The 72,089-nt window shown below is 43.2% G+C and overlaps 1 protein-coding gene across 1 annotated transcript; it reads right to left on the bottom strand.

The window, feature by feature from the left end:
- Positions 1–2,887: 2,887 nt before the first annotated feature.
- LOC106576932 (heat shock 70 kDa protein 12A) lies at positions 2,888–59,357 on the bottom strand. Its single transcript, XM_014154471.3, has 12 exons — positions 58,930–59,357; positions 35,272–35,348; positions 34,911–35,041; positions 25,878–26,064; positions 25,373–25,477; positions 24,580–24,696; positions 20,821–20,992; positions 14,986–15,072; positions 14,022–14,126; positions 13,485–13,743; positions 9,947–10,050; positions 2,888–9,118 (listed from the first exon to the last, which is right to left on the bottom strand). Exons 1-12 carry the CDS (start codon positions 58,967–58,969, stop codon positions 8,487–8,489), a joined length of 2,016 nt encoding a protein of 671 aa, XP_014009946.1. The 5' UTR covers positions 58,970–59,357; the 3' UTR covers positions 2,888–8,486.
- Between the last annotated feature and the right edge of the window lie 12,732 nt (positions 59,358–72,089).

The raw sequence follows: 72,089 nt of genomic DNA on the forward strand, positions 1-72,089 counted from the left end.
AGAATATCTAACAGTTAGTCATATAACCCCCCTACTAGAATATCTAACAGTTAGTCATATAAACCCCTACTAGAATATCTAACAGTTGTTGATGTAAACCCCTACTAGAATATCTAACAGTTAGTCATATAAACCCCTACTAGAATATCTAACAGTTGTTGATATAAACCCCTACTAGAATATCTAACAGTTAGTCATATAACCCCCTACTAGAATATCTAACAGTTGTTGATATAAACCCCTACTAGAATATCTAAAGGTTAGTCATGTAAACCCCTACTAGAATATCTAACAGTTGTTGATATAAACCCCTACTAGAATATCTAACAGTTAGTCATATAAACCCCTACTAGAATATCTAACAGTTGTTGATATAAACCCCTACTAGAATATCTAACAGTTGTTGATATAAACCCCCTACTAGAATATCTAACAGTTAGTCATATAACACCCTACTAGAATATCTAACAGTTAGTCATATAAACTCCTTCTAGAATATTTAACAGTTAGTCATATAACCCCCCTACTAGAATATCTAACAGTTGTTGATATAAACCCCTACTAGAATATCTAACAGTTAGTCATATAAACCCCTACTAGAATATCTAACAGTTAGTCATATAACCCCCTACTAGAATATCTAACAGTTAGTCATATAAACCCCTACTAGAATATCTAACAGTTAGTCATATAACCCCCTACTAGAATATCTAACAGTTAGTCATATAACCCCCCTACTAGAATATCTAACAGTTAGTCATATAAACCCCTACTAGAATATCTAACAGTTGTTGATATAAACCCCCTACTAGAATATCTAACAGTTGTTGATATAAACCCCTACTAGAATATCTAACAGTTAGTCATATAACCCCCCCTACTAGAATATCTAACAGTTGTTGATATAAACCCCTACTACAATATCTAACAGTTAGTCATATAAACCCCTACTAGAATATCTAACAGTTGTTGATATAACCCCCTACTAGAATATCTAACAGTTGTTGATATAAATACCCTACTAGAATATCTAACAGTTAGTCATATAAAACTCACACAAATAAATCAAAACATGCTCAGTCTGCCTTTCAGACCAATACATCTATCTTGGGTCTTGCTAACACTGGATTCTGTTACTGTAATTGGAGCTGGAATATATTACAGTCTGGATGGGCCTCAGTCTAGACAGCTCCATTCCTCTCATGTACACACTTTGTTAGTGTATGTATGTGCTTGTGTGTGTGTGTGTGTGTGTGTGTGTGTGTGTGTGTGTGTGTGTGTGATTGTGGGTGTGCATGTGTGGGAAGGGAGGGAGGTTACCCAAACAGACCTCTCATCAACATTCAGTGACACTCATCTCATAGATAAGGGTGTCTGCTAACCATACAAATATTAATGAAATCAAATAAATGGTAATAATGGTAACCTGACAGAGGAAAGAAAACGTGTCGAGCTCCCACTTTTCCTCTGCATTATGTTATTGGTAGACGAGCACACACAGCACCAAACCTCACTGCTTCTCTGACAGAGTATATGACTGTGTAACAGTAAGTGAGAGTGTGTGGGAGGGATCACACCAGCAACTGAAGGGCCTACTTCGAGAGATTTCCCCCTTGAAATTGCCGTAGCAACTGCCCTACTTTCCAGCCATTTTGGGGGCAACCAGTGCACCTATCTAGCACCCAGTCCCTCCCCATCCCCCTCTCACACATCCACCAACTAAAAACATCCTTGCCCTGTGTGGGGTTGAGAGCCTCTCCACTAACACTCCTGTTAGAATAACACACTCGCTCCTAAACGCACACGGTGATTGAATAAGAAGTGCCTGTGTTTAGTTTCATATTCAGCTTGTTGGATCATTAGCAAGGGTGCTTGAGGCTAACTACAATTTAGCATAGGATTTACAGTATAATTCAAAACTATGTACATGTGAATTGAATAATGGCACAGCAGTACAAGTAGAGAATAGCACAGTGAGGCTGGTTTGAAGCCCGAGCTTATTTCACAACTTCTGTTATCAAATCTGGGATAAATTGTACCAATCATCGTTGTACTACAGGGGTACTACATAAGGCACTCCAAAGCCATTAGGTCTAATAGATACTGGCAGCCAGAGGACAATATGGAGCCATGTCTCCATAACGTCACAACTTGACACAGTGCACGTCAATTAGTCTTGAATTTCAACAAAAACAGCTGGAGCTTAATCTTGATCTACTGTTCTTTCTCCCTATAAACTGTTCTGGATTGGGTGGAGAGATCAGAAACAGATGAACACCAAAGTTTGAAATAATTTAGAGTTGTTATTATCCTGGAGATACAGACCACTGAGTTGGAATTGTCTCAAAAACAGGTACAGCTGGTGAAGCAGGGTATCACTACGCACAGTACAAGATATTCCATCATTTCAATGCTATTACGTGTCTCGGGTACTGTAGTTTCTAAAAAATATCCACTGGAGAGCAGTGTTGCTTTTCAGATATTCTCGTTCTTGGCTCCCGAGGGCACAGATCCAAATTGGTCACACCCATTTAAATATCTGTGGCTGTGTTGGACTTTCCTCACCAAATGTTCCTAACACTGAATAGAATACATAGACACATAAAATTAGTTTGAATTGGATTTCCAAACTTTCGATTTTTTGCAGAATACTTTGTAGCTGTTGTTTTCAATATTAGTGATAAAACACATTTGACTGGTTATAGACATTGCACTTGCAAAATGTAAAAGCATTATATTGTCTGTTTTCTGCCTTTCTTCCAGTTATTTTTTGTGTGAAGGGTTGCCAGATGTGTTTTTGATGTGTATCATGTACTGTATGTCATAAAACCAGCATGCCCTCGGGCTGTCATGACACCAGAAACTAATAACAACAGATAGTCAGATATTCTTTGAAATACACGTACATTTTATTGGATGACAGTTTGGCTGTGGATACAACACATTTGAGTTAAAATGGTAAGAGCAAGAGACTTGTAACTCAACAGTATAAAAATCACATGTGCGTCAACCCAAAGATAAACTGAAAAAAAATGTGTGATTTGTGAAACATTAAGTAAGAGTGTCAAATTTGGCAGAATAGGGAAGTCACTTGTTCTACAACAAGCACAGAATCAAGTAGCAGTGAACTTGTATGTCCTGTAATATTGTAAAATCTAGATTAAGAGTTAAGCACTTTCTATTTTGGTATGCAGAAGCTAGCTACAATTATGCTCCTTAATTGCCTATCCACCCATTCAACTCCAGATTCATAAATTACTATATAATTCAACATATTTACTCTCTTTAGCGTGCCAGTTGTCATCTTCTTCTGCATTATAAACTAAATACAATGCAAACTTTAGCTAAACACACAATTCTGACATAGCTTTGAATATACATCTAAGCAGCTACATACAGCATCTTGTGCATTACAATATACTGGAGGCTGAACAAAATACATGGTATTTATCAAAGTAGAAACACATTAAAGAAACAAAATTATGTATTTTTATTTCCTTCAACTTAGTAGTCATACATTGACCTCCATATAATGGTGGGGATGGGTAAGGTGCAGCTAGATTAACATGACATATAGATTAATATGATATTAGTTATTAGGATGGAGAAAGCACTTCAGGGCTTTCCATAGATTGAACAGATCTGCTCTGATAACAGTTTGTGAGAATGAGTGATTGGGACATGTACAAACGTTTCCTTCACAGTTAATGGTTCATTTGTCGTTGCATCTGGAGTTGAAAAGGCCACACTTTTCTCCACACATGGTGGTGTAACATTATCGCCACACCTAAACCTCAAACCTAAAAAAGTGTTGTTAGAAATGATGTTTTCTCACCATTCGTAAAGAGTTAATCATGCAAAACGTGCATTGCAGGAGAGCGCCATAGGCAGCATCATAGATCAAAGCTTGTGCACTTTTTCACATCAACAAATCAATGGAGACCAACCTAAATTCACAGAGTTTTCCGTGAAGATCTAATTTAAATAAGTTTTAAACCCCTTAGTGTAGGGTTCTCACAGAGGAACACTGCAGAAAGACCATAAACCTTCAAGTAAGGTTATCATGCATCGTCTGAGCTGTAACTTGTTACATCTACGAACTGCAGCTATTGTAGGAAACAGACTAAATTCAAATACAATGTGACCATCAGTTACTAGTGAGTAATAGATGACCTCTGTCTTGAATCAAGACTAGAGATATGAATTGTATCTATATGGTGAATAGTTCGGACATCTCATCTTATGTTAGGCATTCATTTGTGTATATTATTGTATGTTGGGCCATAAACATTTTTCCCCAGAGTGCAAAGCTATTAATTGTATCTTTATTTTTCATTGAACAAGGATATAGATTTTCACAATCTTTAAATATATCAAGTTGTTTTTATTTTGTTGTTTCTTTCCTTCCGTCAATACTTGATTTAGGGGATAATACTTTCAACAGCACCTTCCAGTAGCTGCAGCCTTGAAGCAAATTAAAAATGGAAGCACAGCACAAAAATGTTTAATGGTTGTGTTAAATCGTGGTAAAGAACAATACCTTGTAATTGCAAGGTGTTATTGCTCTTGTATTACTATTGTTTGGGAGACAAGGGCAGAGATTTGGAACTGTCACTTTATATTATTTGCAAGGTGGTTGAAGGATAGTTTTGAATTGGCAATTACTGTCGTTAGAAAGAGCCAACAAAGATTTACTATCGATCATTTGAATGTAGAAAACAGGTTTTTCATAAACCAAACCAATTAAAAAAATGTAATCTAAACTAAATACAAATTCACAGTTACAAAGCAAACAAAATTATTTACCCACATGGAAATATCTGTAGCACGTACGCATGAGGCTGCAGATGTAGGATCTTAATTTGAGTCAATTTGTCAAATAATCCAAATAATCTTCAAATGAAGATCCTACATCTGTAGTGAAAGAAACGTAATTGCTCTTTCATCAGCGTATGACTCTGTAGACTGCTACTGTGAACCACTAATCAAACTATGGGTTAGGGAAGTTCTGTGGGAGGGGGGGTGGGAGGGTAAATCTTTGTCCTGTTTGGCCTTGTCACTTGTTTCTTGTCCATGTGTACCTGTCTTACCAATAACAAGAAAAACATTTAATAAAAAAATAAAAAAAGGATTTTCCCAACCCAAAGAAACTCCATGTTCCATAACAATAACCACTCATGTTTTAAGGGCAAAGGTATTCAAGTTTCTTTTTTCAATCGCAGAGCAACACACAGGCAACATTCACTTTCACTCATTGTCGATGAATATGCCATTCAAATTCTGCCTTGACACATGCCATGCATGGCTGGTGAGAATAATGAAATAAGGTGTCTGCGTGAAAGCACACACTCTCTGCTCTAAACCTGCTAAAATAATAACGCCAAAAATCTGTACAATATTTAAATACTGTATTTACAGAAATAAACATATTTTCAATTGAATCTTTCCTTTTTAAGGGCCTGCACTTGTACAGAAATCTCCTGAATTTGACATATTCAAAAAGGAAATTCAGTGGCTTTTTGTCCTCCGTTGAATGATAAGCATAACAAATGAAGGCAACAACAAAGCACATGGCAATGGTTATATTCAAATCAGTTTGTAGGTTCAGCTAGCAGCATTGTCAAGTCTGCCACTTTTCACATTCAAGGATTTATATTTGGCTGTGGATCAGCGCAACATATTAACCAGTGAGGTGGATTTTTACGTTGTTTGTGAGAAATGAATGTCTTGACAATCAAGCCTGGTGTCTAAACAGGTGGCTGTTAGTCTCTGTATATTTCTAACACATAGATGTGTTTGCAGTGCACAATAAACCATTAAACATATATTGTTGACAGGATAGGACACTGTCTGATTAAATTTGACCGAACATTTTTAAAGCTAATGCACCAAGTTTGTTTTCGTATGGTAATAGAACTCCTTTTTATGACATCTTGGGCCTAACCACAGGACACGGTAGAAATAAATACAGATTCGAAAGCTATCCTGGTAAGCACGTGTCAAACTTATTCCACGGAGGGGCGAGTGTCTGCGGGATTTCGCTCCACCCTTGTACTTGATTGATTAATTAAGGTCACCAATTAGTAAGGAACTGCCCTCACCTGGTTGTCTAGGTCTTAATTGAAAGGAAAAAACAAAAACCTGCAGACACTAGGCCCTCCGTGGAATAAGTTTGACACCCCTGCTGTAACGTTTTACTGTTGAAAACTGATCAAATGGAGTGTTTTTGTTGGAGAACTACCGCCTTCCCTCGTTATCTCAGGTGGTCTCCAACCATGACTCAAAACTCTGGTCTGATGAGTAGGTCAAGTATCTGAATGCTAGTGTATACAGTGAGGGAAAAAAGTATTTGATCCCCTGCTGATTTTGTATGTTTGCCCACTGACAAAGAAATAATCAGTCTATAATTTTAATGGTAGGTTTATTTGAACAGTGAGAGACAGAATAACAACAAAAAAATCCAGAAAAACGCATGTCAAAAATGTTATAAATTGATTTGCATTTTAATGAGGGAAATAAGTATTTGACCCCCTCTCAATCAGAAAGATTTCTGGTTCCCAGGTGTCTTTTATACAGGTAACGAGCTGAGATTAGGAGCACATTCTTAAAGGGACTGCTCCTAATCTAAGTTTGTTACCTGTATAAAAGACACCTGTCCACAGAAGCAATCAATCAATCAGACTCCAAACTCTCCACCATGGCCCAGACCAAAGAGCTCTCCAAGGATGTCAGGGACAAGATTGTAGACCTACACAAGGCTGGAATGGGCTACAAGACCATCGCCAAGCAGCTTGGTGAGAAGGTGACAACAGTTGGTGCGATTATTCGCAAATGGAAGAAACACAAAATAACTTTCAATCTCCCTCGGCCTGGGGCTCCATGCAAGATCTCACCTCGTGGAGTTGCAATGATCATGAGAACGGTGAGGAATCAGCCCAGAACTACACGGGAGGATCTTGTCAATGATCTCAAGGCAGCTGGGACCATAGTCACCAAGAAAACAATTGGTAACACACTACGCCGTGAAGGACTGAAATCCTGCAGAGCCCGCAAGGTCCCCTGCTCCAGAAAGCACATATACATGCCCGTCTGAAGTTTGCCAATGAACATCTGAATGACTCAGAGGACAACTGGGTGAAAGTGTTGTGGTCTGATGAGACCAAAATGGAGCTCTTTGGCATCAACTGAACTCGCCGTGTTTGGAGGAGGAGGAATGCTGCCTATGACCTCAAGAACACCATCCCCACCGTCAAACATGGAGGTGGAAACATTATGCTTTGGGGTGTTTTTCTGCTAAGGGGACAGGACAACTTCACCGCATCAAAGGGATGATGGACGGGGCCATGTACCGTCAATTCTTGGGTGAGAACCTCCTTCCCTCAGCCAGGGCATTGAAAATGGGTCGTGGATGGGTATTCCAGCATGACAATGACCCAAAACACACGGCCAAGGCAACAAAGGAGTGGCTCAAGAAGAAGCACATTAAGGTCCTGTAGTGGCCTAGCCAGTCTCCAGACCTTAATCCAATAGAACATCTGTGGAGGGAGCTGAAGGTTCGAGTTGCCAAACATCAGCCTCGAAACCTTAATGACTTGGAGAAGATCTGCAAAGAGGAGTGGGACAAAATCCCTCCTGAGATGTATGCAAACCTGTTGGCCAACTACAAGAAACGTCTGACCTCTGTGATTGCCAACAAGGGTTTTGCCACCAAGTACTAAGTCATGTTTTGCAGAGGGGTCAAATACTTATTTCCCTCATTAAAATGCAAATCAATTTATAACATTTTTTGACATGCGTTTTTCTGGATTTTTTCGTTGTTATTCTGTCTCTCACTGTTCAAATAAACCTACCATTAAAATTATAGACTGATCATTTCTTTGTCAGTGGGCAAATGTACAAAATCAGCAGGGGATCAAATACTTTTTTTCCCTCACCGTATAACTGCATGTTCATGGAAGCCCCAGGGGTTCGGTTTTAAATGTCTTAATAATCATAGGAGTTATGAAAACACGGTCCCATGAGCCAGGGTTGAAGAGGACACTGAGGTTTGTGCAGCATTATGTCATAGCATGATGTTGTCACTGTAAGAGGAGTACTACAGTATCCATCTACCATGACCTAAAACAGCTACAGCACACAACAACAGATAACACACAATGAACCTGAAACAAGGCTGCATGTGTCAGTAGTAATATCTGCAAATCTGTAAATCTCTAGAGCAGAGCACATCAATATAGCCTGCATTTAAGACTAGACACAGTACATACACAGATGGTAGAAAACCTGAGTGCTTGTTTGTTTCTGACCAAGGAGTTAGCTAAAGCAGAAACAAACTAGCACTAATCATGCTACAGGGAATATGAACAGGCCTAAAGATCAATATACTGCTACAGCATTCTAGGCACTGTCCCCTGGTTCATTGTGTGCTGTGCTGCTGGAGGTTTCACTTCCTAGGACCTTTTGACCCTATGGTTCTGTCACCCTATTTACTGAGCGAGGAAATCGATGCTAGCCTTGACAGTACGAGAGGTGGCCACGTCCACCGCCATGGCCCGGATCTCCGTGTCCCCGAACTGCATGTGCGTCTGGATCTCACGGCGTGCGGCGCTGGTTTCCGTACCGGTCACATCAAGCCGCAGAGTGCCGCACTTCCTCACGCCCGGCTCGCTAATGAAGCACACGCGTTCCTTCTCCGAGCAGTAGATGTGGATGACGATGACCTGCTGGCTGGGCTTGGCGGGCGTGTAGCTGCGCTTCACCGTTTCGCCCAGGGCCACGGACTGGTCGCACGCAATGAAGGTGTCGAAGACATCAGTGCACCAGCGCGTGCCGTCCTTCACCAGCATCTTGTCGGGCGGGTGCTTGCCCTCTATGTAGCGGTTGAGGACGCCCACGCCGTAGGTGAGGGGCGAGCGGCGCACCTTGATGACGCCGGGGTCCAGGCCAAAGAGGACAGCCCCCTTGAGGATGGTGAGGCCCACGTCATGGGGGATGATGATGCGACTGCGGCCATGCAGCATGTTCTGCACCGCCTGCTGCAGCAGCGGCGATTCAGCGAAGCCGCCCACCAGGAACAGGAACTTGATGTCACACACCTCTGGTTTATCAAAGAGGTCAGCTGAAAGGAAGAGCGTTGTTATTCAGCAGGAGTTCTACTCTACAGTATGTGAAGTATTATTAAAATGTCAATTTTCTGCAGGCATTAGCAGATGACTATGTGTTATGCCATTAGTAACTCCATTAAAAACCTCTTCAACAAACAAGTTGTTTACTCTAGGAATTCAGTAATGTGACCCACTTCTTACTCTCTGTCCAAAAACACTGCATGCATTATTGTAGTAGGTTGGTTTATTCTAGGTGGGAGTACTGGGAAGACTGCTCAATGTACAGTGAGAGGAACCCTTAGGGGTGCAGTGTGCACTCCCCAAATGACTCTTTGGGATCTGAACTCCTTTGAGCTTGGAATTGGATGGGCATGCTTTCAATTAAGCCTGGGTGGACAGCTCACATACTGTATGGAGATGCATACTGTATGATCCAAACAGAAAACATAATCATGCCTTATTCATCTAGGTCAGTTGAGATATCTATTTTTCAAGACAGCAGAAAGGCCAATAGATTAGATTAGCATTAGATAGGCTGCAGTACTGCTAAACCTAAGATTTGCGAGTTACAAGGAAACATTGGGAACATCAGCTATTTTGAATGTAAGTTCAGAAATCTCAGCTCATAAAAATGGATGACTGATACCATTTCCACATTGAGTCTTTCCCTCATGCTGCTTTGCCTTTCAGGTATCAACCCTTGCAGGCAAACATATGGACAGCTTCCTACTGTATAATCATCACAGGCTACATCTCTCCGATACTACTGGTATACTGTACAGTATATGTAGTCCCTCAGTGTTTAAAAAAAGGGTTTTGTATTAGTAGGAGCTGCTACTCACTGAGGTGCTGAATGATGTGGTCTATTGTGGGCTTGAAGAGGGCATTCATGGCATCAGGGTTCATTCTCAGCATGCCCTGGGAGGACCACTTCACAAAGTCCACACTGCAGAGACAAGAGAGGAGAGATAAGCATGCCATTATTGACCCTGCTCTAATTACCAGTAGATTGGTAGGCTACTGTAAAAGCAACAAAGGAAACAAAACCTTTTTTTTTTTTTAACAGTCCCCTGAATGGATATAAGGAAATCGCTGTGTCTTCCACTACGTTTAACCTCTTGTGCTTGGTATATTATCTATATGGAGATTTAACACAGTGAGCTCTCTATGGAATATATTGGTGACCCGTTTCAGGAAGCTGGACATATGTCGCATGTCACTACTTCACAGGAGAGACATTTGAACATGTGTGCTACTGCGGCTTTTATGAAAGATATGTTAGCCAAGGAGAACTGAAAAAGTGTTGCTACTGCTCTCAACAACATTGCTGCCCTGAATTTCAGTGGGAAAAAGTTGTGTCGGACTACTTTCTGTACACCGTCAGTGTGAACCGGAGTGACTTGACACAACAGGCCAAACAACCGTTCATCAATGTATATGGGAAAGAGTCAGATATTATAAGTTTCTAATTTAGTCAGAAAGTCGTTTTAATTGGAAGTGAAAGCACACTGTTAGCTAGCTAGCCAACGTTCGTTTGCTGGCTCGCTGTGTTGTAATATTATTTGTATCTCAGAAAACCATTTGCATTGCTAGTTATAGACTAATGTTAGCTAGCTAGTTGGTTACTCACACTGTTTAGCACATAGCCCCATCTATCTCCGGATTCCCATACGAGGCCAAGACTTAAGAGGGTGTGAACGATGCTGAAGGGGTTTAGACAAAGACGAGCTCTCAAGTAGGAAAACATTCAAGGGCCATCTTCTCAAAGGTGGGGTTACAGCTTTATCAACTTTCAAAGCAGAATTACTTTCCCGTTGTTCCTCAAATGCAATGTGTGATATACCATGTTGTGGATCTGAGTCTCTTCTTTTATCCAATGTAAAAAAACACAATTTAAAATGTTGCTAGATAAGACCCAAATTGAGTTGGTGGGTTACATTTATGTCTGTAGGAGAACAATGGATAAGTGGTGTCTGCCTCAATACAGTAGCTCACGTGAGTTTCTTTCATGAGACCAGTGTTTTTTTTATATGTACTGTATACTCCTTCCCCTCACTCTGCTCTTGTTGCAACATTTTATTTAACCTTTATTTAACTAGGAAAATCAGTTAAGAACAAATTCTTATTTACAATGACGGCCTACCCTGGCCAAACCCTAACCCGGATGACGCTGGGATAATTGTGGACCGCCCTATGGGACTCCCAATCACAGCCGATTGTGATACAGCCTGGAATCGAACCAGGGTCTGTAGTGACACCTCTAGCACTGAGATGCAGTGCCTTAGACCGCTGACCACTCGGGAGCCCATATAACATATCTTATAGGAGTGTATAGAATCCATCTGGTATCGTTTGAGTGTTCTCCCAGGTGTTTGTGAGAGTGTGTGCTTGCAAGTGCACACATACACATACTCTTTCACACAAAGGCTTCTCAAGCAGAGTGAGACAGACTAAATTATTTACAGTTATGACTGTGAGTCAGAGGACCCACAGGACTGCTGGAGGCTCAGGTTTCGGGAATCTGAATGTCTTTAAGGGTCCCATGAGTTTAATAACTCATGCAAGACATAACACCCAGACTACAGGGTGGTATCAAAGTGAGATACTAGTCTAGTATATGTACATTACACTAGACTAGTGAAAGTAGCTGACTAAGTACTCTCACTCAGGTTCATTCAGTTCAAATTATTTCAGCCAAGACACAAGTCTGAAATGCTTTCTTCCTGCCTACACACTGTAGTATGGACAGTAGTAGTTTTACCTTAATAAAATGTTTGGTGCAGTTTTGTGCACTTCAATTCACAAAAAATGACTGAATAACATTCAAATAAAGCTTGTTTACATAAAGACCCTGTATCACTCTGATATCACTCTCTAGTCTGGCTGAGTATAGAGGCGCCTGCTGTCTCTTAATGAGCTGACTGTGAGGTAGTGGAGGGGGAAAGGCAGTGAATTCTGAATTCCCTGGTATATAATGGAAAATATATGGTAATATGTCGCAAGTTGGTCATTAAATGTTTGGGCAATGGAATTGAAATCTGTGCAGAGAAAGCTTGTGTGTATTCACATGGATACATACACCAAGTAAACATGCACTGAGTGTACAAAACATAACTTCCTAATAACGAGCTTCTTCCTAAGAATGAGCTTAAAAATCCTTCTTTAACCACCCCTCTACCTGCTATCCCTTGTCTCCTCGCCATTATCTACACTGAGTTTATTTTTTAGTTTATTTTTACAGGGACAGTGCACATTAATCAAGGTTTCAGTAAATGTCCCGGTTTAGCCAGCCGGCTAATTTTCCACCGCAGTCCCTGGGCAGGTTATTAAAAACAATTAAAATAACAATATAGACAAACAATGAGCAGTGAGCACATGCAGAGCAACATAGAACAAGCAACACGTAGCACACAGACAAAGGAACATAACACAAAAAGCAACAAAACAAAATATATAAAAGCAACAGTGTTTCCACATCTCACAAGCTACAGACAACATGGAAAGCGGCAATACACAGCTAGAGATTATGTTCACAAGTCTGATTGGCCTTTAGCCATGTCTTCATGTTTTTTGTGAAGGTGTGATAGGTGGTGCAGTTGTGCGTGTCTGATGGAAGTGTATTCCCGACATGGGAAGCTCTCACAGAGAAAGCAGATTGACTAAAAGTGCTTTTCCTTAACGGAACTATTCAGTCACCTTTCATGGCAGACCTTGTGGATCTTCTGCCATTGGTTTGGGTTTTCTGTTTAACAAAAGTACTATGTCGAGGGAGAGTCAGGCCATTTAGGATCTTGAATACAAGACATGTGTCAGTGTATTGCACAAGATTTTCCCAACTCAGGAGCTCATGCTTTCTGAGGATATAGCAGTGATGATGGCTATTGGGCTTCCTATCAAGCACTTTGAGAGCCTGTTTGTAGACAGACTGAATGGGTTTTAATGTTGTACAGCAAGCTTGGACCCAACTGGTCAAGCGGTATGTTAAGTGGGGCAGTATCATAGATTTGAAGTACAGTTTTGCTACCTCTGTAATCAAACAATTTCGAATCAGAAATTAGCTTGGTTGAATTTGGTTATTTGAGTTACCTTTTTCACCTGCTTCTGGCTGTTGAAGTGGATTTAACATGTGACATCAATAAGGGATCATAGCTTTTACCTGGATTCAACTGGTCAGTCTATGTCATGGAAAGAGCAGGTGTTCCTATTTTTTGTACACTCAGTGTATATTACATCTGACAGCTAGGACATATTATTCAGACACATGCTTGGGTAATCGGGTATTCACTCAATAGGGAGTTGATTGAGCTCTAGACTTTCGCTGTGCGCGGTATCCCGTACCAATCCTCTAACTCTTCTCCCTAATCACACACACACACTCACTTGCTCTTGCGCAGGGCGTGTTCCACACTGTGACCTCTGAACTTCTTGTAGTAGTCGATGAAGGAGAAGGGCAGGTTGATGTTCAGGGGGTTGGTCCTGTCCGGGGCCGCCGCCCGTTTCCTGGACTCAAACGCGATCATCAGATCCACCCAGGCAGCCGGCCGCTTGATCTTAAACTGGTCGATGAAGTCGGGCCCGAAGATCTTACACAGGAGCTTCTCAAACTCATAGTCAATACCAATGGAGCCATAAGGACCGCCTGAGAAGGCGAAAATGAGTGTCGGTCAATAACAGCTCAAATGACTCAAGAGTCCATAGAACTCATAGAGTTGGTTGCATGGACCCTGATTAAGCCCACCGCTAGACTTCTGCTTTGAAAGTATTTTTTAGTCTAGGAGTCCAAGCATCCACCCCACAATGCAATATAACAGCCAGAATAATGTGATTGTTGCTGTGTTGAGGACACTGCCTAGATCCATCTCAGTGTAACATGCATACAGCAAGAGCTGCTATATGAGCATTGAGCAGTCTCTGTACCTGAGGCCTTATAGAGCTCCTTGAGATGTCCCTCGGGGAGCTGTATCTGATGGACCGTGAGGTCAACCGTTCCGCCACCACAGTCAACCACCACATAGCGGTCACCTGGCGACACGGAGCGAGAGAAACGTCATTGGAGGACAAGGGGCAGAAGACTATAGCGGTAGCCAATAGTGCCTCTGAAGCATGACTTCTAACATTTTCCTCTAAAAGCAGCTTCTGTTTTTGGGACACACTCAGAGGATGTTGAACACGAGTAGTCATGATACTGTCAAGCCCTAAAATCCCAAGTGGGTACTGGTGACCTAGATACAGTGTAGCTACTATAACACTGGGACAACAGGGGCATGGAGGAGAGAGATAGAGGACAAACCAATTGCTATACTGGATTTCAGTCCTTTCATACAGTGAATAACCTATATTATCACCGTGCCCACACTGTCACAGTGGTCAGTAATCACCATGTGATCATTTAAACCAGTGATTCCCAACCTTTTTTGCTTACTGTAGCACCAACTGAATTTAGCTCTGCCTGGAGTACCCCTGAAGTACCCCCTCATGTGCATTTTACCAGTAAGCCTATGGTCTCATAAGTCTTTTCAAGTACCCCCTGTGGATAGGCTAAGTACCCCCAGGTGTCCTAGTACCCCTGGTTGGGAACCACTGATGTAAACAACCATATGATCCCTGACATGTCAACATCCAGCCAAACCTACAGGAAGCATTTGATTAGTAGATAAAAGTAATCGATTAGACCGTAAAAGCATGAGGTTATAAGCAAAAACTAGAATGATATTAAGTAGAGAAGATCCTCCCACTCAATAAGCATGTCGTTGTTTTTTAGGGTAGTGAATAACCAGCACGATGCATGATCAGCAGTATAAGAAACAGCAAGAGCAAATAATGTAGAGAGAGGAAGGAGGGAGAAAGAAACAGAAGCGTAAAAGAGAGAAAGAGACTCTACCTTCTTCCAACTCCGACCAAAGCTCCCCTATGACATTTTCCACCAAAAAGGTGCGGCTCTGCCGTTTGCTCCGGACATGCTCCTTGGCTGGTTATTGACAGAAAGAGAATGACCGAGTGTGAGAAGGGTGAAAGCGCTTTGGTGAAGCTGTGTGGGTCATACAATGTAAGTCAAGCAACAGGATGATAGGGCTATATGATGTCTAGATGTGAAGTCAGCGATAGAACTCTAGAATATGGCTTAACCGCAGGTACCCATCTCAGAGATTCTGTGTTGACAGTTTCTAGTGTTTCAATTCATGTATTCATAATTAAACTGTGCTTTATCAGTGTGTCGCTGATGAAATGTTCTTCCTACATAGGGAAAAAAATGTGTTAGCTGCAAAGGGATGAGAGAACAAGGACATTTTACACTCAATGTTCAAAACTGGAGAATGCTCTTATGATCAGTACTTATGGGCTAATGATGGGATTAATCACATATGGACCTTGTAATCACTGGCTGAAAACACGAAGAGACAGTAGTAGTAGCATGACCACAGCGATCAAGATGTCAGAAGGACATTTCCTCCAACAGAGAGGAAACACAAAGGGGAAGGAGGAATTTCCTACTCCTATCAGTTCTCATGAAGGCGTCAGAGTGGGGTCTATCTATGTCACCATTACCTCTTCCATCAACATGTCAAAACACAGACAACAGAATTAAGAAATAACCTTCCAGGAACGCTGTGAGAATGTTGTGAGTTAGCGATGGTGGAAGTTGCTCGAGTAAAGGAGCAGCCATTATGGGAAAGTTAATGTAAGGAGGAAACAGTAGCAGCTGGACAGAGAGTACACTTCTCTTTCAACACAAAAAGAGTTGTAACATCCTGTTGGAAACCCCAGCATTAGACTTGGGGATATTGACTTGCGCCCTCTTCTTTTTTTCCAACCTCTCTCTGACCTCTGCATTGCTACTGGAGGCAAGGCGCTAGGCCTACACACAATCTGACTATTCATCACAGGGTTTATTTCAAACCAACTTAATATTCCATAATTATTATTAGTAAAAGATATATCCGTTGGATGGCTCTACATTGACCTCACTAGTTCTGAAATCCTGTATATGGCCTTGGGACACTTTGAGCACCATTTTGCACAACTAAGCATTTTACAGGAATGTAGAGATATACAGGAAACATTCAAACTCTGCTAGTCTTACAGTATGTTCATAAGTGTCACGTCCTGACCATAGAAAGCTTTTATTTTCTATGGTAGAGTAGGTCAGGGCGTGACAGTGGGTTTGTCTAGCTTATATTTTCTATGTTGTGTGGTTCTAGTTTCTGTTTTTCTATGTTGTTTTTTTTGGGGGATGATCTCCAATTAGAGGCAGCTGGTCATCGTTGTCTCTAATTGGGGATCATATTTAGTAGTTGTTTTTTCCACCTGGGTTTGTGGGAGATTATTTTGAGGTAGTGTATGTTGCACCACTTTGTCACGGTTTGTTATTTTGTTTAGTAGTTTATTTGTATGTCTTGCATAGTTTCACAGTTAAAATAAAATGTGGAACGATACACACGCTGCTCCTTGGTCTCATTCATACGACACCCGTGACATAAGCTGACCAGACACAGCCTGAAACATGCCATTACAGAGTCTATAAAGGAAAAACATAGGAACACATCTGCTCCAAAGAGACACCAATAGCCTTCAGCTGTGTTACAGCATGCGGTTAGAGCATTGTAAACCATGAGAGAGGCAATGACCATTCCATCAATGTAATGATCTTCATCCAAGAACCCCAAGGCAACAAGTGTCCAGCTACAGAGCGAATACTGTTTTCGTTATGTTGCACTGAGTATTCAGAATCAACAATAATTGTCTATACAGTACAGTAAATCATCTCTCATCTCAGTTCTTATTAAAGACAGTATACCATGTACACTGTTGTCTTACAGGGTTTCCCCTACTGAATGTGTGGGCGAATCATATCCAGTGGAACAACCACATCTATATCTTTTTTTTGGGGGGGGGGGGGGGGGGTTAGGAGGATTACTATATCCTATCCCAGGTATTCCTTAAAGAGGTGGGGTTTCAGGTGTCTCCGGAAGGTGGTGATTGACTCCGCTGTCCTGGCGTCGTGAGGGAGCTTGTTCCACAATTGGGGTGCCAGAGCAGCGAACAGTTTTGAGCGGGAACTGTGCTTCCGCAGAGGTAGGGTGGCCAGCAGGCCAGAGGTGGATGAACACAGTGCCCTTGTTTGGGTGTAGGGCCTGATCAGAGCCTGAAGGTACGGAGGTGCCGTTCCCCTCACAGGTCCGTAGGCAAGCACCATGGTCTTGTAGCAGTTTGTCATAAAATACTTGGCATTCAAGAACTGGAGCATATAGTTTGAATTGACACCTTGGATAAATGTCAGCTTCTCACCAGGGTCACAGACAACTGGAAGAATGGATTCAATCAGGGGTGTCATGAACCCCAAAAATGTAGCTGTCTGTATCCTCCTAACTGGTGTTTTTTTTAAATAAAGGACTGGTGGTTATTTTTTTTACAGGACTGGTGGTTATTTTTTTAATCTGCATCTCTGCTAAATTCTGGGTAAAGGATTGAAAGGATTGTGAGTCTTATTCAGTACGTTTCGTAATTGCTTGCTTTTTTGTGTGCATGCCAGCTAAGACTTGATTGATAGATAGCCTGAAATGCAGTAGTTATGAGGTTGAGAGACTGGGAATTTATCCAGGCTAGCTAAAGCCAACTTCATAAAATTGCTAGGTTGCTAGTAGTATTACAGAGAAGAAAAAAATAAGAAAATAATATTTTTAATTTCTAAACAGGACAAATCTGAGGGGGAACGTGCCCCTGTGCCCCCTACGGGCATGACGTCAATTGAACCAACATAGGTGTAATTGTAACGCCCTGGCCATAGAGAGGGGTTTTTTGTTCTTTATTTTGGTTAGGCCAGGGTGTTACAATGGGTGGGCGTTCTATGTTCCTTTTTCTATGTTTTGGTATTTCTTTGTTTTGGGCCATGTGTGTGGCTCCCAATCAGGCACAGCTGAAGCTCGTTGCTGCTGATTGGGAGTCACACATAAGGAGCATGTTTTTCCTTTGGGTTTTGTGGGTAATTGTTTCTTGTTTAGTGTGGTTGCACCTGACAGGACTGTTGGCTGTCAGTTTCCTTGTTTTTGTTTTTGTATAGTGGTCTTTCCAATTAAATTGAAGGATGAATACTAACTCTGCTGCATTTTGGTCCTTTCCTGAAGACAGCCCTTACAGAATTACCCACCAACAACGGACCAAGCAGCAGAGGAAGGAGCAGCACAAGGAGAGGCACCAGGAGAAAAGCTATCTGGAGTCATGGACTTGGGAGGAAATCCTGGACGGGAAAGGACCATGGACTCAAGCTGGGGATTATCGCCGCCCACAGTGGGAGATCGAGGCGGCGAGAGCTGAGGGGCGCTGGTATGAGGAGAGGGAGCGCAACGGACACGGGAGGCAGCCCCACAATTTTTTTTGGGGGGGGCACACGGGGAGATTGGTTGGAGTCAGGTGGTAGACCTAAGCCAACTCCCCGTGTTTACCGGAAGCAGCGTGGTACTGGTAAGACACCGTGTTATGCTGTGGAGCGCACGGTGTACCCAGTGCGCGTTCAAAGCCCGGTGCGCTACATACCAGCCCCCCGCAAGTGCCATGCGAGTGCAGGCATCGAGCCAGGGCGGATGGTGCCAGCTCAGCGCGTCTGGTCTCCAGTGCGCCTCCTCGGTCCAGGTTATCCTGCGCCGGCGTTGCGCACTGTGTTTCCAGAGCGCTGGGAGGGTCCAATTCGCCCAATGCCTGCTCTCCGCCCGTGCCGGGCCAAAGTGGGCATTCAGCCTGGAGTGTGGGTAAAGAGTGTCTGTACCAGAACTCCAGTGCTCCCCCACAGCCCGGTTTATCCTGTGCCTCCTCCTCGGACCAGGCCTCCAGTGGGTCTCCCCATCCTGGTCCATCCTGTGCCACCTCCCAGGACCAGGCCTCCAGTGGGTCTCCCCATCCTGGTCCATCCTGTGCCACCTCCCAGGACTAGGCCTCCAGTGGGTCTCCCCATCCTGGTCTGTCCTGTGCCACCTCCCAGGACTAGGCCTCCAGTGGGTCTCACCTGTCCAGAGCTGCCCGCCAGTCAACAGTCGTCAGAGCTGCCCGCCAGTCAACAGTCGTCAGAGCTGCCCGCCAGTCAACAGAGAGGCCAGACTGCCCTGAACTGCCGGAGTGGCCAGACTGCCCTGAACTGCCGGAGTGGCCAGACTGCCCTGAACTGCCGGAGTGGCCAGACTGCCCTGAACTGCCGGAGTGGCCAGACTGCCCTGAACTGCCAGAGTGGCCAGACTGCCCTGAACTGCCAGAGTGGCCAGGGACGCCCGCCAGCCGGGCGCAGCCAGGGTTGCCCGCCAGCCGGGCGCAACCATCGCCGGTCGCCAGCCGGGCGCAGTCAGCGTCGCCCACCAGACCTTCGGCGCGGCCAGGTGCGCCACATAAGAGGGTGACGTCAAGGGTGGAGCAGAGGCCACGTCCCGCACCTGAGCCGCCGCCGTAAGAAGGCCCACCCGGACCCTCCCCTTCAGAGTCAGGTTTTGCGGCCGGAGTCCGCACCTTTGGGGGGGGGGGTACTGTAACGCCCTGGCCATAGAGAGGGGTTTTTTGTTCTTTATTTTGGTTAGGCCAGGGTGTTACATTGGGTGGGCGTTCTATGTTCCTTTTTCTATGTTTTGGTATTTCTTTGTTTTGGGCCATGTGTGTGGCTCCCAATCAGGCACAGCTGAAGCTCGTTGCTGCTGATTGGGAGTCACACATAAGGAGCATGTTTTTCCTTTGGGTTTTGTGGGTAATTGTTTCTTGTTTAGTGTGGTTGCACCTGACAGGACTGTTGGCTGTCAGTTTCCTTGTTTTTGTATAGTGGTCTTTCCAATTAAATTGAAGGATGAATACTAACTCTGCTGCATTTTGGTCCTTTCCTGAAGACAGCCCTTACAGTAATACACATTCCCCCTGCTGATGAGTTGTTGAACTAAAAGAAAGGGGAGATGAATAATTGCCATGCATGCAAGTGAATGCTACTGTGAGTGGCATTCAGTCATATCCCCAGTCAATAGCAGAGAGATAGGACTGAAGGGCACTAAGCTTCTAAATCTCTGGTTTAGATCATCTGTGGAGAACAAACTCTTTCCCGAAACAAAAACGAATGATGAGTGAGAGAGGAAAGGCTTGAGGGAGTTTATAGTCATTTGCTATTGCTGATTCGCATGCTGTCAAATTAGACTGGATTTCATTGGATAATATGGACCAGTTCTAAGGTGGCATTATTTACTGTTTGAATGACCTTCTGTACAATCAGATATCAGTATATTTGCCATGTTACATCCTGAATACAAAACGTAATTGAAATATACAGTACATAGGCCAATTTTCCCATAGTATTCAATGGAATTTTAGGAAAAAGAAGCAAAGGCAAATAGACAGGGAGTGTGACTATTAGAAATTTGTCCATGCATTTTTTTGTGTCTGAATATGACAATAAAAGTGATGTTAGGGCTGAGGATATTGTCACATACATCTTTTCCGTTGAAAGGAAATGTATGTTTAAGATTAATTGTAGGCACTGGTTGTTTGACTATTAGCATAAACTTACAATACCACAATAAAAAACCTACAATATCACTGTAGTGTTAACCAATAACCAATCTATAGTTCAATATTAATTTGAGAGGCACATACTGTATGAAATTGTCACATGGGGATGCAAAATGTTATTACGGTACATTATTGGGATGTTCAATGTGATGCTCATATTGCTATTGGCCTGTGGGATCGTGGGATTTACCCTGGGTCATCCCTGCCCCCACATTCTCAGTGGGGCTGAAACCATTCTGGGTGTTCTTGGTGCCAATGTCAATCATCTGGTGGAGGCGGAGCTTGCGGCAGTAGATGGAGGCTGCCTCAGGCTCAAGGGCGATGATCAGCTGCTCTGGGATGTCACGGGGAACCAGACCAGCCTAGAGGAAGGCAGAGCACAGACAGGAAATACAGGACATCTGCTTTTTCCTTAACAGGACCCCAATAAAACGAGCATTGTGAATAACTGTCCTAGTAAGTTGCTGTGGTCAACCCTCATTGCTAAGTATTCAGGGTATGCTAAGGATTCAAGATACCTCCAAATAGGAAGTAAGACAATATGGCCATCAGTACTCAAATCATACATTTTGTAAAAGCAAATATACTGTCTACATACACTTATACAATACTGTGTAAATACCATCTACAGCTGGAACCATTTAACACAACCACAATTAATATAAAATAATCTAATTCACTACTAAATGATAAATAGCTTTAAGGAAAGTATGGGGATCTGGGCAAGCCACAGATTTGAACAGGAAAATACTCAGTGATAAATCATGCGATCCAAACATAAAAGACATTTCCAAAAGCTATTACATTTCCTCAAGCAACCACTGATTTTGCAGCATTCGAACATCAGAGACAAATGAGACCTATCGATCAACAGAACAATGGAGACCTATCGATCAACAGACCAATGGAGACCTATCGATCAACAATATAAAGGAGACCTATCGATCAACAGAACAATGGAGACCTATCGATCAACAGACCAATGGAGACCTATCAATCAACAGAACAATGGAGACCTATCGATCAACAATATAAAGGAGACCTATCGATCAACCGAACAATGGAGACCTATCGATCAACAGAACAATGGAGACCTATCGATCAACAGAACAATGGAGACCTATCGATCAACAATATAAAGGAGACCTATCGATCAACAGAACAATGGAAACCTATCGATCAACAATATAAAGGAGACCTATCGATCAACAATATAAAGGAGACCTATCGATCAACAGACCAATGGAGACCTATAGATCAACAGAACAATGGAGACCTATCGATCAACAGAAAATGGAGACCTATCGATCAACAGAACAATGGAGACCTATCGATCAACAATATAAAGGAGACCTATCGATCAACCGAACAATGGAGAGCTATCGATCAACCGAACAATGGAGAGCTATCGATCAACCGAACAATGGAGACCTATCGATCAACAGAACAATAGAGACCTATCGTTCAACAGAACAATGGAGATCTATCGATCAACAGAACAATGGAGACCTATCGATTAACAGAATAATGGAAACCTATCGATCAACAGACCAATGGAGACCTATCAATCAACAGAACAATGGAGAACTATCGATCAACAGAACAATGGAGACCTATCGATCAACAATATAAAGGAGACCTATCGATCAACAGAACAATGGAGACCTATCAATCAACAGAACAATGGAGACCTATCAATCAACAGAACAATGGAGACGTATCGATCAACAATATAAAGGAGAAATATCGATCAACAGAACAATGGAGACCTATCGATCAACAGAACAATGGAGACCTATCGATCAACAGAACAATGGAGACCTATCGATTAACAGAACAATGGAGACCTATCGATTAACACAATAATGGAAACCTATCGAACAACAGAGACAAATGAGACCTATCGATTAACAGAACAATGGAGACCTATCAATCAACAGAACAATGGAGACCTATAGATCAGCAGAACAATGAAGACCTATCGATCAACAGAACACTGGAGACCTATCAATCAACAGAACAATGGAGACCTATCAATCAACAGAACAATGGAGACCTATCAATCAACAGAACAATGGAGACCTATCGAACAACAGAGACAAATGAGACCTATCGATCAACAGAACAATGGAGACCTATCGAACAACAGAGACAATGGAGACCTATCGATCAACAGAACAATGGAAACCAATCAATGAACACATGCTGTGCAGGCTGGTATGTGTTTCTATCCACAATACACACAGAAAAAGACAGACTAAGTATAAAATCTGAGCATTGCATCACATCTCTCCGCTCTGTGAGATCTGCATGTTGTGGTGAAGGAGCGGAGGAGAGGGAGGAGGAAAGTTGAAGAGGGAGGAGCGGGTAAGGGAGAGGTGTGCCTGCTTCCCCCAGTGCCAATAATAAATTATCAAGCCAGAGGATGCTGAGTCACTGCAGATATGCAGCCCCCCCCTCCCACGAACATCCTCCCCCTCTTACTGTACCTCAATCTCCACTGCAGATATCAAGTGGTCAAGCCATCTAAAAAGCCTCTCTCCTTTCCGTCTCACATATCTCCTTCGCCATCTCCCTCTATTTCTCTCCCCCCTCCCTTCTCCCTCTCTCTCCCCAGCCCATCATCTTTGTTCACTGCAGAGGGGAGGGTGGTGTCTCTATCCGGTGCTGCAGCCTCAGACAGACTGACACACCCATTCCACTGGGCTCAGACGTCATTTCAATGTCTAGTTTTGATTTACATTTGCACATTTGAGTCAACTAACGTGAATTCAATGTGAAATCAACAAAACATGTCGCCATGTCATTGGATTTAGGTTAGAAGTTGGGTAAAAAAAAAAAAAAAAAAATCATTTAGCAGATGCTCTTATCCAGTGAGTGCATACATTTTCCCTTACGTTGATGACTTTCTGCAAATCCAATCAGTTTTCCAAGTTGTTCCAACGTCATCAAGTATAACTTTTGTTGTTGAAATGACTTGGAAACGTTGATTCAACCAGTTTTTGCCCAGTGGGATTTGACCTTCTCTCATGTACTATACCCCCCCCCACCCCCGTCCCCCTGTCCCTCTGCACACACCCATTCCTCCGGGCCTCTCCCCTGACATTCCTCTACAGTCTACACAGAGTACCACACCTATACTACCATGTACTCATCATACAGCTCTGCAGCTCCCTCCCACCCCTCTTCTCTTCTGGGGGGAAACAAACAACCCTGCTTGTGTTACTATGCTGTGATGCTGTGAGCTGGCATGTCTGTATCGTGGAACAGTATACACTGGAGTTCCACTACACTGTCTAATGATCTGTAGTACCAAGGTATTTGTCATAATATTTATTCTCACAGTCTATAGAGAATTCTCACAATAGCCACTTCATTCTCTTCCTCTATTCTCATCCTGAGTATGCACCCTCTACCTGCTATCCCTTGTCCCACTGTCCTATCCTCATATCCTCTCTCTCTTGGGACGACTCATAGTGATGAAGTAATCGCTTTCCCTATTGGCTTCCTCCAGCTCTCCTCCCTCTCCTCTACCGCAGTCGTGGATCAGTCTGTCTGCCCCCATACAGGAGAGAGGGAGGAGGGTGGTCTGCCACTGCAGCTCCAGAGCAGCCACCCACCTCTCTCCTATCTGCAAGACATCACAGCAGCGGCAAAGCTAATCATGCCCCGTCATCACTTTCTTTCCCAAGTACCTGCAGTACCTTTGTCAAACGACAGATGGCTTTCCTCTTAGGAGCTAGTGGTGAGACTATGCGGAAGCATCATTCACACTGAGGGGGATAGATGGTTTGAAATGTTGAGAGCAGACTACAGCAGACAGACCAGTTCTTCGAATTGAACGTTTGACTGTGTGTCTGTGTGTGTATATGCATGAGCGTACGTGCCTCTCTGTGTGATTGCATGCGAGTGCACATGGACGTGTGTTGATTGACAGGGGCCCACCCACCTTGTAGGCTGCCTCCCTCATGAACTGCTTGGCTGGCATTTTCCAGATGGCTGGCACTGTGATGACCCATCTGATGTTTGTGTTGTCAAACTCTGCACCCGCCTGGTCACTTAACTCCTGCACGGGATCACATTAAACATGGTATCTCTTTACCCTGACCGACCATAACATCAGCACTATCACTGAGTATTAAGAGCTATTTCTAATTCATAACAGATACATGTATTCAATATACACTGAGTGTACAAAACATGAGCTAAGCTATGATCCCTTATTGATGTCACTAGTTAAATCAGCTTCAATCAGTGTAGATGAAGGGGAGGAGACAGGTTAGATAAGAATTGCTAAGCCTTGAGACAATTGAGACATGTATTGTGTATGTGTGCCATTCAGAGGGTGAATGGGCAATGTGTGTGTATGTGTGCCATTCAGAGGGTGAACGGGGTATGGCAGTAGGTGCCAGGTGCACCGGTTTGAGTTTGTCAAGAACTGCAACACTGCTGGGTTTCTCACGCTCAACAGTTTCCCGTGTGCATCAAGAATGGTCCACCACCCAAAGGACATCCAGCCAACTTGACACAACTGTGGGAAGCATTGGAATCAACATGGGCCAGCATCCCTGTGGAACGCTTTCAACACCTTGTAGAGTCCATGCCCTGATGAATTGAGGCTGTTCTGAGGGCAAAAGGGGGGTGCAACTCAATATTAGGAAGGTGTTCCTAATGTTTTGTACACTCAGTGTATTGTTTTGCATAAAAGATACACCGTGCAGTAGAACCTGTTAATACTTTACCTTAAGTGCTTGCTCCTTGAAGAACGCCAGAGCGTATGCAAAAATATCAATAGCTTTTACTCTCTTTCCATTGGCTGCATGGAGTTCTGTGTCTATGGAGAGATTCTGATTGGGGGAAAGAAACGATGACAGAGAAAACAAAAGTTCCATGTTATCGTAATATTTTAATTGAAACACCATACAGCCATCTACTGATAAACACTAAGACAGATTGAGCCAACATACTTGAATAGCCTTATCCAAATCATGTCCATTCATAATTCTATGGTGAAATATGTGCAATAACACTAGCCTGAGCCAACAGTTACTGGCTGTGTTACCTCCTACTTGGCACAGAACACAGAACTTCAAGAGCTTGCTGCAAAGTCAGCTCAGGGCAGCCAAGCTGCCAGCCCTGCACAAGGGCAGACACAGAGTAATAAGGGAAGGGTGTGTGTTCGTTTGTGTATTTTTATGTATGTATGTGTGTGTGTGTGTGTGTGTGTGTGTGTGTATATGTCTTTACCGCAGTGGTGTGGAGTTTCATTTTGAACTTCTCCAGGTAGAGCCAGTGCCTGGACTCGGATGGATCCAGGTCATGGTAAAAGTCACGTGCTGCGTAGCCAAAACTATGGAACTTCCTGTCCGGGGTCAGGAGGATGGTGGTAGGCGTCTTCTGATTGGATACTCCGGGGTCGCCGCCCTCCCAGCGTCTAGGAAAGACCACAAAACATTTAAACCAATGAGCAACTGAATTATGGCAGCTAATTGATCCATTTTTTACAAAGAGCATATTTCTCCATCTTGTGCTTTATTAGGGGGACATTCTCCAATTTGGTTGTGGGTGGGCCTCTATCGTTCATCGGTTTACTTTTCATCTTAGTTTCATCCATCTTTAATCTGTTGAAACCACCAGACAGTTCCCTGCAGTGCATTTTCTCTATTTGTGTCAAATGACTCAATATGTCTGAATAAGGCAGAATGCACTTAAAAGCATTAATGTATCCTGTCAATATTACAGCCTGAACAGAAATGTCTGCAGACAACAGACACGTCTAAGGTCAATCACACAAACTAAAGTAGTGTGTCCTCATCAGTCCCTCGCTGTCAGTCATTAATGGCTTTCTGAACCTCAAGTCAAATCAAATACAATTTTATTTGTCACATGCTTCATAAACAACAGGTGTGGACTAACAGTGAAATGCTTAATTATGGCGCCCTTCCCAACAATGCAGAGAGAAAGAAAATAGAGAAATAATAGAAAAGCAATAACACATAATAATAAAAGTAATAATAAATACTATATACACGGGATACCAGTGCTGAGTCGAGGGGTACGAGGTAGTTGAGGCAGACATGTACATATAACTGACAATAAAGTGACTAGGCAACAGGATAGATAATAAACAGTAGCAGATAGTTAAATTGTTAACCAAATAGCTACCTGGACTAACTATTTATCAGTCTTATGGCTTGCAGGTAGAAGCTGTTCAGGGTCCTGTTGGTTCCAGACTTGGTGCCGTGTGCTATGACAGTGAGCACAGGCCCAGTTATGTACTGGGCCGTACGTACTACCCTCTGTAGTGCCTTGCGGTCGGATGCCAAGCAGTTGCCATACCAAGCGGTGATGCAGCCAGTCAAGATGCTCTCAATGGTGCAGCTGTATACATTTTTGCGGATCTGAGGGCCCATGCCAAATCTTTACAGAATCCTGAAAGGGAAGAGGTGTTATCGTGCCCTCTTCACGATTGTGTTGGTGTGTGTGGACCATGATAGATCCTTAGTGATGTGGACACCGAGGAACTTGAATCTCTCAACCCGCTCCACTACAGCCCTGTCAATGTGGATGAGGGCGTGCTCGGCCCTCAGTTTCCTGTAGTCCACGATCAGCTCCTTTGCCTTGCTGACATTGAGGGAAAGGTTGTTGTCCTGGCACCACACTGCCAGGTCTCTGACCTCTTCCCTATAGGCTGTCTCATCGTCATTGGTGATCAGGCTTACTACAGTCGCGTCAGAGTTGTGCGTGGCCACGCAGTCGTGGGTGAACAGGGAGTACCGGAAGCGACTAAGCAGGCACCCCTGAGGGGCCCCGTGTTGAGGGTCAGCATGACGGATGTGTTGTTGCCTACTCTCACCACCTGGGGGCGGTTGGTCAAGAAGTCCAGGATCCAGTTGCAGAAGGAGGTGTTCAGTCCCAGGGTCCTTAGCTTAGTAATGAGCTTAGTTAGAGTGATGAATTGAACACTGAGCTGTAGTCAATTAATAGCATTCTCACATAGGTGTTCCTCTTGTCCAGGTGGGAGAGGGCATTGTGGAGTGCAATAGAGATTTTGTCATCTGTGGATCTGTTGGGGGCTATGCAAATTGGAGTGGGTCCAGGGTGTCTGGCATGATGGTGTTGATGTGAGTCATGACTAGCCATTCAAAGCATTTCATGGCTACAAATGTGAGTGCTATGGGGTGATAGTAATTTAGACAGGCGTTCTTGGGCACAGGGACAATGACGGTCTACTTAAAACATGTAGGTATTACAGACTGCGTCAGGGAGAGGTCAGCGCATGCTCTGTGTATGCGTCCTGGTAATCCGTCTGGTCCTGCGGCCTTGTGAATGTTAACCTGTTTAAAGGTCTTACTCACATCGGCTACAGAGTGCGTGATCACAAAGTCGTCTGGAACAGCTGGTGCTCTCATGCATGATTCAGTGTTGCTTACCTTGAAGCGAGCATAGAAGGCATTTAGCTCATCTGGTAGGGTCACGTCACTGGGCAGCTTGCGTGTGGGTTTCCCTTTGAAATCCATGACAGTCTGCAAGCCCTGCCACATCTGACGAGTGTCCGATCCGACTTAGTAGGGTTCAGGCTTAGTCCTCTACTGACGCTTTGCCTCTTTGATGGATCGTCGGAGGTCATAGCTGGATTTCTTATAAGCTTACAGATTAGTGTCCCGCTCCTTGAAAGCGGCAGCTCTAGACTTTAGTTCAGTGTGGATGTTGCATGTAATCCATGGCTTCTGGTTGGGATATGTACTTACGGTCACTGTGTGGACGACGTCGTTGATGCACTTTTTAATGAAGCCGGTGACTGATGTAGTAAACTTCTCAATGCCATCGGATGAATCCCGGAACATATTCCAGTCTGTGCTAGTGAAACAGTCCTGTAGGTTAGCGTCCACTTCATCGGACCACTTCCGTATAGGGCGCGTCACTGGTACTTCCTGTTTGAGTTTTTGCTTTTAAGCAGTAATCAGGAGGATAGAGTTATGGTCAGATTTGCCAAATGGAGGCCGAGGGAGAGCTTTGTATGCATTTCTGTGTATAGAGTAAAGGAGATGTAGAGTTTCTTTGCTTCTAGGTGCACACGCTGTTAGAAATGAGGTAAAACGGATTTCAGTTTCCCTGCATTAAAATCACCGCCCACTAGGAGCAACGCCTCTGGATGAGCATTTTCTTGTTTGCTTATTGCCCTACACAGCTCGTTCAGCGCGGTCTTAGTGCCAGCATCAGTTTGTGGTGGTAAATAGACAGATACAAAAAAATATAGATGAAACTCTCTTGGTATGGTCTACAGTTTATAAGGTATTCTAACTCAAGCGAGCAGAACCTCGAGACTTCCTTAATATTAGATTGCGCACCAGCTATTGTTAACAAAAACCCTCTTAGGCCTCACTCCCCCCTATCTAAGATACCTACTGCAGCCCTCATCCTAAAAATACAACATCCGTTCTGCCAGTCACATTCTGTTAAAGGTCCCCAAAACACACATGTCCTGGGTCGCTCCCCGTCTCCACAGGAGGCCTTTTGCCTTCTAGTAGGTCGTCATTGTAAATAAGAATTTGTTCTTAACTGATTTGCCTTAAATAAAAGTTAAATTTAAAATTTAAAATGAATAAAAACAAAGAGACACAACATGACCTACACACTAATTGCGCTACACCAGTTCTGGATAAGTTAAGGATTAGTTACTATAATTAGTTTGGTTCCCTTGGAGATGACAATATGTTTGCTAAGTGCCCTGATGAGATTATGGGTCAGTCTCACTGGGGGAGAAGCCTGCTGTGAGGGACTCATTTGGATGATTTGGGGGAAACCACTGGATGCTCACTGCTAATCTAAATTAAGACTCTTATATATATTTTTTTTTACTTTTATTTACTCATGGTAGCCCAATTGTGACCAGGGACTCATTCCCAATGATGCCCTGAGTACGAACATTTTTCTCACAAACTTTAACATTACAAATATGACTTTAGCCTCTTTTGCGCACAATCTGTGTTTATCATTCAACAGCACTTTATCATCATCAAAATTGTCATTGTCATCGTCATCATCATGCTGGATGGTATGTCCACAGCCCTATAGACGGATGGTATGTCCACAGCCCTATAGACGGATGGTATGTCCACAGCCCTATAGACGGATGGTATGTCCACAGCCCTATAGACGGGTGGTATGTCCACAGCCCTATAGACGGATGGTATGTCCACAGCCCTATAGACGGGTGGTATGTCCACAGCCCTATAGACGGATGGTATGTCCACAGCCCTATAGACGGATGGTATGTCCACAGCCCTATAGACGGGTGGTATGTCCACAGCCCTATAGACGGATGGTATGTCCACAGCCCTATAGACGGATGGTATGTCCACAGCCCTATAGACGGATGGTATGTCCACAGCCCTATAGACGGGTGGTATGTCCACAGCCCTATAGACGGGTGGTATGTCCACAGCCCTATAGACGGATGGTATGTCCACAGCCCTATAGACGGGTGGTATGTCCACAGCCCTATAGACGGGTGGTATGTCCACAGCCCTATAGACGGGTGGTATGTCCACAGCCCTATAGACGGATGGTATGTCCACAGCCCTATAGACGGATGGTATGTCCACAGCCCTATAGACGGATGGTATGTCCACAGCCCTATAGACGGATGGTATGTCCACAGCCCTATAGACGGGTGGTATGTCCACAGCCCTATAGACGGATGGTATGTCCACAGCCCTATAGACGGGTGGTATGTCCACAGCCCTATAGACGGATGGTATGTCCACAGCCCTATAGACGGATGGTATGTCCACAGCCCTATAGACGGATGGTATGTCCACAGCCCTATAGACGGATGGTATGTCCACAGCCCTATAGACGGGTGGTATGTCCACAGCCCTATAGACGGGTGGTATGTCCACAGCCCTATAGACGGGTGGTATGTCCACAGCCCTATAGACGGATGGTATGTCCACAGCCCTATAGACGGATGGTATGTCCACAGCCCTATAGACGGGTGGTATGTCCACAGCCCTATAGACGGGTGGTATGTCCACAGCCCTATAGACGGGTGGTATGTCCACAGCCCTATAGACGGATGGTATGTCCACAGCCCTATAGACGGATGGTATGTCCACAGCCCTATAGACGGGTGGTATGTCCACAGCCCTATAGACGGATGGTATGTCCACAGCCCTATAGACGGGTGGTATGTCCACAGCCCTATAGACGGGTGGTATGTCCACAGCCCTATAGACGGGTGGTATGTCCACAGCCCTATAGACGGGTGGTATGTCCACAGCCCTATAGACGGATGGTATGTCCACAGCCCTATAGACGGGTGGTATGTCCACAGCCCTATAGACGGGTGGTATGTCCACAGCCCTATAGACGGGTGGTATGTCCACAGCCCTATAGACGGGTGGTATGTCCACAGCCCTATAGACGGGTGGTATGTCCACAGCCCTATAGACGGGTGGTATGTCCACAGCCCTATAGACGGATGGTATGTCCACAGCCCTATAGACGGATGGTATGTCCACAGCCCTATAGACGGATGGTATGTCCACAGCCCTATAGACGGATGGTATGTCCACAGCCCTATAGACGGATGGTATGTCCACAGCCCTATAGACGGATGGTATGTCCACAGCCCTATAGATGGATGGTATGTCCACTTAATAGATGGATAATACATGGATCATTCTTCTCCTAATCACATCACAGCATGATCACGCTCTATAACTCCCTAATATTTTTTAATGATCTATGTTTGGTTAAAACATATACCCTAATTAACATGGTCATTTGAGACAATCAAAAAATCTAACCCTGTAGCCTATTTACTCAAAACTCATTCTGATGATTCAGATTTGCAACAACAACATAGCCTCAATGTGAGTTACAACGACTAACTGACAATGTGACAGTTACAACGACTAACTGACAATGTGACAGTTACAATGACTAACTGACAATGTGACAGTTACAACGACTAACTGACAATGTGACAGTTAGTCGTCGTAACAGAACTTAAAACATGGTTGTGATTCAAACTGTTGATGAATGCAAATAACTCCATATAGTATAGCTAAACTGGTTAACATGTAAGAACATGACAGGTTAAAAATAGCTAGCCTACTGTATAACACGACCGTAGATGGTCTGGAATGGAATATACCTCACTGAAAATAGCTCTAAGGAGTGAAGGTCTGTAAATTATGCATTTCTTTTCACTGTGCGAACAGCCTGTAAGACAGGCATTTAGTGCAGTAGGAGGCCAGACAAGCTTATATTCAGACCTCTGACAATCACCATCTAAAAGCCCTAATGCACGTACTGTAGCCTGCATATTACTAAAGGGTGGCTTACTGCAAAATGTAGCAAGAACAGAAATTATATCTAAAAAATATACACACAATAAAAAATACTTTCAGTTGAGAGAGTCAGAGTGTTGGCAATTTCCAGAGGAACTGGCAGCCATGTCCGAATAGCTGTTTTCATCTCAGGTTGGTTTTCTATTGGCAATTAGATTCCTGCTCCATTGTGAGGGCCAGCAACAGTGAGGACAGGGAATGAATGCTAATGTCTATGTCATAGAGATGCAACTGGCTAATGCTCACTATCAATACACCAATGCATTCCTCCCTCTTCTATTCAAAGAGGCGTTCTACACTGAAATCTCTATCATAAGAGAACTAAAACATTAAAGCAGCACAAAACAGTTCCCTCGAGGTATGGGCAAACTTTACAGATCCATTCGGAGGGCTTATTATTGTTTATGTAAGGATTTTGGAGAGCAGATGGTTCAATCCAAAGTAAATCATCTTGGGGCTCCGGCTGTTTTCACTGCAAGGTCTGGCAGCACCAGTAAAAATATCTTGCTAAACTGTTACCTGATGTCTGGAGTTAATGATCCATGACAGGAAGTTTCCCCAATAGACATTTCTCCCAGTCTGTGTCTCTCTGTGTTGCATCACCCTAAGGATGTGACATTAATGATACTCCATTTTATCTAGTACGCCTACAAAACAACTTCCTTCTCAGAAAGATGTCCAAGACACAGAAAGATTTGTGTTATTAAGCACATAATTGCTACATCTCAGTGTAGGGGCTAGTGTAACGGTTCTACCTAGTAGTCAAACCGACAAACTTTTTTTTTTTTTTTACTATTACAGAATTTACGAGTTTCACCTTAGACAATTTTTTTGGTGTTCGAAAGTGTTACCCATTTTCTGTTGAAATTTTGCAAGAGGGAAAATGCAGATTTTGGTCGAAAGTCATGCTGTAACATGTCGTATATAGAGTTTCCAGACATGGACGTGGACAACTCCTTAGAACTATTGCTGATTGCCAGTTAAATATCAACAAGTTTAGCTATGAATTGAAAAATTATTCAAATCAACAAAAACCTGCAACCACAATGGCCTTCTACGGATAAGATTGTCCACAGCTGCTCTAAGATATATCATGAATTCAAAGTTCAAATAGGGCCCCTTAAAACTAGTGCATGAAACCATATAAAAACCTGTCTGTTTTGTGAAGGACTGCAAGGTATGGAGGTTGGCCCTGGTGCCTGACACACACAGGGAAAAGAGTTTACCTGTGTGTTTTATGGGTCAGAGGATCCTACAGAGCTTAGGACGGCAGTCTAGCTGGTTCCTCAGCAAAATGAACCAGCTCCTCCTACCAGTGTTAACAAGAGCATTACACTGACTGGGGCCATGACATGATGACTGCCAATGAGGCATTTAATGTGGTGAGAGAGGGAGCAAACACTGTTTCTTCTGACCTTTAAGGACAGTCATTGGAATCCAGTTAGAAGCCTCCATGACCCTTTATATCTCAATTTGTGTCGCGCCCTGACCATAGAGAGCCCTTGGGGTTCTCTATGGTGCAGTAGGTCAGAGCGTGACTAGGGGGTGTTCTAGTATTATATTTCTATGTTGGTGTGAGTATGGTTCCCAATTGGAGGCAGCTGATTATCGTTGCCTCTAATTGGGGATCATATTTAATGTGGTCCTTTTCTCACCTGCGTTTGTGGGATATTGTTTTGTGTGAGTGCATTCAGCACCACGTAGTTCACATTCGTTGTATGTTTATAGTTTTTTTATTAAGTTTTCACTGCAAATAAAGATGTGGAACTCAACACACGCTGCGCCTTGGTCCGTCCATTATCACAACCGTGACAATTTCAGACATGGAAATAACCAAACAATGCTCCTGCTCAACCTATCAACAGCCAAAAAAGTTTCTTCATAATGAGTGCTAAAGAATCAGTGTTTCAATGAAGGTACCGTACTTCACTATTCAATCCATACATCTCTCTGAAGTGGAGAAGCTCTAGAATAGCTTAGAATCCTGAATTCTAATAGTCCAAATAAAATCAAGTCCCAACAACACAAGATCATTTTCTGCTAACAATAAGTGAAGAAATAAACATTGATCCACCACAGAAATAGCTGCTACATGAAGCCATAGATTAAGTATCCTCTTTCCCCTCCTTCCCTCCCTACATCCTAGCAGAGTGGTCCTGCTGCCTGGAATGTTCTACACACATTTTGGCAGAAAGCAGAGGAGGGGACCCTTCCTCTTCCATAAGTAACTGACAGGCAAAACAGCCAGATTTATTTTACTAGGCAAGTCAGTTAAGAACAAATTCTTATTTTCAATGACAGCCTAGGAACAGTGGGTTAATTACCTTGTTCAGAACAACAGATTTTACCTTGTCAGCTCAGGGATTCGATTTTGCAACCTTTCGGTTACTAGTCCAAAGCTCTAACCACTAGGCTACCTGCCGCCCCAGATACAGGTAACTGCCAAAATAATGGAAACACTTGTGTAAATGAGGGGTACAAAGTATATTGAAAGCAGGTGCTTCCACACAGGTATGGTTCCTGAGTTAATTAAGCAATTAACATCCCATCATGCTTAGGGTTATGTATAAAAATGCTGGGCAGGCCATTATTTTTTCCATTATTTTGGCATCCTGGCTATGCCCCTTCAAGGATGACAATGAATTTGAGGAGCAATAATTTGATAAACACCTTTTACCTGGCTATCAGCAACCCTTCTGTTATGATTACGCCTAAATAAGACCTAAATAAGAACAGAAAGCAGCACCATGCATTCTTGGTTCCCCCATGTCTCCTGCATCACCTGCCAGGGAATATTCAATAAGACTTTGCTACGGAACAGAACAACCTGACCTGAGTGGACCTCCACATGACTCCCTCAATCTATCTCTATCTCTCCTCCTGCTCCCAGCGACTGCATTGCAGCGTTGACTTGGCTCACCTCATGGTGTGAATGCATTCTGGCTCCTTAGTGAAGGCGTAAGCATAGCCGCTGGAAGTGGTACCAAAGTCGACAGCAACCACCACAATGAACGAAGGTCCCGTGTGGGCATTCGAGTCCGTGTCATTTTGCTGAGGTGGGGAGGACAGAAAACTGGAGTCAACAAACGGAGAACGTTTAAGGAGATGTGTTATCTATCCTGGATGGAAAAGCTGGTGGCTAGTTTAACGACTTAAAAAGACTGTGTGGTGAATCTCGCATACCGATCTCTCATTCCACAGTAATGGAGTTGTTTATACAGACTTCATATGGCTCTTATGGATCTATCTCCATGCAGAATATGCCATGGTGGGTTTCTTACCTGAATGTGTGAGGGTGACAGTGGGGTGATGCCAGGGTCACCCATGCTCTTTGCTGGAGAGGGAGTTGCCATTGCATCTGAGGAGACAGAAACGAGTAGATACAACATGAGTCAACTTAGCTTAGCAACAACAAAGAACAGAAAGATTAATCAAAATCAACTGATTTAGGACATACCATTAGTACACTGCCAATCCCTATTTCTCAACAATTCAAATAAATTGTGCAGCTGTGATCTTAGTTTTGATTGTTCAGTCGTCCTCTGATAATGCACTACAAAGAATGTTGCCATTCTAACCTTTTGTTTGAAACTCCTGGCTATCTAACAACTGTTCTTTAAAGAGAAAAAGGCTGATGCACCTGCCTTTTAAACACAATGGCATTTGAATTGAATGAAAGTGTGTCCATTTGCCACCACTTTCATTAGCTTCACTTAATAGTGCTTGTGAAAAGGCCCTTTGACAATGCACAATAATAGTGCTTCCTCTGTGTTTTTAAGTGTCTGGGGATGGTCTCAGTCTCAACGGGACATCACGCTATCGGTCTGTTATCCACATCGCTCGCCCTTTTCTCGCCCTTACAGAGTGACTGAGTGGTCCGAATCCCCACAATGTGTTGCTTGGTAATTACCGTGTGGAATTACGGACCACCTGTGGATAGACTCCATCTTCTCCACCCCCTCCCGCATACCCACTCCTTTAAATCATAACCTTGAGACTTATTTTAAAGGGGCAATCTGTATTTGCTACATACATTTTGGTGATTTTTAAATGAATGATAATTATCCATTGATTCTTGGAGAATATAACTTATAAAGGCCGCATGAGTTTACCCCATCAGAACCCAGAATATAAGCCTGTTTAACTAAATAGTTTGTAACAAAAACAAAAAAAAGCCTCAAAACATGGTTAAAACAATAATTTTGATATCATGCATGATCAGTCCTTGTATCCATAGCTCTGTCTATGAATTTGATCGAGAGTGGTTACATTTCTCCAGCCCCATCCCTTAGCTGTTTACCAAAAACAGTGGCAGGGTGTACGCTTTGATAATGTTTGTGGCTCTAGTGGTAAATGTGTTCCAGTGCAGTCTGTGTAGTTTATTAACCTGGCAGAATAAAATACTTCATGAGAAATGTCATTCAATTGTATTAAGTTCCATACAAGCAGTTGCAAAATGTCAATGCAGATGTTTTTTCTGACTAATTAGTGCAAGTTGATTTGGGCATCTTGGTGAGAATTTTCTATTTATTTCTTTAGAATTTCCTCGAATAACCCCAAAAATCCTTAACCGTACATAATACAGGTCAACCGGAAACTACAGTGTTGTTGAAGTCAATCGATCACTCACAATCTCATTAAGGATATGGCAATATAAATGTAAGTAATTTACATAACTGGCAACAGCAAATACATCAATTCATTGAATAGTGTGGTACCTTTGCACTTACAAAACATATGTAGTGTTTTAACAATATACAGTATAATGATTTCCTTCAACATCCCCCACTATAGTGTTTAAATCCTATTGGTAATGTTGGGCTCTGAAAAAGGGTCTATAAAGGTTTACTTTGTGTATTCATCCTAAGGTGAGACATGGAAATAACCAAACAATGCTCCTGCTCAACCTATCAACAGCCACAAAAGTTTCTTCATAATGAGTGCTAAAGAATCAGTGTTTCAATGAAGGTACCGTACTTCACTATTCAATCCATACATCTCTCTGAAGTGGAGAAGCTCTAGAATAGCTTAGAATCCTGAATTCTAATAGTCCAAATATAATCAAGCCCCAACAACACAAGATCATTTTCTGCTAACAATAAGTGAAGAAATAAACATTGATCCACCACAGAAATAGCTGCTACATGAAGCCATAGATTAAGTATCCTCTTTCCCCTCCCTCCCTACATCCTAGCAGAGTGGTCCTGCTGCCTGGAATGTTCTACACACATTCTGGCAGAAAGCAGAGGGGGGGGGCATTCCTCTTCCATAAGTGACTGACAGGCCAAACAGCCAGATACAGGTAACTGCCAAAATAATGGAAACACTTGTGTAAATGAGGGATACAAAGCATATTGAAAGCAGGTGCTTCCACACAGGTGTGGTTCCTGAGTTTATTAAGCAATTAACATCCCATCATGCTTAGGGTTATGTATAAAAATGCTGGGCAGGCCATTATTTTTTGAATAATTTTGGCTACCATGGCTATGCCCCAAAAGGATGACAATGCCCCCATCCATTGTAACTGAATGGTTTGATGAGCATGAAAACGATGTAAACCATCTGCCATGGCCGTCTCGGTCAACAGATCTCAACCCAACTGAACACTGATGGGAGATTCTGGAGCGGCGCCTGAGACAGCGTTTTCCACCACCATCAACAAAACACCAAATGATGGAATTTCTCGTGGAAGAATGGTGTCGCATCCCTCCAATAGAGTTCCAGACACTTGTAGAATCTATGCCAAGGTGCATTGAAGCTGTTCTGGCTTGTGGTGTCCCAACGCCCTATTAAGACACTTTATGTTGGTGTTTCCTTTATTTTGGAATTGCCTTTATGTGTGCTGTGTCTATAAAGTTGAAAACATTTTCAGACTCCCCCAACCCCCAGAAAAGGATTGCAGCAGATGGCAAGATGTGGGAAAAAACTCTTCAATTCATTGGTGCATTGCGATACAGAAACGATGCTGCTTGAGTGAGCACATGAGCTGGAGCTGAACTGAGTGGAAAGAGAGGCTTTAGTTTTTTGCGCCTGGACTTTTTTCTCCTCTCTGCAGGAGAGGCTTTTACTTCCTGTTCTCGTCACATTCCTCTGTTTCCCCAGACGACTCTTTACATTTTTCAGACCCTCAGTGCAGATGTCAGACTGGGTGTTTACAGGAGAACTAGGCCCCAATTTATGACTGCACATTGGAGGTTTTTCGATAACACATATGAGCAGCAAGAACTGGAATTTAAAACTCAATGTTAAAGTTCATTACAAGTTTATAGAAATAAATCATCTTAGGCACTAGCACACTAGCAATGTATTACCCTGTGAAAATCTGGTATTCTATAGGCAAAGGCGAGAGTTTTGATATGTCAGATACTACCACACTATCACACTAAAAAGTTGTAAACTAATAGTAATTTGAATCCTTAAGACACAAATGGTTTGGATATATTAAAATAGAAAGCGAAAATGTACCGATTCATCTAAAAACGGGTTCTTTTCACCTCTAGAAAGAAGCCTGGGTACTTTGACAAGCTCATCTTTTTTCTAATGACATTGTTGTGTCTTCCCGTGTGATTTTCATAGCCCACTCTCGGTGAGTGCCTGTGTGATGAAGGAAAAAAAGAGGCTAATAATCCAATCCAAGAGTTGAACCTCTGGTCCTGTGGCACGCTGAGAAATGAGGTCAGAGCCTCCTCTTGCCACCTCTGCCCCGATAGCTAGGCTCACACCGCCTCCTCAATACAGCAAGTGTGAAGGGAAGGGAAGAAATGTCTGCACATAAAATGTCATTCACATCTCTGATTTTCTCATCTTTTCATACTAAGATTACAGGGCCAGAAATGTCATTGCTGCTGGTATGAGAGAAAAAGAGAAAAGATGTATAAACATGACGGGCAAACACATTCCTTGTAATGCTGTTGCAGTTCAGAGACGCACGCAATCCCCAAATACAGGTCCTATGAGTAAAGAACATAGAGTAGTGGGTTAGCATACATTTTGATTCATAAAAGAAAACACATCTTCATCTAGTATCATCTGCCCGGTTTATCAAGTAGTGAGTTCACGATTGGTGCATTACCATGCACGTCTGTGTTGAAACCCATCCTTCACAATGCATGATCTATATACAAACATACTGTAATATGCCTTCATGAACGGCAGGAGTAGAGGACTCAATACCTCACAGTACAAGGCCTGATTAACTTTGCGTTTTTGCATCATACCGGCTGTATTTTGAAAGTTATATATCTTGAAAACTTGACTGCTGACATGCAACACATTTGGGGACTATATCCACAATGGACTAATGAAACAAATATCAAAATATAGTTTTTGGGTAGAGTTTTTCTTTAAGCTAGTTGAAATAGGTCACTGGAGCAATAAACCACATTTTCAAAACATTCTTTACATTTAGCGCAAAAAGAAACACAATTGTAGTTAAGTAACTAACAACTATTGAGCAAGTGCATATTAATACTATACCACAGTCCACACTGAGGCTAATTTAAAACAACATACAAGTGAGATTCTTGTCTCTTTGCATGTCTGATTAGATCTACCTGAAATCCGTTGCACAAGTTCCAGAGTAGATCTCAAGGTTGGCCTCATAGGCACTCAGACTTATTACTTCATCCTTAAATGACAACAATGATAGGACAGGTGCATGTGCATGTAATCAATTCAATACATAGTTGTATGTATGTTATAGTGGCATGTATAGAATCTGTAAACATCAGAGAATGTGGTGATGCTGACAGACAGGATCAACAGAGTTTCTCCGGAAAGTGGACACTGATTGGGCCAGCATGAACGAAGCAGAGCAGACACAATTTATGCCGCAATCAACAACACCTACAAAGGCAAAGAGATGCCCCATTACATTCACTGTAACAAAGATTCAGTGCCACACAAAACATTCCTTTCAAAGGGCTACATTCATGTAGATGAAGGGAAAATGAGACCGGGCGGCTCTCCTTTTGAGAGAATGTCCCACTTCTTCTCCCATCATGCCATGTGGCAGCTAGTACAGCAAGCAGTCAGAGGGAAATTGGGAGAAAGAGAGAGCGAGAGAGGGAGAAAGAGAGAGAGAAAGAGGGAGAGAAAGAGAGGCCTCCTTCATCCTCCCTCCCTCTTTTCCAACTGCATCCAGCTGGCCAAGTGCCCAGACACACAGTGCAGGGCAGCAGCCTGACAACAGCTGTGGCCAATGGAGTTTCTAGCACCCTTCATAGTCCGCACACACACACTTGCATGCATATACACTGGCACGACTTCTGCCGAAGTCGATGCCCCTCCTTGTTCGGGCGGTGCTCGGCGGTCGACGTCACCGGTCTTCTAGCCATCATTGATCCATTTTTCATTTACCATTGGTTTTGTCTGGTCTTCCTACAAACCTGGTTCCAATCCAATTACATGTTGTGTATTTAACCCTCTGTTTCCCCTCATGTCCTTGTCAGAGATTGTTTGTGGTTATGTGCTCGTGTATTTGTAGTGGTGCGCGACGGGTTATTTTACCCATGTTATTTTATTTATGTACGTTGTTTTTTTTTGGAGTTTGTTTTATATTTATTAAACTACTCCATTTACCCCAAGTTGGTTTCTCCTGCGCCTGACTTCCCTGCCACCTACACACACGTCAATGACATACACACACTTATGTCTAACTGATTCCAGACCTGCTTTTCAGGTGTCCTACTACAACTGCTTCTGTATAAGGCCTGATTTTCAAAAATAAACACAACTGTATGGATAGCGGTGGAAGGTAATTCGGCATGATGTTTCAGAGAAGATTTAGCCTATTTAGTGAGAAATGCAACTGGTTTCAAAATAATAATAATGACGTCATCATTTACACACTAAGTGGGTAAAAGTGGGTAAATGTACATCATTTGTCAATACAAATGCAATTCCAGTGTGATGTATATTTGGAAAATGTACATATTCTCCCTCCATGTCCTTCTACTGTATGTGTATTTATTATGGACCTCCATTAGTTCCTGCCAAGGCAGCAGCTACTCTTCCTGGGGTCCAGCAACATAAAAGCAGTTATTTACCATTTTAAAAACATTACAATACATTTCACAGCAGATTTCACAATACATTAAGTGTGTACCCTCAGGTCACTACTCAACACAAAATCCATGTGTACGTGTGTGTATAGTGCGTATGTTATCATATGTGTGTGTATGTGTGTGTATAGTGCGTATGTTATCATATGTATCATATCTGTGTGTATGTGTGTGTATAGTGCGTATGTTATCATATGTGTGTGTATGCGTGTGTCTGTGCCGGTGTTTCTCTTCACAGTCTCATTCATTTGCTAAATTTCCACATTATTCATTACAAGATTTAGTTTAGGTTCAGGGTTTAGTGAATGATTTGCCCCAAATACAATGTTTTTAGTTTTTGAAATATTTAGGACTAACTTATGTAAATCAAATTGTATTAGTCACACGCGCCGAATACAACAGGTGTAGACCTTACAGTGAAATGCTTACTTACGGGCCCCTAACCAACAGTGCGGTTTCAAAAAAATATGGATAAGAATAAGAGATAAAAGTAACAAGTAATTAAATAGCAGCAGTAAAAAATAACAATATATACAGGGGGGTGCCGGTACAGAGTCAATGTGCGGGGGCAACGGTTAGTCGAGGTAGTATGTACATGTAGGTAGAGTTATTAAAGTGACTATGCATAGATGACAACAGAGAGTGGCAGCGTTGTGGAGGGGGGGAGCAATGCAAATAGTCTGGGTAGCCATTCGACTAGATGTAGCAAGAAGTGCTGAGGAAGGTGCTGGTTCTAAACCTGCCTTGGACTCAGAAATCAATCTATAGATCTGTGTCTATAGTGCAAACAACATCCCAGCAGTGGAGAATGTACAGATCAGACAGAAATACACCACCTCCGCTGCAGTGAATGAAGCATGAACTGATTACCATAGAACACAACTAGGTTTAACTTGATCAGCATATCCTCACCTACTACAGATAATTCTGTAGACATGCATAGCTCAACCTTTCCTCTATATTATCTGCAGATAATATAGGTCATAGGTTGTACTGGCATATGTTAAGTAATATAAACTCTATGGTATAAGGCTTCCAAAAGGGTTCTTCGGCTGTCCCCATAGAAGAACCCTTTTTGGTTCCAGATAGAAACTTTTTGTGGAAAGGGTTCTACATGGAACCCAAAAGTATTCTACCTGGAACCAAAAATAGTTATTCAAAGGGTTCTCTTATGGGGACAGCTGAAGGACCATTTTAGGTTCTAGATAGTGACTAGTCTTCTATGAGCGTATGAGAGGAGTGAAAAACTAGAGAATATAACTGATGAGAAATTGAGGGGCTTCCAACCATGACTTCTATTGCATGTTTTCAATGGTCAAGGTACAACGCAGACAGCACATGGTTTCTCTGAGGAAGGATGAATGCCCTTGTGAGTGTGAGAGTCCTTCTGTGCTGCTGTCAGGTATCCTCCAAACAGAGTGGAGGAGACGGGAGGTAGGGACACCTGCTCAACTGTTGTATAATAAACATGTCCCGCTAGCGTCTCCCAGCCGGATCGTTTAGAGAGAAAAGGCCTTGTTCCAGATCAGTCTGGAGGTAAATCAGTGTGACATTTTGACAGCAGCGCAACATCTGCCTGAGGAGTTTCAAAGTACACAGCTCAGTGGCTATACACCTTGTGCTTTTGACTGGCCCACCGAGCAGGGGAGCGGCTGGGAAACTCAGATAGTATGCCAGTATGCCAGTATGACCTATGAATGACAAGATGGTGGGTACAGGGAAGCAAAAATAAACATAAACAGATTTGTCAATTTGTCAAGGCTGGCTCAATGTATATGTACTTTTGTCATTTTGATAAGTACATTTTCTCTTAAATTTGCCCACATATACTTGGTTTATGTGGGACACAGTCTACTGCACCCCATAACACCCTATAACAGAGGTCGGCAAACCCCAACGTTTTTAGTCAAAATAAATAGAAAAATGAGTTTAATTTAGGAAAATGAATCGGTTCACAAGTATTCCCACGAATAAAAAAAGAGACGTGATTTTGTCTCAAATAATCAAGGTATTCAATTATTGTTATTTTTTGGGCTTAGTTGTGGTCAATTTGCAGTGTTCAAAATCATTATTATTATTATTATTATTATTATTATGTTCCAGCCCCCCGACCATCCGCTATGACAACAATCGGCCTGCGGCTGAACCTAGCCGCCTACTCCTGCCCTATAGCATCCCTCGGTTCTATTTCTAGTCCACTATTCCCAACGATGTGAGTACATGTAGCTGTTAAAAATAACATGCAAGGTTCAAGATCACACATTCTGATAGATAACTGAGCTCAAACATGAGAGTAGTGTCAAGGTCCTTAGTGCCTGGTCTTACTACCACAACAAGGATATGGAACAATGGTGAATGGCATTTGAAAGAAAGAAAGAGTGAGCCTTGTTTACTACAAGGGCAGAGCATTTAGGTCATCTTAAGGAAATTCCGAAAAACCTCTCCAAACAATAGACTTTCTTCTTGTAAAGGCTGTCGTCGGGAATAGAGGACCAAAACGCAGCAGGAATGTAGATGCTCATCTTGATATTGATTTTAAATAAAGAGAACAACAAAACAGTCTTGTCATGCTCACACAGGCAAAACAAGAAACAATCTCCCACAACACCAAACCAACCAACAATTACCCATATATAGGACTCTCAATCAGAGGCAACGAGAAAGCACCTGCCTCCAATTGAGAGTCCAACCCCCCATCAACCTAAACATAGAAATACAACAAACCAGAAAGAACATAGAAATACATAGACCATAGACCAAAACCCGGAAATAATAAATCAAACACCCTACTACATACACCACCACCCCGAAACACATAAACAAAATACCCTCTGCCACATCCTGACCAAACTACAATAGCAAATACTCCCTAAACTGGTCAGGACGTGACACTTCTTCTCTCTCTCTACGCTGGAGACCCTTATAACAACAAAACCACGGCGAAATTCAATTTGACACAAAACAGATTTAAATAGCTGCCCATTATGTACATATTGCAGACACGTCAACACTGCACGTTCAAAAGCATCCTCTATCAAAAACATCAATTTGGCAAGCTCATGCTCAAGATATCAAACTTTACGTAATCGTGACCCATCAGTGCTTTCATGCTATCGTCCATTTCAGTGTCAAACTAAACAGCCAATAATTCATTGTGGTTACACATAGCGATGGTGCTTTGAGTTAAATCTGGCTGAGAATCTGCTCAGGTGTTTATTACAGTATTTCCACCAAGACATCATACAGCACACCATATATTCTGTTCCGGAACTCCAATTTGAGCAGCAGCAGCTGAAAAATGAGCTCCTACAAATATTGAAATTTACATGGTTTTTAGAGTGAACATCGGAAAAAAGCAAAAGAAAACTGCAAGACTGAATAGGAGAAAAAACAAGCAACAAACAAAGAAGATAGGCTTTTGAAAAATAACTATTTTTCATAAAATTGTAGTTATCTTAGCTAGCTGAATTGTTTACCAGTTGCTAAGCAGTTGCTAGGGACTCTTTTGGAAGAAGCTAGCTAGCTAACGAAGAACAACAAAGAATATCTAGTTAACAGAAGAAAAGAAAGAGAAAATCAGGACAGAAGAAAAAGGATATCAAAGTGAAACAGTTCTCTAAAGACACAAGAGACAATAATACAAGAAACAACACTTCTGTAGCTTGTCAACTATGTGTCTGTCTATCCCTGTTCTCTCCCCTCTGCACAGGCCATACACCGCGTGGCCGCTGCCACTCTAACCTGGTGGTCCCAGCGCGCACGACCCACGTGGAGTTCCAGGTCTCCGGCAGCCTCTGGAACTGCCGGTCTGCAGCCAACAAGGCTGAGTTCATCTCAGCCTATGCTACCCTCCAGTCCCTAGACTTCCTGGCGCTGACAGAAACATGGATTACCACAGATAACACTGCTACTCCTACTGCTCTCTCTTCGTCTGCCCACGTGTTCTCGCATACCCCTAGAGCATTGAGCCAGCGGGGTGGTGGCACTGGAATCCTCATCTCTCCCAAGTGGACATTCTCTCTCTCCCCTGACCCATCTGTCTATCTCCTCATTTGAATTCCATGCTGTCACAGTTACCAGCCCTTTCAAGCTTAACATCCTTATCATTTATCGCCCTCCAGGTTCCCTTGGAGAGTTCATCAATGAGCTTGACGCCTTGATAAGTTCCTTTCCTGAGGATGGCTCACCTCTCACAGTTCTGGGTGACTTTAACCTCCCCACGTCTACCTTTGACTCATTCCTCTCTGCCTCCTTCTTTCCACTCCTCTCCTCTTTTGACCTCACCCTCTCACCTTCCCCCCCTACTCACAAGGCAGGCAATACGCTTGACCTCATCTTTACTAGATGCTGTTCTTCCACTAATCTCATTGCAACTCCCCTCCAAATCTCCGACCACTACCTTGTATCCTTTTCCCTCTTGCTCTCATCCAACACTTCTCACTCTGCCCCTACTCGGATGGTATTGCGCCGTCCCAACCTTCGCTCTCTCTCTCCCGCTACTCTCTCCTCTTCCATCCTATCATCTCTTCCCTCTGCTCAAACCTTCCTCCTGATTCTGCCTCCTCAACCCTCCTCTCCTCCCTTTCTTCATCCTTTGATTTTCTCTGTCCCCTATCCTCCAGGCCGGCTCGGTCCTCCCCTCCTGCTCCGTGGCTCGACGACTCACTACGAGCTCACAGAACAGGGCTCCGGGCAGCCGAGCGGAAATGGAGGAAAACTCGCCTTCCTGCGGACCTGGCATCCTTTCACTCCCTCCTCTCTACATTCTCCTCTTCTGTCTCTGCTGCTAAAGCCACTTTCTACCACTCTAAATTCCAAGCATCTGCCTCTAACCCTAGGAAGCTCTTTGCTACCTTCTCCTCCCTCCTGAATCCTCCTCCCCCCCTCCCTCCTCCCTCTCTGCGGATGACTTCGTCAACCATTTTGAAAAGAAGGTTGACGATATCCGATCCTCGTTTGCTAAGTCAAACGACACCGCTGGTCCTGCTCACACTGCCCTACCCTGTGCTTTGACCTCTTTCTCCCCTCTCTCTCCAGATGAAATCTCGCGTCTTGTGACGGCCGGCCGCCCAACAACCTGCCCACTTGACCCTATCCCCTCCTCTCTTCTCCAGACCATTTCCGGAGACCTTCTCCCCTTCCTCACCTCGCTCATCAACTCATCCTTGACCGCTGGCTACGTCCCTTCCGTCTTCAAGAGAGCGAGAGTTGCACCCCTTCTGAAAAAACCTACACTCGATCCCTCCGATGTCAACAACTACAGACCAGTATCCCTTCTTTCTTTTCTCTCCAAAACTCTTGAACGTGCCGTCCTTGGCCAGCTCTCCTGCTATCTCTCTCAGAATTACCTTCTTGATCCTAATCAGTCAGGTTTCAAGACTGGGCATTCAACTGAGACTGCTCTTCTCTGTGTCACGGAGGCTCTCTGCACTGCTAAAGCTAACTCTCTCTCCTCTGCTCTCATCCTTCTAGACCTATCTGCTGCCTTTGATACTGTGAACCATCAGATCCTCCTCTCCACCCTCTCCGAGTTGGGCATCGCCGGCGCGGCCCACGCTTGGATTGCGTCCTACCTGACAGGTCGCTCCTACCAGGTGGCGTGGCGAGAATCTGTCTCCGCACCATTCGCTCTCACCACTGGTGTCCCCCAGGGCTCTGTTCTAGGCCCTCTCCTATTCTCGCTATACACCAAGTCACTTGGCTCTGTCATATCCTCACATGGTCTCTCCTATCATTGCTATGCAGACGACACACAATTAATCTTCTCCTTTCCCCCTTCTGATAACAAGGCGGCGAATCGCATCTCTGCATGTCTGTCAGACATATCAATGTGGATGACGGATCACCACCTCAAGCTGAACCTCGGCAAGACGGAGCTGCTCTTCCTCCCGGGGAAGGACTGCCCGTTCCATGATCTCGCCATCACGGTTGACAACTCCCTTGTGTCCTCCTCCCAGAGTGCTAAGAACCTTGGCGTGATCCTGAACAACACCCTGTCGTTCTCCACTAACATCAAGGCGGTGACCCGATCCTGTAGGTTCATGCTCTACAACATTCGCAGAGTACGACCCTGCCTCACACAGGAAGCGGCGCAGGTCCTAATCCAGGCACTTGTCATCTCCCGTCTGGATTACTGCAACTCGCTGTTGGCTGGGCTCCCTGCCTGTGCCATTAAACCCCTACAACTCATCCAGAACGCCGCAGCCCGTCTGGTGTTCAACCTTCCCAAGTTCTCTCACGTCACCCCGCTCCTCCGCTCTCTCCACTGGCTTCCAGTTGAAGCTCGCATCCGCTACAAGACCATGGTGCTTGCCTACGGAGCTGTGAAGGGAACGGCACCTCCATACCTTCAGGCTCTGATCAGGCCCTACACCCAAACAAGGGCACTGCGTTCATCCACCTCTGGCCTGCTGGCCCCCCTACCTCTGAGGAAGCACAGTTCCCGCTCAGCCCAGTCAAAACTGTTCGCTGCTCTGGCACCCCAATGGTGGAACAAGCTCCCTCACGACGCCAGGACAGCGGAGTCAATCACCACCTTCCGGAGACACCTGAAACCCCACCTCTTTAAGGAATACCTAGGATAGGATAAAGTAATAATTCTAAACCCCCCCCCCCCCACTTAAAAGATTTAGATGCACTATTGTAAAGTGGTTGTTCCACTGGATATCATAAGGTGAATGCACCAATTTGTAAGTCGCTCTGGATAAGAGCGTCTGCTAAATGACTTAAATGTAAATGTAAATATATTCAACTGCTGTAAGTTTTTAGGTTGTCCTACATTTTTGGTGCTTTTTGTTGTTTGAAGTAAGGTAGCAAAGAGCAACACCTTCATTCAGTAAAGGTTCTGATGTAAATCTCTTAAAGGTCCCAAACACTTTGAAAGATGGATGTAGACGTTGCTATTGTCACGCCCTGTTCTGTTTCACATGTCCTTGTGATTGTCTCCACCCCCTCCAGGTGTCTCTTATTTTCCCCGGGGTATTTATCCTTGTGTTTCCTGTCTCTCTCTGCCAATTCGTCTTGTATGTTTCAAGTCAACCAGTGTGTTTTTCCCGTGCTCCTGCTTTTTTTATTCTCTTTTGCTAGTCCTTCCGGTTTTGACCCTTGCCTGTTTTCTGGACTATGTACCCGCCTGCCTGACCATTCTGCCTGCCCTGACCTCGAGCCTGCCTGCCACTCTGTACCTCCTGGACTATGAACTGATTTTGACCTTTTGCCTGTCCATGACCATTCTCTTGCCTACCCTTTTGGATACTAATAAATATCAATGACTCAAACCATCTGCCTCCCGTGTCTGCATCTGGGTCTCGCCTTGTGTCCTTATAGCTATGGGATGTATACAACTGAGTATACCAAACATTAGGAACACCTTCCTAATATTGAGTTGCACCCCCCTCTTTTGCCCTCAGAATAGCCTCATTTCGTCACTCTACAAGGTGTCGAAAGCGTTCCACAGGGATGCTGGCCCATGTTGACTCCAATGCTTCCACAGTTGTGTCAAGTTGGATGGATGTCCTTTGAGTGGTGGACCATTCTAGATACACACAGTAAACTGTTGAGCATGAAAAACCCAGCAGCGTTGCAGTTCTTCACACAAACCGGTGCGCCTGGCACCTACTACCATACCCTGTTCAAAGGCACTTCAATCTTTTGTCTTGCCCGTTCAATCTCTGAATGGTACACAAACACAATCCATGTCTCAATTGTCTCAAGGCTCAAAAATCCTTCTTTAACCTGTCTCCTCCCCTTCATCTACACTGATTGAAGTGGATTTAACACGTGACCTCAATAAGGGATCAAAGCTTTCACCTGGATTCACCTGGTCAGTCTATGTCATGGAGCAGGTGTCGTTAATGTTTTGTATACTTAGCGTACATTGCTGTGGTATGTGGAAGAGCTTGTATCTGACAGCATTGGGATGGGAGTGAGAGATGTGACAAAACCAAGACCAAGAGAATACACAAACACAGTCAGTGTTTATATACTTGGGATTCCATTGAAACATATGAAACCAATTACCGCTTCATTGGACATCAAACAGGTGTGTGCTTCAGTAGGCTTTGGTTTCTAACATTGAACTGGTGAGAGTACAAAGACTATAGCCTTATGTGGAGAAAATTGAGTTTGATGGAGGAGAGCGACAAAGACACATACAGAAAAGAGTTTACAGTAATTTCACGAAGGGCCTCTTGGGTAATCGAAAAGACGTCATACTGCTGATGTCTAACGGCTGTTTTAGTCTTAATCTACAATCCAATGTCTTGTGAAAAGCACCTCCCTCATGCCTCTCAACAGAATGGGTGCCTCCTCTTGAGGGTAAACACAGCCAATATCTTAGTCATGACGTAATGCTGACCATAGGACTTCTGTTACCTTGCCAGTTGATTTGCATCGCAATTCACATTTTCAACCTTGATTTTGGTAAAGAGGAACATCCCTTGCTGAGAGGGTGAATTCTCTCAAAGTACATGTTCCATGATAAAATACTAGAGCTTATTAGGGATATTGGTCAACTACCCAATTGGGTGGCACTTTACATGAAGTTGCTCTCATACCTGTGTAGTAACACTGTAATTACACTAGTATGCTCCTTATTCCACTTGTCTGAGCAATTACTTGTGTAAAATGTAGCAACCATGTTATTACTGTAGTAATTACAGCATTATTACACTGGTATGAGACCAACTTAATGTAATGTGTCCAAAAGGGTTACATATAGAATAGCTGTTCAACTTATTTCCATGCAACAAAAATGTGATCATATTGTGATCAATGTCACCCATTGTCACCTAGTCAGGACATGAATTAACGTTTCGATAGAGAGGACACACCTGTGTTGTGGTGGGCTCTCTGGTGTGTCTCATCTAGGAGTGGCGATTGGATTTTTCTGACCGTAAGGGCTCGCCACAGTGTTCCAAAAATTCAGCCGTACAAAAAAATTCAGCCGAGCAAAAGTAGGTAGAACTACGTAGAGAGCTATGCAAAAGAAGCTCCATCGGATCTGTTGCGTAGACTGTGTGGAGCCCTTTAGGGCCTCTGAAAGACAACTTCCTGCCTGGCCCTGGCTCATCAGGTTCAGCCCCCCTACCACTTTGTCTCAAGAACTCCCAGTTATTGGGTTGACCTCAAACAGAAATGCTAATGGCTGAGGACTTAAATCACCTCAGACTGCAGCCTTACCCCCTCCCCTGGTCAGAACTACTTTCCCAGCCACCAACCCCTAACACCCCATGCATTTCACAAATAGATGCCAGTGATGGCTGCAAGTGAGGCAATTTGCTTCTATACTGTAATGAAACAGCAGGCAGGGAGCAGGTCTCGAACCCTCGACCTTCAAGCCCGAAGTCCGGCGCGCTATCGACTGTGCCGCAAAAGCATGCTCGTGCGGCAGAGTCGATTTCCGCGCTTATAAACCCAGGGTCGTTACACTACTCCCTCCTTTCAAAGAGCGCGTCCTCGCGCTAGCTTGCGACTCAACGTCTTACAGGAACGCGCTCACCGGCCGAGCACACGCACTGTCGTGGATGCAAGGTCCGATCACTTCTGACACCAATGTAATGAAACAGCAGGCAGGGAGCAGGTCTCGAACCCTCGACCTTCAAGCCCACAGTCCGGCGCGCTATCGACTGTGCCGCAAAAGCATGCTCGTGCGGCAGAGTCGATTTCCGCGCTTATAAACCCAGGGTCGTTACAATACATTTAAGTAAATTAAAAGGGCAATTGTATACTAGAGCTCAAGGGTCTCGTACAGAGGCTGTACATGTTGAATATAATAACCGTTTTATCACTGCTCGTGACTGCTCATGGTGTGCTGCTCGTGACTGCTCATGGTGTGCTGCTCGTGACTGCTCATGGTGTGCTGCTCGTGACTGCTCATGGTGTGCTGCTCGTGACTGCTCATGGTGTGCTGCTCATGACTGCTCATGGTGTGCCGAGTCACATTGAGGTATTGTAATACATTGTAAAGTCCTTTTTCAATGCTCGTCACTGTCCACCTATTCGTTAGCCAGCTGATTTATGAGCTGGATGACATTGAAGTGATTCATACATCACTATCTTATGGTAAAAGGTCTCCTTAACTCAAGGCATTTCAATGTCACCTCTGAAATGTCGTCTGACCTGACCTCATCACATTTACACTCTTCTGTTTACTGATACTCAAAATAGGTTCCTTGCATGCATGGAATGTGCAACGCTGACCCTATTCTTTGAAAACACTCTGCAACTGTTCCATCCTCTCATTGATGATTGATGTGGAGGAATCACACATTGGTAGGCTGGAGCCACGTGTGGGAGCGTACGTAAGTACTTGTAGAACAGCTGGACAGAGCACACAGAAAATAGCCCAGTGATGAGCTCCACTTTGTGCAGCTCAGCAGACCAGAGGAAAACAGGGCTTAGCAACAGGGCTAAAAGTTGTCTATCACAGTGAATCTGATTGAATTCCTAGATCATAGTATACTCAATCTAGAGAATCCCCCCACAGCAAAACACTTGGTCTGATTGAAGAGCTTTGAGATGGAAATGAACTAGCTTGTGATAGATTACTTTTATATGTCACATTCTATTTTAATGCCTTGTTGCATCAAGCTGTCGCCAATGCTATCTACAAAGGCAATACAGGATTACTCTGTGCTTTTGGAATCTGCAATCATATTAATATCACAAATGAAATAAATCTTGAGTATGATTCCCCCACCTTCTCTGAGCTCTCCCTCTCTCTCTGCTTTCAATGTGTAGAACATGTGGCTGTCTGTCCCTTAGGGAACGCAAAGCTCTCCGTTAGCGCGGTCATTGGGTGTTCCCACTTGGCTAAAGCCAATTAAAAATATTTCAAAAATGTGTTTTTGATTTTGCTCTTTAAATGTGCATTGCAAGTTATGATAGTAAGAAGTAATGATAACTTGAAACAAGTCATTGCAGTTTTGGGTGTGTCTACTAGCTCAATCAGATTTTTTTTTTTTACATGCTATATGTCATCTCTGGCATTTGTATCAGCACAGTAATAGGTACTTGAGGCATTGAGCAGAGCTAATAATCAGCTCTCATGATGAGATGGTCCCTGTAGCTCAGGTAATCAGCTGAGTGCAAAATCAATTGATGTCAATTTGTCACCTTCACACATTCTACTGCACACAATTAAAGAACCTAATAAACTCAGCAAAAAAAGAAACATCCTCTCACTGTCAACTGCATTTATTTTCAGCAACTTAACATGTGTAAATATTTGTATGAACATACCAAGATTCAACAACTGAGACATAAACTGAACAAGTTCCACAGACATGTGACTAACATAAATGGAATGTGTCCCTGAACAAAGGGGGGGGGGGGCCTGAACAGGGGGGGGGGGGGTCAAAATCAAAAGTAACCGTCAGTATCTGGTGTGGCCACCAGCTGCATTAAGTACTGCAGTGCATCTCCTCCTTATGGACTGCACCAGAGTTGCCAGTTCTTGCTGTGAGATGTTACCCCACTCTTCCACCAAGGCACTTGCAAGTTCCCGGACATTTCTGGGGAGAATGGCCCTAGCCCTCACCCTCCGATCCAACAGGTCCCAGAAATGCTCAATGGGATTGAGATCCTGGCTCTTCGCTGGCCATGGCAGAACACTGACATTCCTGTCTTGCAGGAAATCACACACAGAACGATTCCTCTCCAGAGTACAGGCCTCGGTGTAATGCTCATTCCTTCAACAATAAACGTAAATCCGACCATCACCCCTGGTGAAACAAAACTGCGACTTGTCAGTGAAGAGCACCTTTTGCCAGTCCTGTCTGGTCCAGGCCTACAAGCCCTCAGTCCAGCCTCTCTCAGCCTATTGTGGACAGTCTGAGCACTGATGAAGGGATTGTGTGTTCCTGGTGTAACTCGGGCAGTTGTTGTTGCCTTCCTGTATCTGTCCCGCAGGTGTGATATTCGGATGTACCGATCCTGTGCAGGTGTTGTTACACGTGGTCTGCCACTGTAAGGAGGATCAGCTGTCCGTCCTGTCTCCCTGTAGCTCTGTTTTAGGCGTCTCACAGTACAGACAATTTATTTCCCTGGCCACATCTGCAGTCCTCATGCCTCCTTGCAGCATGCCTAAGGCACGTTCACGCAGATGAGCAGGGACCTTGGGCATCTTTCTTTTGGTGTTATTCAGAGTCAGTAGAAATGCCTCTTTAGTGTCCTAAGTTTTCATAACTGTGACCTTAATTGCTGTTAGTGTCTTAATGACCATTCCACAGGTGCATGTTCATTAATTGTTTATGGTTCATTGAACAAGCATGGGTGTCACGTCCTGGCCAGTATAAGGGTTAATTGTAATTTTAGTTTGGTCAGGACGTGGCAGAGGGTATTTGTTTTATGTGGTTCAGGGTGGTGTGTTAGTTAGGAGGGCGTTTGATTTATTATTTCCGGGTTTTGAGTTATGGTCTATGTTGATGTATTTCTATGTGTAGTCTGGTTGATCTGTTTCTATGTTGAGTTAATTGGGGTGGACTTCCAATTGAAGGCAGCTGTGTGGTGTTGCCTTTGATTGGAAGTCCTATATTAGTTGGGTGTGTTTGTCTGTGTATTTGTGGGAGATTGTTTCGTGTTTAGCGTGTGTAAGCCTAACAGGACTGGCTGTAAATCGTAAGTTCGTTTTGTTATTTTTGTATGTTCGTTTTTGAGTTTATTAAATGTTCAAAAATTAACTATCACAACCCTGCTGCATTTTGGTCATCTTTTTCCGACGATGATTTCGCAATATCGTCCTCCGACGAAGAAATCCCTGACAATGGGAAACAGTGTTTAAACCCTTTACAATGAAGATCTGTGAAGTTATTTTGATTTTTACGAATTATCTTTGAAAGTCAGGGTCCTGAAAAAGGGACATTTCTTTTTTTGCTACGTTTATTAGCCAAACACTGCATATCAATAATCTGAAAAAGACAACATTACTCCTCTGACTGTGGCCCTGAATAGTATGGGGATTCCATTGTCCCGTTCTGCTGCGAGGCTCAAATGTACATATTGATCGATTCCACAGTGACTGTGATGGTGACCTCTATATCAGTGACTCTTAAGGTAGCTATCCCCCTTTGTGCTGTACAGACTGAGCAGCAGACCATGATGGGCCAGGGGCCACCCATACTCTCCCCCATCTTCCTCTTCTTCAGGGGGAGTCCAGATAAACCAGGGTAGACTGAGAGCAAACATGGAGGGAGAGATCAGGCCACGTCCCACTGCATCTGCCTCATCCCAATGTTGCAGCTGAGCTCACGAAAGTAAGTGCCGTTCGTGCACATCCCCACCCACCATTTCACAAGGTCACGAGTGCCTGGCAGGAGAGTTTAGGATTGGCAGCACTGCTCAAATAGTGCAGTGCCTTGTACAAACAAAATGCAGTCTGTTCAAAACTTCTGAAACACCTTGTCACAACCGATTAAATGATTCTCAATCAAATACTTGCATGTATGTTGATATTGAGTTTCATTCCAAAACGCTAAATATCCATTTTCAGAAATGTTGGTAAATTAGCTTTTATTGTTTAAAGAAATTATGAGCGATTGGTGCTTTTACTATCGAATCATGGCATGGCATTGTTCAATGACATGTATTTGCTTAAAATCTATCACTTAATGGTTTAATTTCCAAGAGACAAATAGCCTAATCATGCTATTTTTGCAAAATGCTCTACAGTGCATTGGGAAAGTATTCAGAACCATTCCCTTTTCCCATATGTTGTTATTAGCCTTATTCTAAAATGGATTAAATAAATGTTATTTCTCATCAATCTACACACAATAACCCATAATGACAAAGCAAAAACAGGTTTTTAGAAATGTTTGCAAATGTATTAAAAATAAAAAACAAAAATAAGTTATTTACATAAGTATTCAGACCCTTTGCTATGAGACTCAAAATTGAGCTCAGGTGCGTCCTGTTTCCATTAATCATCCTTGAGATGTTTCTACAACTTCATTTGAGTCCACCTCTGGTAAATTCAATTGATTGGACATGATTTGGAAAGGCACACACCTGTCTACATAAGGTCCCACAGTTGATAGTGCATGTCAGAGCAAAAACCAAGCCATGAAGTCAAAGGAATTGTCCATAGAGCTCAGAGACAGGATTGTGTCGAAGGACAGATCTGGGGAAGGGTACCAAAAAACTTCTGCAGCATTGAAGGTCACCAACAACACAGTGGCCTCCATCATTCTTAAATGGAAGAAGTTTGGAACCACCAAGACTCTTTCTAGAGCTGGTCGCCCGGCCAAACTAAGCAATCGTGGGAGAAGGGCCTTGGTCAGGGAGGTGACCAGGAACCCGATGGTCCCTCTGACAGAGCTCCAGAGTTCCTCTGTGGAGATGGGGGAACCTTCAAGAAGGAAAACCATCTCTGCAGCATTCCACCAATCAGGCCTTTATGGTAGAGTGGCCTGACGAAAGCCACTCATCAGTAAAAGACACATAACAACCCATTTGGAGTTTGACAAAAGGCACCTAAAGGACTCTCAGACCATGAGAAACAAGATTATCTGGTCTGATGAAACCAAGATTGAACTCTTTGGCCTGAATGCCAAGTGTCACATCTGGAGGAAACCTGGCCCATACCTATGCTGAAGCATGGTGGTTGCAGCATCATGATGTGGGGATGTTTTTCAGCGGCAGGGACTGGGAGATTGGTCAGGATCGAGGGAAAGATGAGCGAAGCAATGTACAGAGAGATCCTTGATGAAAACCTGCTTCAGAGCGCTCAGGACCTCAAACTAGGGTGAAGGTTTACCTTCCAACAGGAAAACAACCCTAAGCACACAGCCAAGACAATGCAGGAATGGCTTTGGGACAAGTCTTTGAATGTCCTTGAGTGATCCAGCCAGAGTCCGGACTTGAACCCGATCGAACATCTCTGGAGTAACCTGAAAATAGCTGTGCAACAACGCTCCCCATCCAACCTGACAGAGCTTGAGAGGATCTGCAGAGAAGAATGTGAGAAACTTCCCTAATACAGGTGTGCCAAGCTTGTAGCATCATACCCAAGAAGACTCAAGGCTGTAATCGCTGCCAACGGTGCTTCAACAAAGCACTGAGTAAAGGGTCTGAATACTTATCTAAATGTGATATTTCTTTTTTATTTATTTTTTTAATTAGCAACATTTCTTAACCTGTTTTTGCTTTCTCATTATGGGGTATTGTGTGCAGGGACAATTTAATCCATTTTAGAATAAGGCTGTTACGTAACAAAATGTGGAAAAAGTCAGGGGGCCTGAATATTTTCAGAATGCACTGTATATCCACCTCACACTGTGAAATAAGTAGTACTGCTAGGTTTTACAGTCAAATGTAACAAATAACTACATTTTTTGATAAAGAAATGTACAAATGATACATTTGTGACATCAATATATATATTTTTTATGATTCAATACAGTAATATGAGATCTGTATGAAAAACACTTACATTTGACATTTTAGTCATTTAGCAGATGCTCTTATCTAGAGCGACTTACAATGTGCATTCATCTAAAGATCTCTAGGTGAGACAACCACATATCACAGTCAATTATACAGGACACGAACATTCCATTCCAGCTAAACAATGGCTATATAGCGTTTAAAAAAATATATATTTTCATACACATCTTATATCTATGAATAAAATAATCTGAGAACAGTAATATTTTACACACACATGAAGGTAAGCATTTATTTTTGAAGAAAAAACACAAATGTGAAAACTTGGTATATAGGCCTATTTTTTTATAAATATAAACTCTTCATAAATTATCTGGATCAACAATGAAGACCATAAAAATAATACATGGGTAAGCCTAATTCATAACACTGTGGAACAAAACTATCGCAAAAACTTTCTCTCTAACCAGCTCTGACGCTCAAAACACAAGAACGTATGTTAATATTATTACTGTATAATTTCACCCTGATGATGTCAAAAGAACTAACAAGCTGCATTCATCGTCATTGTATGACATCAGTCCCCCAGGAAAGGGCTCAATCGGTGAACGAGCCTTTGTGTGCGCGCATCCTGGCTGCCCCCAAAATGAACAAAGGTCTCTTTATCAGCAACTTCAATGTGTCACCGTGGGAATGTGAAAAACAAGCATGGATTGGGATTTAATCCAAAAGCCAAAGGTTTTTCTGATGGCTGCTCAACTATAAGAGTTTTTTATTTTTCCTTTATTTAACTAAGCAAGTCAGTTAAGAACAAATTCTTATTTTCAATGACAGCATTCTGCCGTGTTCAGGGGCAGAACAACAGATTTGAACCTTGTCAGCTTAGGGATTTGATCTAGCAACCTTTCAGTTACTAGTCCAAAGCTCTAACCACTAGGCTACCTGCAGCCCCAGAGCAGGCTACATGTTTTGAGGAACATATGAGCAAACAAAGTTAAGCCATTCCATAAACTTTCACAACACCCAACCCCAAAGGTAGGACAGGCAAATGGTCAAGCCTCAAGTTCATTGTGACAACACCATAATTAACATATTGACAATTGGGTGTCAACAAATAACAAGCATGCGCAACATCCTGTGATGAAGTGTGATAATTAGGACATGCCAGACCCATCTGTTCACTTCGACTTCTCAGTGAACAATCACAATCACAAGAAGGACAACAGACTTTCACACTAGGCTTCTCGCCTTTGGATTTCAAGCACATCCAGCCAAAAGTACATAGGGCCTACAGTACACAATTACCCTCCAATTTTACATCATATAGGAGTGGTGTCAGATGATTTAGCCTACTTGCTGCATTCAAAACAACTGTGAACTCGGAAATCAGAGATTTCCAACTCCAGTGCGTTCATGACAACTTGGAATTCGGAAAAACGTTATCCGACTGGAAAAACTCGTTTTGAACAGTCATCCAATTCGGAATTCCATGTCCTAAACTCGGGCATCTTTCTAGAGCTCTCTTTACGACCTGAAGATCACTGACGTCATGATTTGACCAGTTCCCAGTTGTCTTGAAAGCACCATTTGTCCTGCAGAGGGACCGACATGACATAAAAGTAAATAGTCCTAGTCCTAAATGACATGTTAGACATGAAAACCTCGAAGAAAACGTTCAATAAGTAAAACAACATGAAAACTTGAGCACTGGTTGAGATTGAAGACAATTGAAATGCAGTAATTTATCCGCCCATTACGCACATTGTGTCCATAATAGAGGAACCAACCATTCCTATCGCTGCATTTATCAGCGCACTCAGACTATATAGCGATTACTTCTAATCAGACGTTTAAACCACATTGCTGCGAATGCGACACCTGGGGTGGTGGTGGGGCACGCAGACTTTTGCTGCATTGTGTCAAACCTCCGGTGGGATTGACCATGTGACCAAACTCTGCTCAGTTATGGAGGACCAAACTATAGGCTACTGGGAGGGTATTTAGTTTTACTGCCCAAATGCAAAAGGGCGTTTGTGTGTGTGCCAATTTTCTGGGACTACAGGGGAAATGTTCTGCAGAGTAATATTATGATTCTAATAATTAAATGTGTTGCTGTCGAGGTGGGTTCTCAGCGGTAGGCTGTTTCCTTCACGTTGCGGCAAAGCTCTCTTGAAGCTGCATGAACACGACTATAGCCTATATCCTATGCTTTCCAAGAATATTCATTATAAACCTTTGTATAAATTGCAATTTCTCATAGATAAATATAACAAGAGCGAATACCTCTATAACCACCACCATCACGTAACCCGGACGACTATTGCCCAAATCAAACGTGAAAACGGAAAAGGAGTCTCCTTGCAAGGTCTCAAAGGCTCAGAATGCGCACTGAATGAGCGCACCTATAGAGTGCAGCTTTGATGCTGCATAATAGCGTAGAGGCCTCTGAAGGATACTTCAGAATCACAAGAGGGTTAGAAAGAAGCATTTTACCTGCTATTATGTTGTCTGTTGCCGATTCTTTCTCAGTCATTATGTCTTTCCTTGAGTCTCCCCTAAACAGTTACACATGCAGTTTGTCCTTGTTTACTTGCCAGTCTGAATCATTAGATTGATGGGGGAAAAAAAGCTAAATTCTCTCACTCGGATTATTCCCCTTAAACCTGCTTTCTTTCTCTTCAGTTCTTTTAACTGGAAAATAGGACTTGCTATGGATGGCGCGCTAAAAAGCCCATTTAAAGGATCCACAGCGGGGTTGACCCATTCAACTGAAAGATTGTCGTCGAGTTTGGCCGATCTACACCTCCAAAGAAATGAGGTCTGCTACCCAGGCTGCTACTTTCCGATCGTTAGGTAGCCCTCTGTCCCGCCCCTCCCGTCAGCTCGAACGGCTGTTCTGGCAAGGAATGTCTCCCAATAATCCAGAGCTAAAAGTCGACAGTAGGGGCTGCAAGGATGCAGCACTAGCTAGCCTATAAATCATCATCTACATTTCTGCTGTCCTGCACTTACAAATTTTCATTAGTCATCTCCTCATTATGCAAATAAGAACCCCTCCGAAATCTATGAAATGGTTTTCAGGTTAGCCTACCTCTCATGTTTTTCTTTTTGCCAGCAACATCAATAAACTTATACTGCATCTTTCAAGCTTGGTAAAATGCACTATGCTTGTGGGTTTGTAGTAGGCTACATTCATGAGGACCCTTGATGATAAACACTTTGAGTTCAATACAAAATTAGATGGTCAAAGCTGGGCTCTTTAGAAAAAAAAATGTTTTAACAATTAGGTATGTACAAAAAAACATGTAGAGTACTTGTCAGAAGTTTGGACACACCTACTCATTCCAGGGTTTTTCTTTATTTTAGCTATTTTCTACATTGTGGAATAATAGTGAAGACATCAAAACTATGACATAACACACATGGAATCATGTAGTAAGCAAAAAAGTGTTAAACAAATCTAAAAATATTTTAGATTTTAGATTCTTCTTCAAAGTAACTACCCTTTGTCTTGATGACAGCTTTGCACACTCTTGGCATTCTCTCAACCAGCTTCATGAGGAATGCTTTTCCAACAGTCTTGATGGAGTTCCTACATACGCGGAGCACTTGTTGCCTCCTTTTCCTTCACTCTACGGTCCAACTCATCCCAAACCATCTCAATTGGGTTGAGCTCGAGTGATTGTGGAAGCCAGGTCATCTGATGCAGCACTCCATCACTCTCCTTCTTGGTCAAATAGCCCTTACACAGCCTGGAGGTGTGTTTTGGTCATTGTCCTGTTGAAAAACAAATGATAGTCCCACTAAGCGCAAACCAGATGGGATGGTGTATCGCTGCAGAATGCTATCGTAGCCATGCTGGTTAAATGTGCCTTGAATTCTAAATAAATCACAGACAGTGTCACCAGCAAAGCACCCCCACACCGTCACACCTCCTTCTCCATGCTTCACAGTGGGAACCACACATGCAGAGATCACCCGTTCACCTACTCTGCATCTTACAAAGACACGGTGGATGGAACCCAAAATCTCAAATTTGGACATATCAGACCAAAGGACAGATTTCCACCGGTCTAATATCCATTGCTCGTGTTTTTTGGCCCAAGTTAGTCTCTTCTTTTTATTGCTGTTCTTTAGTAGTGGTTTCTTTGCAGCAATTCGACCATGAAGGCCTGATTCACGCAGTCTCCTCTGAACAGTTGATGTTGAGATGCGTCTGTTACTTGACGCATTCATTTGTGCTGCAATCTGAGGTGCAGTTAACTCTAATGACCTTATCCTCTGCAGCAGAGGTAACTCTGGGTCTTTCTTTCCTGTGGCGGTCCTCATGGGAGCCAGTTTCATCATAGCGCTTGATGTTTTTTGCGACTGCACTATGGACTTGGTCTTTTACCAAATAGGGCTATCTTCTGTATAGCACAACCGATTGGCTCAAACGCATTAAGAGGGAAAGAAATTTCACAAAATTACTTTTAACAAGGCACAACTGTTATTTGAAATGCTTTCCAGGGGGACTACCTCACGCAGGTTGAGAGAATGCCAAGAGTGTGCAAAGTTGTCATCAAGGCAAAGAGTGGATACTTTGAAGAATCTCAAATATGAAATACATTTTTATTTGTTTAAAATACATGCTTCCATGTGTTATTTCATAGTTTTGATGTCTTCACTATTATTCTACAATGTAGAAAATAGTAAAATAAAGAAAACCCTTGAATGAGTAGGTGTGTCCAAACTTTTGACAGGTACTGTATATACAAAAGTATGTGGACACCCCTTCAAATGAGTGGATTCAGCTATTTCAGCCACACCCATTGCTGACAGGTGTATAAAATTGAGCATATACCCATGCAATCTCCATAGACAAACATTGGCAGTAGAATAGCCTTTGCTGAAGAGCTCAGTGACTTTCAACATGTCACCATCATAGAATTCCACCTTTCCAACAAGTCAGTTCATCAAATTTCTTCCCTGCTGGATCTGCCCCGGTCAACTGTAAGGGCTATTATTGTGAAGTGGAAATGTCTAGGAGCAACAACGACTCAGCCGCGAAGTGGTGGGCCACTCAAGCTCACAGAATGGGACCGCCGAGTGCTGAAGCACGTAGTGTGTAGAAATCGTCTGTCCTCGATTGCAACACTCACTACCGAGTTCCAAACTGCATCTGGAAGCAATGTCAGCACAAGAACTCTTCATCGGAAGCTTTGTGAAATGGTTGTCCGTGACCGAGCAGCCGCACACAAGCCTAAGATCAACATGTGCAGTGCTAAGCGTCGGCTGGAATGGTGTAAAGTTAGCCGCCATTGGACTCTGGAGCAGTGTAAATGCGTTTTCTGGAGTGATGAATCATGCTTCACCATCTTGCAGTCCGACAGACGAATCTGGGTTCAGCAGATGCCAAGACAACGCTACCTGCCCGAATGCATAGTACCAACTGTAAAGTTTGGTGGAGGAGAAATAATGGTCTGGGGCTGTTTTTCATGGGTCTGGCCAGGTCCCTTAATTCCAGTGAAGGGAAATCTTAATGCTACAGCATTCTAGACGATTCTGTGCTTCCAACTTTGTGGCAACAGTTTGGGGAAGGCCCTTTCCTGTTTCAGCATGACAATGCCATCGTGCAAAAAGTGAGGTTCAATACAGAAGTGGTTTGTCGAGATCGGTGTGGAAGAACTTGACTGGCCTGCACAGAGCCCTGACCTCAACCCCATCGAACACCTTTGGGATTAATTGGAACTCCGACAGAGAGCCGAGCCAGACCTAATCGCCCAACATCAGTGACCGACCTCACTAATGCTCTTTTGGCTGAATGGAAGCAAGTTCCCACAGCAATGTTCCAACATCTAGTGGAAGGCCTTCCCAAAAGAGTGGGGGATATTATAGCAAACAAAGGGGGGACCAACTCCATATTAATGCCCATGATTTTGGAATGAGATGTTCGATGAGCAGGTGTCCAAGAACTTTTGGTCATGTAGTGTATGCTCTCTGGCAACCTGACACAGCAGCACATGTGGGTCTGTTTTTGCTTTAGGTATGGGTTTGACTTGAATTTCTTACTAATAAGTAATAACTGTATTGTAACATCTATTCGAAGTACAGTTTCTTTGTCCATTTCAGGAAAACAGTCTGGAGGCAGATATAACAAAAACAAGCTAAGTTTATTAGATGCTAAAGGTTTGCTTGTATGCAGGATTACAGTAAAACACATGAATAAGAGTACACAAAATGGTTTCTTAGATATCTTGCTTCCTTTAGATAGATCTAACACTTTCTGCAGTGCAACATTGCTTTCACAGGTGTTCAACCTAATTAGTTCACCGCAAAAACACAGACCAAGGCCAGTGACAAACAATATGTAACTGGAAGAAAGAGAAAAGAGTTAGCAACTTAATTTTCACAGAAAACAGAAAATATTAATACAAATACAAATTAATTTGGTTAAAGGCCAAGTGCAGTCCAGAACCTGATTTCCCTGTGCTTTATATATATTTCCACACTATGAGGTTGGAATAATACTGTGAAAATGTGAAAATAATGATAATTCCCTTTTAGCTTAAGAGCTGTTTGAAAAGACTGCCTGAAATTTCAGCCTGTTGTGGTGGGATGAAGTTTTGCCCTGCCTGGTGACATCACCAGGTGGTAAATTAGCTAATAGACCAATAAGAAAGAGAGTTCAAAGTCTCTCTGCCAATAACAGCTAGTTTTCTGTTTCCCCTCCCATCTCAGACCACTCCCAACAGTCCTAGCAAAATTATTGCTTGAGAAATTGCTCTTTGCTAGTAAGTTATTTTTGTTTCCTTTTGATAATTTTAATTGAAAACAATCACAGTAAGGTACTTAATTGTTACCCCAAAATAATTTGATATTGAGATAAAAACGACTGCATTGGACCTTAAAAGAAAATCACATTAAGGGAGGGTTGAAACCAACTGAAAACAAAAGGACATTATTGCAGTGGCATAACTTTAACAATAAACATCTTGAATGTAGTTCAACTCAAATAAACAAACACTGATGCAGATTAAGTAGCATACCTTCTTAGACATTGACTATACCCAAAACTTTTATTTTCAAAAAGACTGCATAGCCCCCAAAATGGTTGCCCTCACAAAATAGACTTGCAAAGTAACGACACTGCACAATAGCATACACGGACCTTCAGGTACAAAGCCCTCACCTCAAACTCAGGTTTGCCAATAATAAAGGTCCAACAAGAAACACTGACCGGAACTTTGGCGTCTCCTACCCTGTCACAGTAGGGTAATTCATGAATTGTGGTGGCATTTGGGCTTTGCATTTTGGATTAAAAAAATGTATGTGTAACTATTTGTCATTTTAAAGTATTTGTCATGGTTTTAAAGCCGAGGAACGCAAATGCCACTCCAATTCAAGAATGACCCAGGTACATTAAATAATCTTTAGAACTAGTTAATGTACCTGGTTAATTATTGAATTTGAGTAGCATTTGGGCACCACATTTTGGAAAGAATTAACTTAATTTTGTAAATATACTGCTCAAAAAAATAAAGGGAACACTTAAACAACACATCCTAGATCTGAATGAAAGAAATAATCTTATTAAATACTTTTTTCTTTACATAGTTGAATGTGCTGACAACAAAATCACACAAAAATAATCAATGGAAATCCAATTTATCAACCCATGGAGGTCTGGATTTGGAGTCACACTCAAAATTAAAGTGGAAAACCACACTACAGGCTGATCCAAATTTGATGGAATGTCCTTAAAACAAGTTAAAATGAGGCTCAGTAGTGTGTGTGGCCTCCACGTGCCTGTATGACCTCCCTACAACGCCTGGGCATGCTCCTGATGAGGTGGTGGATGGTCTCCTAAGGGATCTCCTCCCAGACCTGGACTAAAGCATCCGCCAACTCCTGGACAGTCTGTGGTGCAACGTGGCGTTGGTGGATGGAGCGAGACATGATGTCCCAGATGTGCTCAATTGGATTCAGGTCTGGGGAACGGGCGGGCCAGTCCATAGCATCAATGCCTTCCTCTTGCAGGAACTGCTGACACGCTCCGGCCACATGAGGTCTAGCATTGTCTTGCATTAGGAGGAACCCAGGGCCAACCGCACCAGCATATGGTCTCACTAGAGGTCTGAGGATCTCATCTCGGTACCTAATGGCAGTCAGGCTACCTCTGGCGAGCACATGGAGGCCCCCCAAAGAAATGCCACCCCACACCATGACTGACCCACAGCCAAACCGGTCATGCTGGAGGATGTTGCAGGCAGCAGAACGTTCTCCACGGCGTCTCAAGACTCTGTCACGTCTGTCACATGTGCTCAGTGTGAACCTGCTTTCATCTGTGAAGAGCACAGGGCGCCAGTGGCGAATTTGCCAATCTTGGTGTTCTCTGGCAAATGCCAAACGTCCTGCACGGTGTTGGGCTGTAAGCACAACCCCCACCTGTGGACGTCGGGCCCTCATACCACCCTCATGGAGTCTGTTTCTGACCGTTTGAGCAGACACATGCACATTTGTGGCCTGCTGGAGGTCATTTTGCAGGACTCTGGCAGTGCTTCTCCTGCTCCTCCTTGCACAAAGGCGGAGGTAGCGGTCCTGCTGCTGGGTTGTTGCCCTCCTACGGCCTCCTCCACGTCTCCTGATGTACTGGCCTGTCTCCTGGTAGCGCCTCCATGCTCTGGACACTACGCTGACAGACACAACAAACCTTCTTGCCACAGCTCGCATTGATGTGCCATCCTGGATGAGCTGCACTACCTGAGCCACTTGTGTGGGTTGTAGACTCCGTCTCATGCTACCACTAGAGTGAAAGCACCGCCAGCATTCAAAAGTGACCAAAACATCAGCCAGGAAGCATAGGAACTGAGAAGTGGTCTGTGGTCCCCACCTGCCGAACGACTCCTTTATTGGGGGTGTCTTGCTAATTGCCTATAATTTCCACCTGTTGTCTATTCCATTTGCACAACAGCATGTGAAATTTATTGTCAGTCAGTGTTGCTTCCTAAGTGGACAGTTTGATTTCACAGAAGTGTGATTGACTTGGAGTTCCATTGTGTTGTTTAAGTGTTCCCTTTATTTTTTTGAGCAGTGTTTTTATTTAAATGTAATTGGGTATATAATCCCTTTCTAAATCAGCTACAGTGAGGGAAAAAAGTATTTGATCCCCTGCTGATTTTGTACGTTTGCCCACTGACAAAGAAATGATCAGTCTATAATTTTAATGGTAGGTTTATTTGAACAGTAAGAGACAGAATAACAACAAAAAAATCCAGAAAAACGCATGTCAAAAATGTTATATATTGATTTGCATTTTAATGAGGGAAATAAGTATTTGACCCCCTCTCAATCAGAAAGATTTCTGGCTCCCAGGTGTCTTTTATACAGGTAACAAGCTGAGATTAGGAGCACACTCTTAAAGGGAGTGCTCCTAATCTCAGTTTGTTACCTGTATAAAAGACACCTGTCCACAGAAGCAATCAATCAATCAGATTCCAAACTCTCCCCCACGGCCAAGACCAAAGAGCTCTCCAAGGATGTCAGGGACAAGATTGTAGACCTACACAAGGCTGGAATGGGCTATAAGACCATGACCAAACAGCTTGGTGAGAAGGTGACAACAGTTGGTGCGATTAGTTGCAAATGGAAGAAACACAAAAGAGCTGTCAATCTCCTTCGGCCTGGGGCTCCATGCAAGATCTCACCTCGTGGAGTTGCAATGATCATAAGAACGGTGAGGAATCAGCCCAGAACTACACGGGAGGATCTTGTCAATGATCTCAAGGCCGCTGGGACCATAGTCACCAAGAAAATAATTGTTAACACATTACGCCGTGAAGGACTGAAATCTTGCAGTGCCCGCAAGGTCCCCCTGCTCAAGAAAGCACATATACATGCCCGTCTGAAGTTTGCCAATGAACATCTGAATGATTCAGAGGACAACTGGGTGAAAGTGTTGTGACCAAAATGGAGCTCTTTGGCATCAACTCAACTCGCCGTGTTTGGAGGAGGAGGAATGCTGCCTATGACCCCAAGAACACCCATCCCCACCGTCAAACATGGAGGTGGAAACATTATGCTTTGGGGGTGTTTTTCTGCTAAGGGGACAGGACAACTTCACCGCATCAAAGCGGCGATGGACGGGGCCATGTACCGTCAAATCTTGGGTGAGAACCTCCTTCCCTCAGCCAGGACATTGAAAATGGGTCGTGGATGGGTATTCCAGCATGACAATGACCCAAAACACACGGCCAAGGCAACAAAGGAGCGGCTCAAGAAGAAGCACATTAAGGTCCTGGAGTGGCCTAGCCAGTTTCCAGACCTTAATCTCATAGAAAATCTGTGAAGGGAGCTGAAAGTTCGAGTTGCCAAACGTCAGCCTCGAAACCTTAATGACTTGGAGAAGATCTGCAAAGAGGAGTGGGACAAAATCCCTCCTGAGATGTGTATAAACCTGCTGGCCAACTACAAGAAACATCTGACCTCTGTGATTGCCAACAAGGGTTTTGCCACCAAGTACTAAGTCATGTTTTGCAGAGGGGTCAAATACTTATTTCCCTCATTAAAATGGAAATCAATTTATACAAATTTTGACATGTGTTTTTCTGGATTTTTTAAATGTTATTCTGTCTCTCACTGTTCAAATAAACTTACCATTAAAATTATAGACTGATCATTTCTTTGTCAGTGGGCAAACGTACAAAATCAGCAGGGGATCAAATACTTTTTTTCCTCACTGTACTATGGCAGATTAATGACTAAATCATTTGTACCAATTCTAAGGTCATTATGTTACATCTGCCCCTGCCACGCCCTCTACTTACATTTAAGTCATTTAGCAGACTTACAAATTGGTGCATTCACCTTTTGATATCCAGTGGAACAACCACTTTACAATAGTGCATCTAAATCTTTTAGGGGGGGGGGGGGGTTAGAAGGATTACTTTATCCTATCCTAGGTATTCCTTAAAGAGGTGGGGTTTCAGGTGTCTCCGGAAGGTGGTGATTGACTCCGCTGTCCTGGCGTCGTGAGGGAGCTTGTTCCACCATTGGGGTGCCAGAGCAGCGAACAGTTTTGACTGGGCTAAGCGGGAACTGTGCTTCCTCAGTGGTAGGGGGGCCAGCAGGCCAGAGGTGGATGAACGCAGTGCCCTTGTTTGGGTGTAGGGCCTGATCAGAGCCTGAAGGTATGGAGGTGCCGTTCCCTTCACAGCTCCGTAGGCAATCACCATGGTCTTGTAGCGGATGCGAGCTTCAACTGGAAGTTGAAGTTTACTTCTCCTCCTGTTTTCCCTAAGCTGCTGCCACTCCCCCAGTGCTCTCTCCCTCTCTCTCTCTCTGTGGGTGCATGTGATTGTGTGAGTGGAGACAGGTGTGCTGGAGGCAGAGCAGATCCCCACCAGCTGCAACCTGTTCCATAATCAAGACCTCTACAAATACTCAGCCCTGCCACGTCCACGCTGCCAGATTGTAATCTCTGCTCAGTCAGTCTACTGTTCAAGCTGCTTTCTCATGCTATCCTGTTGTGCCTGTTTTCCCTAGCCTGACGGTGCTTTTCTCTCCGCTACAGTTCTTTCCGCTCTGCCTCTGGTCCCTGTCCCCAGTGTCATCAGTCCTGCTTCCCTGCCTTCGATCCCCACTCTACAGCTTCCTTGGATTCCGCTCCGTACCTGCTTACCCGGCCCTCACTCCCCTTGCCTCAGCCTCAGTCCCTGGTTCCCTGCTACCCGCCCGAGCCTCCCCTGTTCTGCACCCCATCTTCCCCCTGCTGTTCAATAAGTACCTTAGTTACCTTATCCCTGTCTCCTTGTCTCAGTCTGCACTTGGGTTCACCTGCTCTGCCCCACTTAACACATTAACCCTTTAAAAATAATTTGCTGAAGTCATACAATTAATAATTTTGCTCACAATGTAATTTCCCTTCAATTCATAAATTGAGTAACACCAATGACAGTTCTTATTTAGATTACAAATATCAATGGAATACTTCAATTTAAGACATACTAAAAGTGTGTGATTAGCTAATAATTTTATTTAATATAGACCACTCCCTGATAAGTTTGCCACTGGAGGGAATGCTCAAGGCCCTTGTATATCTTTGTAATGAGTTATTTTCAAAGTGTTAACACCAATGACATAAAATGTAGGGACACATATTATATTTGTAAAAAAAAAAAAACTGGTATCTTTGTTTTTATTGATATTAAATACTTTTGTTTACTTTTCAGCATTCACAATATTTAATGGGCATACGTTGATAGATGTCTCTAAATACCCAAACCATGTCACTGCAACTTTACTCATCACTACCAGGAAAAGCCAATTCGCTTGCCCTAAGTGCAATGCATAAACATTACAATGCATAAACATAAAGTTTTGCAGTATGTTTGCATTATGTTTGATCATTGATAAACAGTTCAATATAAACAGAAACATGTATGATGTGTAGCCTAACTATTTGTCATTAAAAGTGTTTTTCATGGTTGCAAAGGCGAGGGATGCAAATGCCACTCCAATTCAAGAATGACCCACCTCTTAGGGGCTGGCACAAATATAAACCTAAAGCCTACTTTATTAATCCCCAAACGGAAAATGGTTTACTGATACAACAATGAACATTGACAACAATAAAAACATTGAACTATCAGTGAAAGAAAAGAAAAAAAGATTGATTAATTGATTGATTGATAAAAAGTTGATAAACTTGCAGTTGGTCAAAAACATATTTGAAGCAGTCAGTAAAAATATATATTTAAAACCGGTATTCTGTCTTGCTAAAGGGTAATATAAAGATGCCAGTGTGAAATATTAGTTGCATTATCAATGTTTTGCCTCTTGAGGATGCTCTTGAGCAAAAAGGGTCACCTAAATGGTCAGACATTTTGTCTAGAAATGACCTTATTGGACAGAAAGGGGCTCACCTCCCCACGCCCATGAGAAAAATATTATATTCTAAACTTTTTTTAGCCTGAGAATTGTGGGGTGTAGTGCATAAGGAGAAAACAGATCACATCTAATGTTTTTGGTCCAGCCCCGAACCTTTTGATGGTAAAAAAAACTAAAACATAACTTGAGCTATGCAGTATTTAAAAGTATATGTTTTACTGACAAATTATAAGGACAAAAATAAACAATACTATATAATGCACTAGGCAGTAGCATTTTTTAAATATTTTAAATTTTTTTATTAACAAATATCAACAAACAAAAGAGCAATAGTCACACGCAAACAAGCATACAAACAAACTATTTACATTGCCAGGAATCCTAAACAAACAAATCATATTCATTAATAATACAACAAGTTAACTGCCTTTTTGTTTTTCATTTTAGTTAAAGTGGTGCCATATTTTAAACTCATTTATAAAGTGAAAAAAGTTAGGTTTTGAATTAGACCATTTGCATTTGTAAATATGAAATTTACCTAGTATTATTAGCAGTTGAATTAAATATACTATATCTTTATCTATGTCAGAATTTCTGAAATAAATCATATCAAAACCATTAAATAGTACACTAGGCAGTAGCAGGCACTGCAAGCAGCCCTGGAATGACGCGGTGCCTACTGTGATTGGTTGAGATTTCTCAACGCAGTGGACAACTCACGTCCCTTGATCCCTCCCCCACTCCTACAGCACGGGTTAGATGCCAATGTCAGCACTCAGAAAAATGCCTGTCACTCAGTCAGAGTCTGCTGCATAACACAGAGCAAATATGGATATTCGGATAAATCCTTCCAAAAGAGAGGCAAAAAAAGCGAGCAGGTTGTGCAGGAACGGGCAGCAGTGGCTGAGGTGGAGAGGACAGAACAGCCAGAGAGTCAAAGTGCAGCAGCAGCAGAGTTAGACACAGGTTTGTGCAGGGTTGGTGGTAGTTATCTTGCTAGTCTCCGCATAAGAGTTGGCTAATGCTAGTAAGCTAGCGTTAGCGCTCAGCATCCTTAAACTATTGGGTGTCTGTCAGAGAGAGTTATTTAACAGTATATTTTGGGAGTGGGCAAGCTAAGGATGTTGATATAAGTCAGAATAGTAGGAAGATTTTAAAATCCACTGAGTGTTAATTTATTAAAACTAGATATTTAACCCTGTTTAAAATGGGCAATGTTGAGGGGGAAGAACTGACTAAATGAAATTAATCATAGAGGTCTTATAACCTAACGTTATTCCATTCTACAGGTAAACATGCTTGGCTCATGTCTGTTATTTCCATATAGGCTATGTAACTATTTGTAAAAAGCTGCACATATTAATAAATTGGTAAAATTATTTAACTGAGCTTTTATTTTATATTACTCTTTATTTACTTAGCTTCTTACGTTTTCTATTTTTGCTGCATTGTCTAGAGATTAAGCTGCAAGTAAACTTTTCATTACACTGTGCGCTCCATTCGGAAAGTATACTGACCTCTACTTTTTCCACACTTTGTTACGTTAGACTTATCCTAAAATAGATGAAATCGTTTTTTACTTTATCAATCTACACACAATACCCTATAATGGCAAAGGAAAACCAGGTTTTTAGACATTTTTGTAAATGTATTGGTTGGATGTGGAGCATCGCTGCACAGCTATTTTCAGCTCTCCAGAAATGTTTGATCAGGTTCAAGTCCGGGCTCTGGCTGGTCCACTCAAGGACATTCAGAGAGTTGTCTCGAAGCCACTCCTGCATTGTTTTGGCTGTGTGCTTAGGGTTGTTGTCCAGTTGGAAGGTGAACCTTCACCCCAGTCTGAGGTCCTGAACGCTATGGAGAAGGTTTTCATCAAGGATCTCTCTGTACTTTGCTCCGTTCATCCTTTCCTCGATCCTGACTAGTCTCCCAGTCCCTGCTGCTGAAAAACATCCTACAGCATGATGCTGCCACCACCATGCTTCACTGTAGGGATTCTGCCAGGTGTCCTCCAGATGTGACACCTGGCATTTAGGCTGAAGAGTTCAATCTTGGTTTCATCATACTGAATAATCTTGTTTCTGTCACGGTTGTCGTTGGGAAAGGAGGACCAAAATGCAGCAGGTATGTGGTTGCTCATCTTGCACTTTTATTTGACTCAAAATTAACACAAAAATAACAAAACGAACTCACGATCAACGAACAGTCTTCTCAGGCTCACACACGCTAGACAAGAAACGATCAGTCTTCTCAGGCTCACACACGCTAGACATGAAACAATCTCTCACAAAACCTACACCAAACAATTACCCATATATAGGACTCTCAATCAGAGGCAACGAGGAAGCACCTGCCTCCAATTGAGAGTCCCAACCCCCCCCATTAACCTAACATAGAAATACACTAACTCGACTAAACATAGAAATACCTAAACATAGAACATAAACCAAAACCCGGAAATAATAAATCAAACGCCCTTCAACAAACACACCACCCCGAACCACATAAGACAAATACCCTCTGCCACGTCCTGACCAAACTACAATAACAATTAACCCTTATACTGGCCAGGACGTGACAGTTTCTCAGGGTCTGAGAGTCCTTTAGGTGCCTTTTGGCAAACTCCAGGCGGGCTGTCATGTGCCTTTTACTGAGGAGTGGCTTCCGTCTGGCCGCTCTACCATAAAGGCCTGATTGGTGGAGTGCTGCAGAGATGGTTGTCCATCTGGAAGGTTCTCCCATCTCCACAGAGGAACTCTGGACCTCTGTCATAGTGACCATCGGAT

The sequence above is a fragment of the Salmo salar genome, chromosome 18 (genome assembly GCF_965601325.2).
Source record: "Salmo salar chromosome 18, fSalSal1, whole genome shotgun sequence".
Lineage (NCBI taxonomy): Eukaryota > Metazoa > Chordata > Actinopteri > Salmoniformes > Salmonidae > Salmo > Salmo salar.

Bases quoted from the DNA above. Each gene is read 5' to 3' on its own strand.
- LOC106576932 (XM_014154471.3), bottom strand. From the start codon at position 58,969: ATGACTGAGAAAGAATCGGCAACAGACAACATAATAGCAG. The intron at 35,042-35,271 runs GTAAGAAACCCA...TCCCCACCTCAG, and splicing joins TGTCACCCTCACACATTCAG to CAAAATGACACGGACTCGAA. The intron at 20,993-24,579 runs GTGGGTGGGCCC...GCCTTCCTCTAG, and splicing joins TGAGGGAGGCAGCCTACAAG to GCTGGTCTGGTTCCCCGTGA.